This window comes from Sabethes cyaneus, chromosome 1 (assembly GCF_943734655.1).
Source record: "Sabethes cyaneus chromosome 1, idSabCyanKW18_F2, whole genome shotgun sequence".
Taxonomy (NCBI): domain Eukaryota; kingdom Metazoa; phylum Arthropoda; class Insecta; order Diptera; family Culicidae; genus Sabethes; species Sabethes cyaneus.
In genome coordinates this window covers 132,664,118-132,736,206 of record NC_071353.1, presented here as the reverse complement: position 1 = coordinate 132,736,206, position 72,089 = coordinate 132,664,118, and the positions used below count along the sequence as shown (strand labels likewise).

Sequence of the window (72,089 nt, the reverse complement as noted above, 5' to 3'; positions counted from 1 at the left end):
TCTTATTTAGCAACTTCTATCCCTACCTTCTCGTGGTATCTTAGTGGAAATTGGACAACCGGTGGAAACTAGGGTCGTATGCGGACAGAGAAGGGGGCACTCATGCGAGGGCTGAGTGTACTCATGTGTTGTAGCATGGTCGATGAACCTGAAAATACTGAGAACCTAGGCAGAGGGTCCAAAGCCCCCAAAGGAAGATGGTTTTAACATTTTAGCAGCTGTTATCCATGCCTAAAAGTAAGAACATGAATGGATAAACCCCTAATCCAAGGTGTCATGCGACCCATGTCGAAGGATGAATGGTAGGGGGGGGGTCTATGGAAAACAAAATCAAAAATACAACAAGATACGGTGGAAAACCCGTTCGCGAGAGGAGGCATCCAGCGTTCTCCACCAAGGGTGGAGAAGGATGCAACTAGGAGCGCTAGTGTGGGTGGCAAAGGCGGCGGCATGCCTACCACGCCGGACACAGCGATGAACGGCCCAGCGCTAATCAGGGCAATAGAGACACTGTACCTAAAGTGACAGCAGCGTCACAGCAGCTCGATATAATAATCGAGTTCACGTCAGGTCGCGGCAATTTCTCCAAGGACCTGAAGCAGAGCTTGCTCATGCTTCGGAGAACCTTGAATGCAGCGACCAAAATGCACAACGGCCTCGTGGCGCGTGCAGGAGAGGCGCAGAAGGTGACCGTGATGGCGTTGAAGGCAGTACAGACGGACGCCTGCCTGTTGACGGAGTGTCTTAAAACGGCAAGGAAGCGAGCGAATAAGTGCGACGCTCTTATCCTGAAAACCGACGGGCCGAAATACTCGGAGGTTCTGAAGGCCATGAGAGGAGACGCTCTACTCAAGGATCTGTGCGCGGACGTGCGGAGCATCCGCCGCTCACGCACGGGCGGTCATATCGCCGTTAAAGAAGGACGCCATCAAGAAGAGTTTCGCATACAAGTCCATAGCGGAAGGAGTGCTCGGGGACGGAGTTCGGGTACGTGCTCTCACACCAGAAGTGACTCTTCAGCTTAAGAACCTGAACGAGATCATCGAAGTGCGCGAGGTCGTACAAGCTCTTAAAGAGCATAGTGGAGTGGTGGTGGCAACCGAGGCGGTTGGCCTACGCAAGGGTCCGGCCGGGACCCAGGTAGCCACCATACGACTTACGCTGACTGACGTGCTCAAGCAGTCGGAAGCTTGCTTTCGGTGCTTCGAGCACGGACATAAAGCCTGAAACTGCAAGGGGCCAGATAGGAGCCAGTTGTGCAGGAGATGTGGCAGTGCTGGCCATAAAGCAAGGGACTGCAAGGAGCCTCCCAAGTGCCTGATCTGTACCGGTAAACGGGACGCAAAGCACGCAACGGGAGGTCCAAAGTGCCCGGCCGGTGTGCCGGCGACTAAGCCACGTTCATAGTGCAAGTGACACAACTCAACCTGTACCACTGCAGCACGGCTCAGCAGCTGTTACACCAAGGAGTTTCTGAGTCAGCAATGGACATTGCCTAATCTCGGATCCATATCGCGTCCCTGCCGGAAACGGCAACTGGGTGTCGGATGGGTCCGGGACGGCGGCTATATGGACGACAAGCAGGTTTCCGGTTCAAGAGGTTGTGTCAACCGCAGACGAGGGATTTGCGGTTGCCAAAGTGGGTGGAGTGTTCTACTGCAGCTGTTATGCTCCGCCGAGATGGTCTATCGAGCAGTTTACGCGGATGGTAGACCGAGTATCAGTTGTGCTGACTGGTCTAAGGCCGGTGGTTGTGGCGGGAGACTTTAACGCTTGGGCGGTAGAGTGGGGAAGTCGTCGCACGAACCATAGGGGTCGGATTCTGCTTGAGGCTCTGGCAAAGCTCAACGTAGATTTGGCCAACGTCGGCAACACAAGTACCTTCAGTAGGAACGGTGCGGAGTCTATCATCGACGTGACATTTGGCAGTCCTGGTCTGATAGGAGACTGGAGGGTAGATAATGGCTACACTCACAGTGACCATCAGGCGGTCCGCTATGGTGTCGGTCAGATAACGAGGCGGCAGGTGGCGAGTAGAGCCAACACTCCAACCACCCGTGGATGGAAGACATCATACTTCGATCCCGAAGTATTTGTGGAAGCGATCCGGAGAGAGTGCGGTGATCGCGGTATGCCCGATCCGAACGCTGATCATTTGGTTGAGGTACTGTCGCGATCGTGTGACGCTACCATGCCTAGGAAAGGTCGACCTAGGTATGGCAGGTCACCGGCTTACTGGTGGACAGATGAAATTGCGGAACTCCGCGGAGCCTGCTTTCGTGCGAGGAGAATTATGCAAAGAGCTCGTTCGGACGAAGGCAGGGTTGAATGTCGAGTTGTTGCTGCACGCGCAGCGCTTAAGAGTGGGATAAAAGCTAGTAAACGAGACTGCTTTGAAAGGTTATGTGCGAGTGCCAATGCGAACCCGTGGGGTGATGCCTACAGGGTCGTAATGGCAAAGACCAAGGGCGTAATGGCGCCCGCTGAGCAATCACCAGAGATGCTGGAGCGAATCATCGAGGGCCTCTTTCCGCGCCACGAGCCAAGGCCCTGGCCCCAGGCCGCTGAGTCGTCCCACGGCCGACGTTCCAGTATCTCAGACCATAGCGTAGGATGGTCGGCCTCCTAGCCGAACATCCAAAGTAACGTGGGCGACGGCGGTTTGGAAGTCGGGGAGGAAGTGACGGTTACGAACGAGGAACTCATCGATATCGCTAAATCCCTAAAGGTGAGCAAGGCACCGGGGCCAGACGGTATCCCGAATATGGCCATTAAAGCGGCTATTCTGGAGGCTCCCGAATTATTCGGGGCAGTAATGAATAGATGCCTGGAAGCTGGCCACTTCCCGGACAGATGGAAGCGACAGAACCTGGTCCTATTGCCGAAGCCGGGAAAACCTCCGGGTGTCCCCTCGTCATATAGGCCGATCTGTCTACTCGATACTGCCGGCAAGGTGCTGGAGAGGGTTATCCTTAATAGACTCGTACAGTACACGGAGGGTACAAACGGGCTGTCAAGGAACCAATTCGGCTTCCGAAAAGGCAAATCTACGGTGGATGCCATCTTGTCTGTCACTAAGACAGCTGAGGTGGCAATCCAGCCCAAGAGGACAGGTATTCGTTATTGCGCAGTTGTCACGCTCGACGTGAGAAATGCGTTTAATAGCGCTAGCTGGGACTCCATAGCCAGCTCGCTTCGGAGCGTCCAAGTGCCGGTGTCGCTGTACAGAATTCTGGAAAATTATTTCCAGAATCGTGTGCTATGCTACAACACGGAGGAGGGTCAGAAATGCGTTCCAATCACCTCAGGGGTTCCGCAAGGTTCCATACTGGGCCCGGTGTTGTGGAACGTCATGTATGACGAGGTGTTGAGGCTAAAGCTCCCGGTAGGGGTGGTGATTGTCGGCTTTGTGGACGATATCACCTTGGAAGTCTACGGCGAATCTATCAGAGAGGTTGAGTTGACGGCTGCCCACTCTATAAGCATTGTCGAAGTTTGGATGCGATCCAGGAAACTGGAGCTAGTGCATCATAAAACGGAGGTTATCATGGTGAACAACCGCAAGTCAGTGCAGCAAGCAAATATCAGCGTCGGGGACTGCACTATTTCGTCAACGCGGTCGCTAAAACTCCTGAGAGTCACGGTCGTTGACAAGCTCAAGTTCGGGAGCCACGTCGACTATGCCTGCAAGAAGGCTTCCACAGCTATTTCGGCATTGTCTCGTATAATGTCTAATACCTCTGCGGTATATGGCAGCAAGCGAAGGCTATTAGCCAACGTGGTCCAGTCCGTACTTAGGTATGGCGGACCGGGCGGTGTGGTCATCGGCGATAGGAACCAAAAGCTACCTAGGTAAGCTGGAAAGTACCTATCGTTTCGTGTGCTTGAGAGCGGCGAGTGCGTATCGCACATTCTCATATGACGCAACCTGCGTCTTTGCGGGTATGATGCCTATTGGCATCATCATCAGTGAGGACGTTGAGTGCTTCAACCAACGTGGAACTAGGGGCATACGGAGTACCATAAGATCGGCCTCGATGATCACATGGCAGCGGGCATGGTCTGATTCCACAAAGGGCCGGTGGACACACCGACTTATTCCGGAAATATCCCGGTTGGATCGACAGGCGCCACGGCGACATCAACTTCCATCTGACACAGATTCTGTCAGGGCATGGTTGTTTTAGACAGTATCTGCACAAGTTCGGGCATGCGGAGTCCCCCGCGTGTCCCGAATGCGTGGATGTTGAAGAAATTGCAGAGCATGTTTTCTTTATATGCCCTCGTTTCGTTGGCGCGAGAAACAACATGCAGGCAGTGAGCGGACAGGACATTACGCCGGACAACTTAGTCCAAAGGATGTGTTCTAACTCTGGGACGTCTGGAGAGCGGTCAATGCGGCTGCTACCCAGATTGTACTTGAGCTACAAAACCGCTGGAGAGCTGATAAACGGCGAGTAAATAGCCTAACTACCATAGTCCAGTAGTTGTCTAAGAGGGTGCGTTAAGCACAATAGCCCCTCCCTGAAGTAATACCGATAAGGTGATGCCAGGGGGATTTAGGCTGGAGACTCGAGTAGGGTTTTAGTGGGTCCGGGTCCTCACGCCTCGTTAGGGGGGTCGGGATACCTAACCCCACTCTCTGAGTTGTCTTCTCAGGATAGTACCAGATGCAGATTTCCCTACTCGTAAAAAACACACACACACATGCACACACATACACACAGACACACACACAGACACACACACACAGACACACACACACAGACACACACACACAGACACACACACAGACACACACACACACACACACACACACACACACACACACACACACACACACACACACACACACACACACACACACACACACACGCACACACACACACACACACACACGCACACACACACATACACACACACACACACACACACACAAAACGCGCGCGCTCAGGTAACTGATCAACGTAAAATTATGTCAACAGGAAAAGCGTTTAGTTTAATCATATTTAGAAACTGGGTTAAGCAGATTTCAATATGGAGTAATTCACAGGGAGTCACCATCACGATTCCTCCTTACGACGCTATTGGAACTATGAAGAAAACATGCGCCACTGTTGCTAAGTTCATCGAAGAAACGTCTTCGAAAATTTAAAATTGCAATACATATTGAATGGGCTGAATTTGTTTGCGAATAAGGGACTTTTAACATTTTATTACCGCCATTTTGTCCAATATAAAAAAACATTTGCATATTTGAAGACAGGATTTACAAACTTAATGCAAAAAAACAGATCGAAAATCGGTTAGGAATTGATCCTAAAACGGCGATTTTACAAAGTCATATATTAGTTTTTCACATTTGACAATGGCAAAAAGTTAAACCCTTTTCAAAATATGTTCGTGAAGTATTTACAACATATTACTCTAACAACATATTTTAATCATATTAACTAAGAAAACATCAAAAATCCTAAAAAAAATCGAAAATATTTCTGTCGGCCTGCTTGTATGGAAAACCCCCATAGTGGGGTGTGAGGTCTGCCTCGGAGGTGATAACGTCTGTCGGGTTCTCTGCCGAATATTGTTTACGCTGGTCTCTCATCCGGCCTCCTTGCTATGTGGCCAGCATAGTCGGCCGTGGGATATTCGCTTCGCAATATCCGCATCTTTGAATACGTGGTAACCAATGATATCGATGAAGTTTACGAACGCTAGGGGCATGAGAGATTTTGTGAAGATGGTACCACTTCTCCGCGCGAATATCCGATAGCCATCAAAGATCAAACCATCTAACGTCACAAACGAGTTCGTTGTTTCGCTTGCTATTCGGACGCTTGATTTTGAACCATCAAGGATAGCACGTATCAGGCTAGAGTCAGTTTTGTTGGAAAACCATGTGCAAGCATAATGTGCCACAGGTAATTTTGTTTAACTGAATCGTACGCTGCCTTGAAGTCAATAAACAAATGGTGAGTCTGTAAGTTGAATTCCCGGAATTTATCGAAGATCTGTCGCAAGGTATTTGTACTGGTAAGGGTATTCGCCAACAAAAGTTTCCCGCAACGGACTTTGTAAGTCTATGAAACAGGATGCGAGAAAAAAATTTGTATGCAGAATTGAGGTCAGTGATGCCCCGATAATTGCTGCATTCGAGTCGGTGGCCTTTTTTATAAATAGGGCAGATGAGACCTTCTAACCGGTTCGTAGATAGTTCCTTTTTATACCATAGCTTTAGTATAAACTGATGGATGCACAATACAGCCGTTCGCTCCCGACTTTCTTACCATTCCAAGTACGTTCGATATGGGAGAGAAGAAATTTCGGTAGTGTTATTTGTAAGTTGAAATCTTCAAAAATAATATAGATTTTCACAGTATTAACATCACCAATAACTTATAGAACTACGCTGAAGTTTGAACCGGTGATTTATTGATTCCACTGCAAAGCAAGATTTAGAAACCTTTTGTTATGACCTCAACAATTTACTTACCTGCACCTGGCAGTCATCCAATCAGCGAAATAAAACAAAATTTTACTGTTTGATCGGTTTTTATTCCATAGCATGATTGAATGTGACGATACGGTGAAAGATACTGAAATTGGCAGACCTATTCTAAAAAAAACTTCGCTCGAACTATTCGTACATTATTTGCCTGCGCCATCGGAATTGGTATTGGAAAATAGATTTACGGAATATTTTCACTAGATTGATCAATAAATCAAACCGAAAGATACAACTTTCCTATCTATCGTTGAGACAAATTGTACGACACACATTCAGGCTGCAGGCGGACTCTATTGGAGCAAGCGAAAACACGTCTTCGACTTAACCTACGTTCTATTTTGCTAGACTATTACTACAAACAAAGCACATTCGATATCGCCTATAGCCAGCCAGCCAGTCAGCCAGAGCAGTGCTAGGGCTAGGACCTGGTCTGTTGGTGGCGCTTTCGGGAGAAGCAGCGCTTCGCTGCCGCATCCGCTTTTACAGAATCCTGAGAGGAAGAAGCTAAAATACTTGCAAGATAAACTGTTTCTCCTAACCCGGGCTCCGGGTTGCCCTCCGTCTTTCTTGTTCTCGTCGTTGACTGTGCAACTTTAAATTTACTTCTATTTGAATACATTTATCAGTCAAAGTTCTGCGTGCTTAACGCATTTTGTTTTTGTTCTGCTCTTGATTTGCGGTAGTATTTTTTTTGCTGTCTCTATTTTTACCCTTCCAAGCGTCTTTGTCTACTGATACTGTCATTTTCCGGTTCATGTCAGCATCGTGAACGACCAACTGGCCGAACCAACCCCCGGGTCGGTCGGTGGAAAGTTTTTCTGTTTTTCTTCTGATAGTTTTGTGTTTTTGTTTTTTTTTCGTCATTTCTCTTCTGTCTTTGTGGTTTCCCGCGGATGAAGGCCCAGATGGGCCCGTCGCAAATGTCATTGTGCTTCTATTGACTTTTTTAATATTAAGAGTTTTGTGACCATTTCGAATGATTTGTGAAAGGCAGTTTCGTTTGTGGATTTGCAGTTCCAAAATAAGGAACCCCGACCCACCAATGGATGGATGGTACCATGCTTTGTTACTGCACTTGTTTTGCATTTATTTTCCCCTACTAACTCGAATATTTTCCCTGGCTGTAGTAGCTCTGTGGAGGAAAAGAAAACTTTCCGATAAAAGTTGAAATTGCTTTCGTTCTTTTAACGCCATTTTTTTTACCGCACTCGACACTTGGGGAATGGGTTTTCATCGGTATGCGCCGCTGGTCGCGGTCGGGAGCATGAGGGTGATATGGCGTGACAGGTGCTGGAAATGCGGTGCAAATTTGTTTCGAAATCGGATATTTTAAACGAATAATTCAAAGTTCAACTGCGAAAAAAATGTCGTCTTTTCGTTTAGCGAGCTGCCGGCCACGAGTACGGAATTTCATTCACTTTCAAAGTTAGTCCAGTAATCCACTAAGCATGAAACCAATGAGAAGCTACCCCGCGAAGGAAGGATGATAAAGAAAATGTGCATTCAATAATCCGGGTTCAGTTTATCCTATAAACCATTCAGATCGCACCTCCTTTGAGGTAAATGTGAAACCTTGCAATCACATAATTGTTACAAGTTTCCCCTTTTTACCGGATTGGTGTGAAATGCTTTCCTTTCAGCCGGCAACAGGTCTCCTATCCGGTGCGGTTCCATTTTGGCTTGTGATGATTCATTCATCAGAATCCGCGTGAAAAGAATCGGAAGCAAACTCATTTATCAACGCACTTCCACGAAAACGAAGTCTTTTATTCATCACCGTCATCATCATTTCCATCGTCATTTTCCGCGCGGCTCGACTCGAGGGAGTGGTGGAAAAAGCGAACGGCAGCGAAAAATGGTGGCACGACCGCAGTTGCGGAAGCTTTTCATCTGCAGAAGTCGGCATCGATTGTTCGACGTCGAGCGTCGCGCTGGTGGAAATATTTTTTGTCCATTTCCATTCGTACCAAACGGATTGCGGAAGCGCTGGCCGCGGTGGTGATGTGATCCATACGACAGCCTTCCATTGCGAACGGTTAGGGTTCAATTCCAGGATTTGAAATTTTTTGATTAATAGAATTTCCGGTCACGTCTTTCATTGGAAATTCCACTTGTTTCCAACAATGGTTCAAGGTACGAAATGGAATCGTCCCTTCTCTGGGGGGTGTCTCTGATTGGCACCTACCGTGTGCTGGCGGAACAGATTCTAACGTAAGAACACCGAAAAAGTAAATGAATTGTATGTAATTTCTTTCCATCATTTGCACCATCATCATCATCGGGAAAGACGACATCGTCGTCATCATCGCCGGCACTACTTTCCCTGGCGTGGGCGCGCCGGAGCACAAAAGAGCGCCAAGTGGAATGAAAATCCGGAACGTGGCTAAAGAGCTCTTTGACAACAGTTTTCACTTCGTTTTCAATGATGTACTTAACGTTTTGTTCTGGAAGCAAATGTCGACGGGAAAAAGCGATTTACTACTAGTGCTAGGTACTAGTTGCCGCAGCCAACGGTTTTTCTCGCTCGTCAAGGCAACTCGAATGCTTTCCACATTGGCTCTTCTATTGCCATGTGTCAGCTAATGTAAATTCATAACTCAGGGTGGAAGTTCAGCTTTGCACGTTCATTGCGATTCGAAGTAGGTGAACTGCTGACATAGATTTGATAGAATAGATTACGTTTCAATAGAGTTTACTTACAGGGGATGATCTATGCTTGGAAATTTTATTCACTTCAACCAAATCAACCAAGCAAATTCACTGTTTTTTTAACCATCAATTTGTCATTTCCTTAATTTATTTTGTTTGTCGTCAGATATAGTTTTCAGTTCTTTAGGAAAAGGATCACATATCTGACGACTTAGGGTACGGGAGGGTATTTCCAGCCCATTAAGCGGTAGCCTGAACAATATTCAGGAATTACGTTGAAACTATTTTTACACCAGTTGATAGAATATTATTATTCAGTAAATAATCGGCGTGTATTTTGGTTTTAATGAAACGCTACTGAATTTGAGTTATAGTCGCGAGAAATGATGAAGTCGCTGCGGCTAAATTGAGCCCATTTTCTATAGTGGTGTCTGTGTTTTTTAAATCCGACCGGCCGAAATAGCCTGCACAGGGATTAGACGCTTTGCCTAAATTGCCTACATTCCGGGCTCATTGAAGATAATTAGTTTTGCAGTGACAACAGTTTGCTGCTGGCGCTAGTGTATCATTCAATCGTTCATATACATTAGCGCCAGAAGTAAGTGGTTGTCACTCCAATACTAGCTATGTCAACACGATAGAAGCTTTTCAGGCGTTTCAGGCCTCACATATTGGTAGTAGTGTAAATAACGCACCATATGCTGGAATTAAAAACAAAATGCTGCTAATGGCTAGTGAATGAAAATTGATTTATATTTTCATATCAAAGGGGAATTTTTGTGTTCTTCCGTGTTAAAAAGAAGTAGAATTGTTCTGTGATAGCGTATTCACAGCTATTTAGTTTCTAGAATAAGTAAAATTGATCATAATTGTGTGTTTTCCAAACCATCATCAAGAGCGGATACGCGTAAGCGATTGCTGCTGGTTTTTTCAGTCTGGTAACGTGCTTGTGGAAAAACAGTGGTTTTGATGTTTATTGAATAAAATTTAGCAAATTGCTTACATTTTCATGAAAATAGTTATAACACATTAAAGCCTGTGAGTGCTACATTCGTTTTGGCATTGTTATATAACGGCAAAGTTTTTATTTGGGAAAGTGTAGCCAGAAAAGGTAATGTATGCCGAAATTAGTAGCGTGCTGAAAATACCCTCCCGTACCCTAATTCTAGTTTTTCATATATACGATATATGGTTTTTGTGTTCTTTTGACATAGAACTTCGTCTTCTTACACGCAAAAATGGACCGTTACGTAAAACACGACTTTGGGCGTATATGTTGAGATTTGCAAGTAGACAGGGGCAATCCACTCTCGAGGTCAGCAAATCGGCAACAGCTCATGCTCTGATCACATCGCGACGAGTGTTCAAAAGGTCGAGATCGATGAGTCTGCAGCGTTGTTCATAGCATGGCAGCTGATAGGGGTCGTTCCAGGGCAATCTCCGAAGAGCGAAACGTATGAATCTGCGCTGCACAGACTCGATTCGGTCAACTCCAGTTTGGTGATAAGGACTTCACACTGGACACAGTTTTCGCGGCGTAGAGGCGGTAAAAGAGAGTCGCGGACATTTAAGCACGAAGTTGACATCGTTGAAGTAGACGAGGAAGACCAAAGATCCGTGATGGCTACCTTGTGGAATTCCAGAGTTAGCAGTGAAAGGTCTGGAGGTAAAACCATCGATGCTAACTTCTAGGTGCCGGTCAGAGAAATATGAAATATACTATCGTAGAAACGAGCCACCGATTCCGAGTTTGTCTAGTTTGGCGATGGCGATTCGATGATTCAATTTGTCGAAAGCAGCGGAAAGGTCCGTGTAAATAACGTCCGTCTGCGATCGGTTGTCAAAACTTTTTATCACGACGGGCATAAGAGTTAGAAGATTGGTTGTCGTAGACCGCTTGGGCATGAAGCCGTGTTGATCGACTACGACATATTGCTTGAAGAATGCAAAATACAGGTGCATACACGACAAGCTCGAACAGGTTCGATATTGAGTTTAGTGCAGAGATACCGCGATAGTTATTCACATTTCTTCTATTCCCCTTTTTATGAACAGGAAACATGTAAGCCGATTTCCATATTGTTGGGAAAACACCTGTTCTGATTGATAAACTGAACAGGTGGCTTATCGGAGCAGCCAAGGCGTTGATACACTGTTTCAGCAGAAGAGACGGAATACCATCCGGTCCGGAAGAACGAGAGGATTTTAGCTGCTGATATGACCATCGCGTCGTCGATGGAAAGGTGAGTTAAACAATTGCCAAGCACGGGGACGCCCTGAACGGCTGCGGAAATTTCTTCTCTTGTCAACCTTTCATCAGTAAATACATTGGAGAATTTCCGTGCGAATAGCTGGGAAATCTGTTCTACGTTGCTGGCAGTTTCACTACCCAGGAACATTACCGAAGCTTCCTTCCCGTTGTCCCGTTGTGCTTCCGCTGTTCGTTGACGTGCTTCCAAAAGGGTTTCGGATTCCTTTTCAATCTGCGTTCGATGGTACTCAGGTAGTTCCGGAACCAGGAGTGACTTAATCATTTGTAACGCGTGTTGATTGGCAGGTAGTGGTTACGGAGTGGCAACGTTCTATGTTTTGAGAATTTCTTGAGAGCAGTCTTCCTCACGGATTTTAGACGTTTTAACGTAGCGTTTACCCAGGGTATCTGCTTCAGAGCGGGCATGGTTCTTTTTGGGACATGTCGATCGATAGTGTAGAATGTCGAGCGAGAATGTCATTGCGGCAGAATTAACATCTTGTACAAAACTGCGTTCCAATTGATGCTAGTCAGGGTTCTTTGGATATCCCTGAAGGCCGCACGGGCGAAATCATAGGAGACGATCGGTGGTGAAATAGTTACGTCATGACGTATTTGTTGACGGATAGCAGCCAGCAAGGGTGGATGATGTAGAACGTCTTTAACAAGCGGGGAAGAAGCCATCGCTATTTCGGGAGCCTGAACTTGCACATCAGCAAAGAATAAATCGAGAAAGCGAGCGTTTTCGTTAGCAATGTTGTTGACTTGTTGCATGGTGGCATGCTGTAGCAGTCGAGCAACTCGTTAGTGATTGGAGATAGGGACAACGAGCTAGAGTCAACGTACATGAAACCATTGCCTCGTCCGCGACGCCATTGCACAGTGGTCCAGCAGCGAAAATTAAGTGGAAAGTTTTTTGTGGTTCAAAATAGCTCCCCACAATGTTCAGCAAAGTTGTACAACTCTAATAGACAATTAATGCGAAATCAACGACTAAGTTTCAGTTTGGCTTGTGAACACATAATCCATAATAACTTTTTATAAGAAAGAGATAGAAGGATAACTTCTTCGACAAAGTTGTAGCTAAAGATTATATAAGTAACTTTGCCAAAGACATAGTAGGCGTACTTCTAGGCGTTTCTAACTTACATGGTGTTTTATAAAAAGACCTCTCAAAAATCACTTTTTCGCTGATTTCTGCAAATGCAATGGTTTTATTGCATCATAATGTCTTGCAAAGTTGGTTATCTTATCAAAAGACATATTTTTGTAGAACATTGTATGTTGAAAACTCATACGTATAACGAGTTCTAACGTTTTTCCTGCGTTTTTTTAGTCTTTTTTGGAATAGAATATCTCAAAAAGGGGCAAACGAAAAAAATCAAATTTGGCCGTTTTTGAAAGCTTGGAGTTTTATCTCAAACATATGTGAAAATAAAAAACTGGTTTTTTCTCTAACTCGAGTAATTTCAGTTTAATTATTTCATGTTTGACCATTTTCTACTATGCAGTATTTTCTAATATCTTCTTGAACATGTAAATAGTAAAAAAGAAATTTGTCGTACCATGACACAATTTCTTCTGATTGCCACGTAAAATAGTCTTCGAACTCCGGATAAGTTAAGAGATCTAGTTTTTTGACCTTGTGCTAGTTTTCGAACCACTGCTGAAATATTCATCAAATAAGTTTTTATAACGGTAGTTTTTACAATTGTTTATTGTCAAGATATATGGACTTCGCCCGTCATCCAATCCATACATATAAATATAAATTATAATACCAAATACAAAATAATATAAAATGCAGTGGTGTACATGAAATTGACCTCTCAGAAATAGTCAGAAAGTTTTTTCTTAATAGTATCAGACGACATGTTTAAGTTTAGTATGTTTCTAAAATTGTTCATTAGCTGCATACAGCGGCAGGCTGGTTCATTGCGCGCGTAGTTAGTTCGACGGTGGTTACAGTGAAGGGCCTTGGTCTCCACAGAACTACTGTACTCTGGTTAGCAGTTATCCTGGATTTCAAATAATCACTGTCGTATCGTCATCTCTGCGAATGGAGCTCAGCACTAGCTGTTTTTGATAAATATCTGTCTTACAATTTTCATTATTTTACAAATAGTCATGGAAATCTTCATTTGGATATATGCACATGAAATTTTATATTGATATTTCTAAAGTAATCTTTTAAATTGCTTTAGTGTCAGAAAGCTGAGAAGTCAAAATTAATGTCTTATACGTATTCAGGAACAGGAACATGACTATGATCGTAGTAAAAAAGGAGGAACATTTTCAAGCAAATCCTTTTAGAGTCCTGGAGTTTTTTGTCAAAAGATTTGAGGGTAGCGTTACTGTTATTTTAAATTAGTATCTAAAATGTTCGTGAAAGTAATTCGGTAGTTTAGGAGATTATTTCCCATTCAATTCCATATTAGCTATATAATGTTAGTACACGGCGCAGATATTATTAAGGCCACGGCACAACTCATAGGGTTATGAAGCGAAGAGGTACAGGAAACGCGAAATAAATGAATTTGTAAGTTCAGGGAATTTCACGTCAGAAAATTTAACCGGATTGCCAATTTGGAGGATGTGTTCAAACGCCTCCTGCTGTCGTCCGATCCAGTCATTGCAATACAAAATCGTTCTTATTGCACACGTACTCTGGCTTCCACCAAGCGCAAACCAATTATTAATATAATAAATTATTATATTGCTAACAATAATAAAATATTTCGAAAACCAAACATTTATTGAATCTCTCAAATAAATGACTACGCTTTTTTTTCCAAATCAACGATATACTGATACAAGGTGGTTGAAGTTCGAAAAGGATCTATAGGTTTTTTTCTCTTTTACCTCTTTGCCTGTTTTGATATACTTACCTGCTATTAAAAAATGGCATAAAACTAAAATAACAGTTAACAATATTACGTATGAAATAACCAATATTTTTTGCTTTTTTATTGAAAATAATTTTAAAACATTTTTGATGGTAGATTGAGCATATTTGCAAAATAATGAAAATTGAAAGATAGATATTTATCAAAAACAGCTGGTGCTGATAGAAAACTGATGTCATATCTGGAGTTCGAAGACTATTTTACGTGACAAGCAGAAGAAATTGTGTCAAGATACGACAAATTTCTTTTTTACTATTGACATGTTGACTTTAATCGTCTTCAAGAAGATATTGGAAAATACTGCATAGTAGAAAATGGTCAAACATGAAATAATTAAATTGAAATTACTCGAGTTAGAGAAAAAACCAGTTTTTTATTTTCACATATGCTTGAGATAAAACTCCAAGCTTTCAGAAACGGCCAAGTTTGATTTTTTTCGTTTGCCCCTTTTTGAGATATTCTATTCCAAAAAAGACTAAAAAAACACAGGAAAAGCGTTAGAACTCGTTATACGTATGAGTTTTCAACATACAATGTTCTACAAAAATATGTCTTTTGATAAGATAACCAACTTTGTAAAACATTATGATGCAATAAAACCACTGCATTTGAAGAAATCAGCGAAAAAGTGATTTTTGAGAGGTCTTGTTGTAAAACACCCTGTAAGTTAGAAACGCCTAAAAATACGCCTACTATGTCTTTGGCAAAGTTACTTATATAATCTTTAGCTACAACTTTGTCGAAGAAATTATTCTTCTATCTCTTTCTTATAAAAAGTTATTATGGATTATGTGTTTACAAGCCAAACTGGAACTTAGTCGTTGATTTCGCATCAATTGTCTTTTAGAGTTGGACAACTTTGCTGAACATTATAGGGAGCTATTATAAAACGCTTAGCCGCAAAAGTAAGTTTCCACTTAACTTTCGTTTCTGGACCACTGTGCATTGGAGCTATTGCATTAACTGAGTTCATATGGGCATTTACGATAACGGAATCGCGGATGCGATCAGGAGGCAAATACAGTGCACACAAGAATAGCCTCAGGTCTGCAAGATTTACCGTCACCCACACTTGCTCGACGGGTAGCTTATTGTCATTTCGACGATAGAGGCTTGCTTTGAACTGACGATGGACTGCTATCGTGACGCCACCTCCTGTACTTTTGCGGCTTTTGTGTATGCTGCGGTCGCGGTTATGAAGCGAAGGACTGGAAGCAGAGTACGGATCACCAGTGGGGTGAGAATCAATATTTTCGAACTTGCCTGGCAGGAGGTTTTGGACACCGTCCACTGCTCCCGCACGCAGGACCGGGACGGCTGCTGGTCGCTGGCTGGAATGACTCGACTGCGGCAGGGAGGTCGGAGGCCTCCATGGTACCAACAACAGTGCATCCCGGTGTGTGTTGAATTGAGTGGTTGACTAGGACTGGCAGAAGCGTCGGGCCGGCAGAAATCAGTTGGCTGGACTTCGAGGATCGGTGAGCTGGTTGTTAAAGAACTGGAAATGTAAACTGCATCAGCAGAGAAATAGCTCTGCAGCGTGATATACTTGCCGCGGCTAGGTGTCTGGAAGCCATGGCTCCCGCATCCACACGCAGGACCGGAACGACTGAAGTACGCTGGCGGGAATATCCAGCGCCATCGGAGTCAAGGTATCGACAGACAAGGAGAAAAGGTGTCAACAGCAGGGTTACCGGGTGATCTAACTGCTGGAGTTACTGGCGAAGTGGTGGGGATAGGGGGAAGTCATACCGCAGGATTCGAACGAGCTTCGTCGAATTCCCTAAAAGCGATTCCTTGTGATCAACTGTCGGGGGTCAAGGCTGCAGTTTTGTAGTTCGGACTTTGAGTTCGGAGATTCCATTCATATGGCCCTCGATGATGGTGGAGATGACATTTCCGAGAGACGAAACCACACTTTCAAAGCGAGCAAACTTCATTATTTTTACGCACTCGTTGCACATCCAGAAAAGGTTGGGGTTTTCGTGGGGAATCTTCGAGAACGGGCCGTTGAAATCAACGCACCGGACGTGGCAGGCTTGGTCGCAAAAACTCATACATATAATATGATCTCAATCAATTTTGGTTGGTACCCGAATGTTTTCCTAACTAAACTACTGCTGCCCGCTGTATTAGGTTGCCAAATACCTAATTTTGTTTTATACTTCCAATTCTATCACTCTTCCTATTCGCGTCAGATACTTCCCCATACGACTATAGTTAGGAAAACATTCGGGTACCAACTGAAAGGGTACCGCCAGAGTACACGCGACAGCGACGCGACACGACTTCGCTCTCATGTTGCTAAATGCACAGTCCTGCTCCGAGCGAAAAAGGGCTGCGCGTATAACAACAGCAAGAAATGTCGCGTCGCGTCGCATGTCGCTTGCACTCTGGCGGTACCCAAAGAGGGTGGATGCGAACCCCATCTGCCATCGCCCTGATACATTTGTGTTCTATTTCGACATTTTCCAGAAAATCCAATTAATCATTCTTTGCATCACACACTTCCTTCCCAAAATATTTTCGTATCAATTTCTTCGCACATTTTAACAGCTCCTAATACGATTTCTGTAGTTCGATAGAATGCCGAAGTCTTTTCTACTAATAAGCAAATACAAATGTTTTATACAGGGTGTTAGGTAGCTTAGTGCAGATATTTCTGGGAGTGATAGAGGACCATATTTGACGAAAAAAATCCCCGCATATGGTTAAATCGAAAAAAATCTCCGCATATGGTTAAATCTCAATTCATTCGAAAGCTGATAAAATTTTGTGCTGAAAATTGGTCTTAAACCTTCTGCTTCATGAGATTTAGTAACGTTCAACGCGCACGTTCAAATCAATTTTGTAATCAATTTGGTGTCTCACAAGGGAGCATTCTTGGGCCTTTGCTGTTTGCATTATTCTATACACTATTCACTATTCTATATTTATCACGCTGATGGTGGTTACGGTGAAAATCATAACACTGTCAATTAAAGAAACATTGCGAGCCTTTCAGCCACAGTTCCTCTAGGTAGAAATCTCGCACCGCTGCTGTTTATTTTGTTCGTCAACAATGCTACTTTGGATGAATGCTTCAGGGTAGTTTGTGCATTTGTTTTAAAATTTCACATTAACAGCGCACAGACAAGAAGGTTGTTGGCATTCCATTTTGTGAAAAATAAATAAAGTTATAGAAATTCATTTTGACGGAATTCGACGGATATTAATATACCGTGATTCTGCATCGCCCGCTAGGAAAGCACCGTACCACGTTCAAGTGCACAGAATTGGGGCACCTCACGGTATAGGAAAATAGCAGCGCCATTGCTACAATTCGCTATCTCTTCCAGTCGAGATTCGAATATACGACAACTGACTTGAAAGACCATTGTTTTACTTGGAGGCGAACTAGGTGGTGTCCCTTCTTAGGGATTATTTAATTTTATTCGATTTATCAAGTGTTGCGAAGGTAACTGATTTAAAAATTCTGCTGTGTTCGAAAATAGCTTTTGATTTACACTGCTCAAAGATTAAATCGAAAGCAACGCGACATTTGGATTCTGTTCCCTAGCTGGCAAAGAGTTTTTCGGGGTCCAGATTGAGATGCCGAGAAAGCCTGTCTGAATATTAAAGAACGTTTATAAAGAAGCAGTAACATTCACATTTACTGTATTGCACATTTAATGATAGCACTATAGCACTAGTATAGCAATACTCGAAACTCGAATACGTTCTAATTAGTTACTTCCAGCAAAACTTAAACGATTTTAAAGTGTACCGCCCCGCTGCTGGCCAACACTAAAGTGCTCGCCCTTATCTCTGTCGAATGCCAATTCCACCTATCCAAACAGACACTCAACTCGGTTCTCCCTTTTCGCACCATGCCAGCCCGTGTCAGCATAGTAGCCGATGAAATTCATTCCGATGAAAAATAATTGCCACCACGCCACCCACTCGCTGCCCCACTACACTGCATCCGTTTGGTCTGATCTCTTACCTCTTCGTAAGATACCGGGCAGATTTCTCCCCACCACCAGCACCACCACCACCAATACCACCGCCGAGTGGGATTTTAATCCAACTCTTCTGAAGAATTAATTTCAATTTGGTTAACTTAATATTGCAGCAGAAAATTTCATCCCCGCTGCAGGCTCCGGATGCGGACAGTCCGCCGGGCATCGGGGTTGAGTATTTTCTCATTTTTGTTTAATTAAAAGCACACGTGGACGGGCGAGGGATATTCGATGTTTCGCCTTGCACCGCACTGCAGCTTTTAATCAGCTTTATCAACGGAATAAAAATTAAATGTTGATTGGCGGTGGGATTTGTTTGTCGAGTGCGGTTTTCACGCGCCAAGTAAGCAACCGGTACGGTACCTACCCGGTGGTTGTTGGTGCAATGTTTCTCTGTCCGACGGGGAATACGAAATCAAACGGGTGTCACTAACAATGCAATTAAAGAGGTATCGAAATCGTGGTCAAAACGTTACTGACACTGTCCGGAAAAGACTGTTTTTGAGCTAGATCTTCATACATGCGTAGCTTGTGCTCGTTGCTCTTTGATCGTACCGCTGGTTGGTAGAATGAACTGACCGCTGCTGGTGGAAGGACTTCCCGGCTGCGGGAGAATGTTACTGTTGGTAGTTCCTCCTCCGCTGACCGATGACATCTGCTGCTGTTGCTGTTGCTGTTGCTGCGGTTGGGACTGTTGGGAGCTCTGGGACAGTGAACCTGATTGTATCGAACTCGGGCTGGGAGTTGATCCGGGTCCGGTCGGTGCCGGACTGGAACAGCTAGCGCTCGTAGTTGTCACACCACCACCACCACCACCGACTGCTGTCAATCCCAGTGCGGACCGTGTTGCTACATTGTACGGCGGAGGAGCTGGTGTGGCCGCCGGATTGGCCGTCGCCGGTGGGATTGTGACGGCGGTGTTGCTGATACTGCTGCCGGACTGCCCACGAAGGTACGAGTTCCCGTAGGTGCTACCGTAGCGGCTATCGATGGTCAGATGACCCTGGAGCAGGGGTTGTTCTGCACGAAGAAAAGGGGGAAAGAAGAAAAGGAAAGTTGTTAGTTGTGTATTACTTTCAAACAGTTGTCGGCTTAATATTTATTTTTCTGTAACATTCTTGGATGGATTCTAAGTCAGATTGCGTCAAAATAACGAGTCTTTACTGTATCGTAAACAAGCAACAATCACATTCATCTGCGAAATAGTAACGAAATTTATTATATTTACTCAAAACAGCCTCAAACCTTATCTAACAAGGTCCTGAAAAGATCAATCTCCACCCACCGTCGGTGCGGTTGTCAGATACCGGCACAAAGTCAAACGCCGGTTCATTACTTCAATCTGAATTTCAACAACAGTGCGTCGGACGACGAGGGGTAATTCATTTCCTCACAAAAGTCTTACCAACAAGTCGACAGACAGCACAGGTAAAACTTTTGGTTTGCTGTTCAGCGCTGGCTGTTCGGTTCGGTGTGTCCTATCACAGCACTGGCACAGCTGCGGAATCCGGCCAATAGTAATAGACACTGGCGTGCCTAGGATGGGGCTCACCGGGGTAAAAAAAATCCAATTACAAGTGCGCCATTTAGGATCAAACCTAACTTATACTTAAGAGGACATGAACGACTAAAAGTTTTGGAAAATTTATTATTTTTTATTTCAGATTTTGGATCTACAAACATTTCTGTTAATTTTAGTACTAATTTTGTAAAAATTAGACCACGAGAGGTGGATGAAAAACGATCATACTCATAAGCATTCCAGTGGGTCTTTTTGGGAAGTGAGGAAGTGTCTGGTGCGTAGAATAATAAACTTACGAATTAGAAAATTTCGATATGTATACAGGCGAAAAATGTATTGTGTCTTTCAATGGCAGATGGGGTCCGCATACACGCTCTTTTGGTTGGCACCCGAATGCTTTATCAACTAAACTACTGCCGCACCCCTTATATACAAAAACAACAAAGACACACCCGGTGGTGGTACATTACACTAGACTTGCCGTATCGACGTCTGGCAATAGATTGCCTCTTTCTGTCGCACCAAATGAGTTGATCGAGTTTATCTTCTTGGCGGTACAAACAAAGAGCAATGTACTTTTTAAATAAATCATTATATCTCGCAACTAGCAAAAGATAGATAGATATATTCAGCAAAGTTGCTCATTTTAGTGCCTGCTATAATTTTTCTGAAGAAAAAAATTTTTTTGGACGATATAATCATCTAGATAGTTTAAAAAGATGCGTTGTGTTACATTAATAAACTTCTCCAAAGACACCCTCGTTGAAAAGTTACAACTTTTTTACGCAATAGCAAATGAACGTGTTTTTGTAGATCTAGGAGAGAATCAGGCAAAACAAATCGATTGTGAATTCATCACGGTACTAAATCGATGAAAATCAACTCTCCTGATGTCTTTCGAGTAAATTGGTACTATTCGAGTTTATTCCCCTGTCATTGAATTAGTTTTAATGTTTAATTAGCATTTAACATGATTTCTAGGGAAAATAGAGCAAAACGGGCACTTCCCGAAGTCTGCGCAGGATGAAACCATCACCAATCGATTTCTTGCATTTTTTTACATAAGAAAAGGTATTGTGAGTTCAGAGAAAAATTAGCATTCTGCGCTCATTTTGACAACCGAAAATGACAGTTCTTATAAAACACTGATGCAAATTCACTCCAACAAACACGTAAACATTAAGCGTACATTCGGAATTATTTTTGGTCAAAACCTGAAAAACTACATTCAATTGACATTTCAACGATGCAGACATATATTTTTTTTATAGACTAGCAATGTAAATATGAATTATTGACCTGCAAAAGGTTAGAAAAAGCAACCCGTTAGAATCAAACATAGAGCTGTAGCGAGCTGTACAGCTAAACAGAGTATCTTTCTGAATCATTGAACAACTACTAAACTCGTAGTGAACTACATAGTTACTATTGGGGCTGGTAGCGATCAGTTTCGTCCCTGACGCTAAACGAAAACTGTAATTCTAGATAGAATTAACAAAAGGGCGAATGTCGCAAATATAAACAAAACGGGTGAGAGTTCTTTTTTGCTGGACCAGCATAGGGAAATCAATTCTCACTCGGTTTGTTTACGCTTGCGACATTGGCCCTTTTATTAATTCTGTCTTCAATTCTGCAAAATAGTCAATCCCTTGCGTTTTTTGTCATTGACGTCATTTTGAAATCAAACTTTTTTAAAACAGAACCAACTGTTAGTAGTCGAAAATCGATGTTTGACCTCAATTTTAAAACCCAGATAACAGAACCAGATATGTACCTGCATACCAGATCACGCAATTTGCATGAAAACCCCTGAAACATGCACTTTAAACCGGAGTGACTGTAAGAAGTAGATAAACGATGTTTCAGACCATTTTGAAATCCAAGATGGCGGATTATTTAGCATTTTTCATGAAAACCCTTGTAATAAAACTTTAAAATGCGGATAGCTGCTAAAAGTCGATTGACGCCATTTTATAATTCAAGCTGGCGAACTATTATCATGCATTTTTTAAGAAAACCCCTGCAATAAGACTTTTTTAGAATTAGTAGCTGCTAGAAGTCGAAAATCGATGTTTGGCCATTTAGAAATTTAAGATGGCTGAAATTATTTAGCATTTTTCATGAAAACCTTTGCAATATTTTTTAGAATGAGGTTGACGACTAGAAGCCAAAAATTGATATTTGACTGGACTTGACTTTTCGACTTTACTACTTGACTGGACTGCTCGATTCACCTGTTTGACTCGACTGTTCGACTCAATTGCTCGACGCAACTGCTCGAGTCTACTACTCGAATTGACTGCTCGATTCAACTGCTCAACTCGATTACTCAACTCGACTAGCGAGTTGAGCAGTAGAGTCGAGCAGTCCAGTCAAGCAGTCTAGTCGAACAGTGCTGTCGAGCAGTCAAGTCAAAGATCGATTTTTAACTCCTTGCAGCCACCCGCGTTCTAAAAGTCTATAGTCTATGCAGTAATTTTTATGCAAAATATTAAACAATAGTCCGCCATCTTCGATTTCAAAAGAGCATCAGTACGAACATGTTGACCAAAAATGGAGGATTCATGTTCGAGTAACATAGGCTGTGTGTGAACCGCGAGCCAAGCTGGCAAAAGAGGACGTTGGTCTCGGCGCTTGACCTGAAAGCAGCGTTGCCAACCGGTTTTTTACGAAAATCTGGAAAACGAGCATAAAAATGTCTGGCAAAAATCTGGCTGTCATTTGGCCTAATGGAAGACAATGTTTGAAAAGCGTCTTTTTTTGTCTGATTAGGCATCAAAAAGTATGGAAAATCCAGACAAATGTGGAAGGTTGGCAGCGCTGCCTGACAGACCGCCAACATTTTGTTTATTTGCAATGCGTACGTGTATGAAAAGTCTTAACACACAGCCGAGCATGTTGGCCAGACCTGAATGCTTGTTTTTGCCGAGATTTCGGTGGCAGTTTGTAGAAGTGTACAACGCGCTCCCGAAATGCTTCATGTTTCGACGCTATTTTAAGCAAAACTGGGCAATCATAAACAAAACAAAAAATATTGACAAAAAGAGAGAGCTAACACATACATGTTCGCATTTCTCTCTGAGCTAGTTTGAGGTTGAGTATAGAGGCCTCGAAAAAATTCCAAAATTTTAGCTGTCACCCGTTGTATGAATATGTGTTTCTGATTTCTTGACATTTTCGCACCAACGTTACAACATTTGTGGCTCGAGCAGTACGTTTCTCACAATCGTGTCGCCGAAAAATTCAAATATCTTTCGAAAATGAACGATAAAAAGCTCTAGAAATGTTGTTTGCAAAAAATATTGTACACAAAACCGATACTAGAATGGTACCAAAATAACGCAAAAATATTACTAAACAGGGACCCAAGGGAGATGAAAAAATCAATTTAGAAATGATACAAAATAATCAGATGAGGTTACAAATTACACCACGTCAGCACAAAAAATACACAAATATGATGAAAAAATTGATATGCAGTAATACAGAAAATAAGTCAAAATTAACATAATAATGAGCAAAGAAAAAAAAGAAACAAAAACAGAGATAATACAAACACTGATACAAAAATAACACAAAGATAATAGTTATGATACAAAACTCACAAAAATTGTACAAAACTACATTACCCAAGCAGTAATTCAAGTTTTATTACGTTCCTCTAGTAGTTATCATGACCAGTTTCAAAAAATAGCCTATAAAACTATGAGCTCTACGAGAACCTTCTGATGACCGTTATAAAAATTACTTCCTATCCAACCAAGAGGCCCATTCTTCAGACGGTTTTAGACGGAGTCTCTTGAAGAGTCAGGCCATAAGCTCAAGTAGATTTATTACGCACCGTTGAAAGCAGCAATAAAACCGATTAGGCTTTTCGTTGCTTAACTATAAAGCATAACGCTGCGTAAAAAGCTAAATCACCCAGACAGGTCTATCAACTTGAAAATATATAGCCGTGAGCAGAAGAGGTAAAGCTTCACTGTCAGATTATCCTGACCGACTTGATTTACAGCGGTCATAATAATATACCTGAATGAATAGGGTGATTCATCTATTTAGGACAGGCGTTAAGCGTACTTTATTTTGCACACTTCCATTTGATTTTACCGTAAATGTTCAAAATAAATAAATTACTCAAACCGTTTCCGTACTTGTGCAGCATATGCGCATTAAATTTTATAGTGCATATTAGAATAAGTAGCCAAAATTAATGCACCATCAAAATTTTGCAATTTTTAAAAACCTAAACTACTGGTTTGAATACCTAAACTACAAATTAAATATATTCGATTAATCAACCTTATTTGCTAGCAAAATCATTCTAGATGCATTCCGACATGAAAACCGCCTTATAATAATTTCCTTGCAGCAACTGCAGATCTTGCAGAAATGTCGGTAGTACATCGTGCCCATACATCACCTCTTTATTGATTTCAAAGCATCAAATGATACAATCGAGCCAGCTGACAAACTAACGCGATTCATTCGAGCTAAATTGAAACGCGCGATGAAACAAACTAGGAAAAATTTAAGTAATGAACGAAACAAACACAATTTAGATGAGATTGCGATAACCTAGAGAAGCCAAGAAAGAATCGAATTCTGACATAGAAATCAGCATAGCATAGCATAGTTTGACCGCCCGTGTGTTACCCGCGATTGATCTAGATCAGCTAAAATTGTACGAAGAACCTTTAAAATGATGTTTGGGAGTAGCATATCATTCTCAGTGTGCATTTTCTGGAGATCCAATTCTTTGTAATGATCAATAGCAAAGCTGGCCACGTCCACTGCAGGTCAATTTGGGTGGGAAAGGAAGTTAGCCCGACACTTGCTGCTACTAGAGACCGAGGAATCCTCTGCATCATCCACAAGTGTCTCAGGAAGGAGTTGTTAGTGGAAAAAATGGCACTAGATCCACCGAGATAGGTGGTGCGGCCACTGTCATCCGAGCTCGCTTACGATTTGAGGACGTGTTTGGTACCGTGGCCATTGTGAAACAGGTAATGGAAATTCAATATATCGATATAAGAAAATACCACGAGAAATTAGTTTACCGACACGATTATGAAGGTTATGTGCTATCAACTTATTAAATCGATTCGAAACCCCGCGAGAACAGTTATTATATAAAACATACTTAAAAACTCTGACAACTTTATCAAGAAGATATACAAAAGCTTTTTTTGGGAAATGGCGTATGTAGTCAAACCAAAATCGTAACAAATTTTTAGTTACTCTCCGACGTTTCGCTTGTATTTTTAAAGTTTTTTCAAGGAATCGTAACTAGTCTGTATGTTGTCTGAATAATTTTGTCTGAAAATGTCTAAAATTGTCGCTGCTGTCTTATATTTCCATCTTAGGTTCCTGGTAACATAAGACAGCAGCGACAATATTAGACATTTTCAGACAAAACCATTCAGACAACGGACAGCCCAAGCAACCAAAAGTTCGAATACCATGCGGTATCGAAATCCGTACAGCTTCGAAATCCGTACACCTAATACAATTTGCTTGATTATATGTATTAAAAAGTCTAAATGCAAAATATTAATAATAGGCCTAGATCCGTGGTTTATTAGCATTACGTCAATGTCAAAATATAGGTAGTAGGCCATCAAATACAAGTAATAAAAATTAAAACGTTAATGCCTATCAGATTTCCCTCTAAATTGGCTGTGTTGTTAGCAATTTGCTAAGAAAATAACTTCCAATAAAATGAAGTGTAAAGCGCACTTGAAGTGATTTTCCTATTTAAAATCCCGAAAATCAATTTGAACTAAAGGTGTTTATCGTTCTACAGCTTAATTTCATTCATTATGCCATTGAAATAATATTTATTCATCATAATTAGTACTGTACGGATTTTGATTCAGTTTTACTAGTTGAATCTAAATCCGTACACCTGTGCAGTATCCTTAGTGATCCAACTCTATTCTATGTTTTGCCAAACAAAATGGAAATAACTAAAGCTAAATATATGTCGATAAACTGGAAGATGGCAATTACGATAATACATGGTGGATAATCCCTTAATAAAAGCATCGAGATAGTTTAAGTTCCGGTCACTACGATAAGAGCTACTATATTGAATTGGTACTCTCGAAATACCGGAGTCTCTTCTGCAATTTTTCAGCTTTCCGTATAATTTGCAACAAAAATCAAGAAAAAATGTTATATATTGTTTATAAGTGAAATTAATTTACTCTAAAATGTTAAAAAAGTTTGTTTCTAAGCCTAATATTCCCTGAGGCACAAGGAAAAGAATGTAAGAACATTTAACACAAACGAGGTTTTGTTACAAGTGGGATGGATAGAGGCAATATTTAATCAGTACCAAACCTGATATTTTAACTTTCCGACCGAAAATGAACAATTACCCATAATTTGGCTTAAAAACAAAAAGATTGATTCCTTGTAGTGTTCCTACTGTGGGTGTGAACCACCCCGCTGTCACAAATGTCATTCCCATACATTTTTCGTGTAGCCAACATCTCATCTAGCCCACAACAAACTTTGCATCGGACAAAATGTATTTGTGAGTAGCCCGCTCTAACTTCAGCCTCGGATGAATCTGTATTGGTAAGCTCCCGAACAAAGTTACTTTTTTGCTTTTTTTCTTTTTGTGTCGGACGTGTAGGAAGCGTAAAAAGATGTTAGCTACTTCTTTACCCTTCAGTTTCATACGCCTGGTGTGAACGACTCTTAGATGAGCAGAACTAAAATACAATGCGTCAATTATCGAGAAAAGCATATTTTATAATATAAAGTAATTAGTCAAATAAAGAAAAACAACTTAGCCACAAACTTTAAACTCATTTCGATCAAGCTTACACGGACTTAGATTCAAAATTATGCGGACTTTGATTGATTTTTAACATGGTGTACGGATTTTGAGTCACAGGTGTACGGATTTTGAATCAGGCATAAAAAAGTGTACGGATTTTGAATCAAGAGATGCACATTTTTATCTCGTTGTTTTATAACTAGGATTAATTTTAGCTTCCTGTTATTCCAAATAACGTTAAAACGAGCATTATACTGTCAAAAGAAAACATGACGAATTGCTTATTACAATATCATAATTTTATATTGACCATTTAAAATTGTCTAGCTCTTAGGTGTACGGATTTCGATACGGCACGGTATTACTTGACACGCGAACTCGAAAGTTCATAATTAGTTCAGATTCAGTTCCGTGGAACTTTCACGATGATTAGTGGTGTATATCAAGTATATGTGGAACTAAATGCTTTAAGAAGTGCTGCGAGTACTTCATAGATACTTCAAAGCTATTAGGATGCTACATGAAGTTCTGAAGTAACTTTAGTTGCTAACAAGTTCTGCGTGTTGCTTTTTTGTTTATATTTCTGGTGATTAAACCAGCAGAACCTGAAACTATTGGAGATTAATTTTTATTTCACTTGAATAAATTTAATCCTCGCACATTTCTAATTACAAATATAAACTAGAATGTAATGCTCTTCATTATTGTGTTGTGTAGCATATGCTGTCGGTATATCACTACTACAGTTAATTGCCTGGTTCCAAACTTTATGTTCTATAATTAACTCGCGCTGCATAAAGCTGCTGCAAGTTCTAAATCGAACTTTTACTTAACAACTCATTGGCAAAATTCACATCGCTTGTATACGACAAAGGTGACGCAGTGGATCGGTATAGGTTTACAACGCGGAGCACCCGGGTTCAAACCCAACAGCAGGCAAATGCAACGAATATAGAAGTTAGGTAGAAGTATAAAAATAGAACATAGAAGTGCTGCTAAATTTGTTTTTTCTTAGTTTTTGACAGTTTATTTCGAAGCTGCTTAACGTTCTATGCAGTGAACCCAAGACAGCTTGAAAGTTCGGTTAATTACTTAAAAGTGACGCTGCTTAGCAAGTTATAGATTGATATACATAAAGCTGTTTAACCCTTGTTATACACCATTATTCGAACTCTTGGTTACTTGGGAGACTAGTTACGATTCCTTGAAAAAGCTTTACGTAAAAAGTACGTTTACGTTTAAAAGTAATTAGAAAATTGAAATCAAAAATGCATCTTTATAAATTGCATGACATTATTAACAGTAATTTATGAAAAATACTATGCACATTCGAGATTTATGCGTCTCGAAAAAAGAGATTTACGGGTCTCGAAACCACGTGGCAAACTTGAATTTTACCTGAAAATAAAAAGCAGGCACAATAGATTGAAGTATTTCCTCTTACCAACGCTAAAATGCAGAGATATAGCGTCCTACACGTTCAAATCGAATTCTGACATGGAAATCATATACTAAATTTAGATAAGCTTAATTTAAAATTAAACTCAATAGTAATAACTCATCTAATTAGCAAAAAAGAGTTTACACCATGTTGCAATAGTTTTATGCCCCTCCCTGCATCTACATCTGGCCACGCCAGCGATCAGTAGTAGATCAATCCCAGATTCCTGTGTGCCAGAAACAGGAACCGCAAATGTAACCCGGGCTTTCCGTTCTCTCTCGGTCTCCCGGATCGGTTCGGTACCCGAGAAACGATGTGATAAAGTTTAAGTAAACAGAAATCTATTAAAACTGCCACGGCAAGGAAAGTTCATCTGTCTTTCCCCGGTCCCGGTCACACCCGGCAAAGGGCGGGTAGGGCTTCAGGGTCGTCTAAGGGATGCTACGGTTACGTTCCTGAGGGAGCGTGCCCGGGATTGGCCCCTTCGCCGAACGCTTCACGCTTCCGTAAGGCGAATCTTATCGTTGAAAATTTATGGTTGAAAATAATAGATTTTTCCGAACGGGAAACTTTCCGAACTGGTCGAGAAAAGTCTGTAATTCCTACGGGTTTGGGTAGTGAACTGAAGTCGTCATTTGGTTTGAATAGAAAGTTTCATAGGTTAGTTAGTCGCTTGCCAGCGGCTTGTCCGACGTAGTTCGAACGGATTAAGTCATTATGTACGTAAAGTGTCAAAGAATGTTCAGTTGGCACGCTGCGCTGGTTTGCAGTAGAAATGTTTTACTTACTGATTAACCCATTCGGTAGGGAAGTCAAACTGCCCTGGATGCTGGGAAGTCCATTCTCCTGCCTCAACTCGGACATTCTGTGGCGACCGAGAGTCATCGGTCCGCTGCTGGTGTGGCTCGGGTTGTTCAGACTGCTCTTGATGTTGCTGCTGCTGGAACTCGATCGGAATTGCATCAGATGGGTTGCCGGTGGGCTGTAGCCACGCGAGTAATCCACGTATGGTGCGTATCCGCTGCTGCCGCTGTTACCATTGTTCCCGTTGTTCGCAGCACCTGTTCCGGAAGGCTGTGCTGAGGGGCTGTCGGTAAAGTCGCCGGAAAAGCTATTGGACAAAGCGAAGCAAAGCAAAGGGGTAAAAGTTATAACGACGAAAGTAAAAATTGTGTTATTCGAAGCGGGGCATCGTACCGGAAATCTTTACACTTCCTGTTCGAGGAGCCAATCGAGCCGGTTTCGTCCGCCGGACCTGCGCTGTTGGTGTTGGCAATTGTTGTGCCCGACCCGAGAACCACATTCACTTGAGTGGTCATACCATCTGGTCCAAGGCTGGTTTCCATAAATTCATTATCACGATCTATTTTCAGGTCACTAACGTTCGATGTTCGGCGGTACAGTTCCTTGCAGTCCTTGTCAGAAATGTGGTGCTGCAACACAGAGAGGTTTTTTTTTGCATCGGTCAACAGTTGCAAAAATACATAGCCATAGATTGTGGAAGAGGTAGAATGTAAAGAAGGAAATTAAATTCCATTCTATGGAGAGAAACACACAGAAAGAGACAGAGAGGAGGGAAAGGATAACGGAAAATATTTTTGATAGAGTGACCAGAAAGTGGAGATAAACTACACTCTAGCTGCTAGAGCTCTTCGGTCACCCTAACAAAGTTCTGCATTGGACAGACTTCGGATGTCTATAGAGAGGGACTTACCTTCGGTATTACATCCGCTGGTGGGAGCTGCTTCCGGCTTCTTCTGGTCCAGAGGCACATTGCCGCCACGAGGATGATGATTAAAAGTGTCAGTCCGCCAAGGGAGCCGAAAATGATGACCGGCAATAAAATATTTTCTACTTCACAGTTACCGGGAAAGTTGGGAAGAGCAGCAGCAGCAGCAGCAGCAGCATTGCGGGTGTGGGTGGAATCAAAAGAGAAGTAACAGGAATTTGAAATTAGATTTTCATACGTGGATGCAAATCACTCCTCCAGACCGATGCGATCGAAAGCGGTGGCCCAGATGGTGTCGTACTATCGGAATTTTCATTTCGAAAAGCACTAAATTGCTACCGGGTGCCCCGGGGTAAAGCTAGCAGCAGCGGCACCAGCACTAGGTTGGTTCCAATTTTTCCAATGCGCACCACTGAGATGCATGCATGCGGGTGACGTACGAGTGTGGAGCTGTCTATGAATTTTCAAACGGTGCTAAATCGTGTTGAAATATTAGAACACCTGTTCCCGTCTCAGAAATGCTTCCGGCTGCAAAGCATCCTGGTGACAATCGATTATTATTGCGGGATTTCTGTTTTATCGGTTTCTGGTGTGGCAGGAAATGTAAGTATGATTTTAATAATATATTGTTACGGTAAAATTGAACGACAGATTCGTTTTGTTGGATAATATATTATATTATTTATAAAATATACTATTATTTTTATATATTGTAACCAGCTGACCCGACAAACTTCGTATTACCACAAATTAAAGTGTGGTGTACATAAATCACGAATCTCGGATGATCTTTCTCACAATCTCGAGTTTTGCAAGTTTCTGAGGAGTTCAACCTTAGATTCATGTTAGCAGTTACGTAACTATGAAAGCATGGGTAGTTTAATATACAAATTTGCAATTTTTCCTCACAGTACAGTAGGAAACAATCCTCCCGTTGCTTATCCAGATAGAATAAAGCACTTAAATATTCGCCGTGATTGTATAATATTTCGCCAATTACCATTTCGCGAAAAACCTTACGCGGAATGTAACCATTTCACGGAAAACCTTTTCATGTTTTATGGAAGAGTCCAAAACTTCTCGAGCTCGATTAGTTTTTGAGTTATGCAAAAATTTCTGTTTTATTTGTATGAGAGTCTTTATCACCTTACCACAGGCGTGAGGGGTCACAAACCATCACAAAATAAATTCATGGCACCAAAATCTCCCATATGCCAAATTTGGTTCCATTTGGTTGATTAGTTTTCGAGTTATGAAGAAATTTGTATTTCATTTGTATGGGAGGCCCCCTAGTAAAGGGAGGAGGGGTCATAATTCACCATTGGAAAAATTTCTGCCTCCTAAAGCTCCCACATGCCAAATTTGGTTCCAATTGCTTGATTAGCTCTCGAGTTTTGATGAAAATTTGTAATTCATTTGTATGGATGCCCCCCCCCCCCCCTCTTAAAGGGGGGAACTCATAATTCGCCACAGAAAAAATTGCTGTCTCCTAAAACCCTCACATTCCAAATTTGCTACCATTTGCTTGATTACTTCTCGAGTTAGGAGGAAATTTGTATTTCATTTGTACTGGAGCCCCCCCCCCCCTCCTAAATAGGAGAAGGGTCCTTATTCACCAAAGAAAAAAATCCTGCCTCCAAAAATCCCCACATGCCGAATTTGGTTCCATTTGCTTGATTAGTTCTTGAGTTATGAGGAAATTTGTAGATTATTTATATGGGAGCCTCGCCCCCTCTTAAATGGGGGAATGGTCATAATTCACCATGGAAAAAATTGTTGCCTCCTAAAACCCCCACAGGCCAAATTCGGTTACATATGCTTGATTGGTTCTCAAGTTATACAGAAATTTCTATTTTATTTGGATGGGAGCCCCCCCCCCCCCTCTTAGTGGGACGAGGGGTCTCTAACCATCATATGAACCTTTTCCGGCCTCAAAAACCCCTATATGGAAATTTTCACGGACAGACAGACAGACAGACAGACAGACAGACAGACAGACAGACAGACAGACAGACAGACAGACAGACAGACAGACAGACAGACAGACAGACAGACAGACAGACAGACAGACAGACAGACAGACAGACAGACAGACAGACAGACAGACAGACAGACAGACAGACAGACAGACAGACAGACAGACAGACAGACAGACAGACAGACAGACAGACAGACAGACAGACAGACAGACAGACAGACAGACAGACAGACAGACAGACAGACAGACAGACAGACAGACAGACAGACAGACAGACAGACAGACAGACAGACAGACAGACAGACAGACAGACAGACAGACAGACAGACAGACAGACAGACAGACAGACAGACAGACAGACAGACAGACAGACAGACAGACAGACAGACAGACAGACAGACAGACAGACAGACAGACAGACAGACAGACAGACAGACAGACAGACAGACAGACAGACAGACAGACAGACAGACAGACAGACAGACAGACAGACAGACAGACAGACAGACAGACAGACAGACAGACAGACAGACAGACAGACAGACAGACAGACAGACAGACAGACAGACAGACAGACAGACAGACAGACAGACAGACAGACAGACAGACAGACAGACAGACAGACAGACAGACAGACAGACAGACAGACAGACAGACAGACAGACAGACAGACAGACAGACAGACAGACAGACAGACAGACAGACAGACAGACAGACAGACAGACAGACAGACAGACAGACAGACAGACAGACAGACAGACAGACAGACAGACAGACAGACAGACAGACAGACAGACAGACAGACAGACAGACAGACAGACAGACAGACAGACAGACAGACAGACAGACAGACAGACAGACAGACAGACAGACAGACAGACAGACAGACAGACAGACAGACAGACAGACAGACAGACAGACAGACAGACAGACAGACAGACAGACAGACAGACAGACAGACAGACAGACAGACAGACAGACAGACAGACAGACAGACAGACAGACAGACAGACAGACAGACAGACAGACAGACAGACAGACAGACAGACAGACAGACAGACAGACAGACAGACAGACAGACAGACAGACAGACAGACAGACAGACAGACAGACAGACAGACAGACAGACAGACAGACAGACAGACAGACAGACAGACAGACAGACAGACAGACAGACAGACAGACAGACAGACAGACAGACAGACAGACAGACAGACAGACAGACAGACAGACAGACAGACAGACAGACAGACAGACAGACAGACAGACAGACAGACAGACAGACAGACAGACAGACAGACAGACAGACAGACAGACAGACAGACAGACAGACAGACAGACAGACAGACAGACAGACAGACAGACAGACAGACAGACAGACAGACAGACAGACAGACAGACAGACAGACAGACAGACAGACAGACAGACAGACAGACAGACAGACAGACAGACAGACAGACAGACAGACAGACAGACAGACAGACAGACAGACAGACAGACAGACAGACAGACAGACAGACAGACAGACAGACAGACAGACAGACAGACAGACAGACAGACAGACAGACAGACAGACAGACAGACAGACAGACAGACAGACAGACAGACAGACAGACAGACAGACAGACAGACAGACAGACAGACAGACAGACAGACAGACAGACAGACAGACAGACAGACAGACAGACAGACAGACAGACAGACAGACAGACAGACAGACAGACAGACAGACAGACAGACAGACAGACAGACAGACAGACAGACAGACAGACAGACAGACAGACAGACAGACAGACAGACAGACAGACAGACAGACAGACAGACAGACAGACAGACAGACAGACAGACAGACAGACAGACAGACAGACAGACAGACAGACAGACAGACAGACAGACAGACAGACAGACAGACAGACAGACAGACAGACAGACAGACAGACAGACAGACAGACAGACAGACAGACAGACAGACAGACAGACAGACAGACAGACAGACAGACAGACAGACAGACAGACAGACAGACAGACAGACAGACAGACAGACAGACAGACAGACAGACAGACAGACAGACAGACAGACAGACAGACAGACAGACAGACAGACAGACAGACAGACAGACAGACAGACAGACAGACAGACAGACAGACAGACAGACAGACAGACAGACAGACAGACAGACAGACAGACAGACAGACAGACAGACAGACAGACAGACAGACAGACAGACAGACAGACAGACAGACAGACAGACAGACAGACAGACAGACAGACAGACAGACAGACAGACAGACAGACAGACAGACAGACAGACAGACAGACAGACAGACAGACAGACAGACAGACAGACAGACAGACAGACAGACAGACAGACAGACAGACAGACAGACAGACAGACAGACAGACAGACAGACAGACAGACAGACAGACAGACAGACAGACAGACAGACAGACAGACAGACAGACAGACAGACAGACAGACAGACAGACAGACAGACAGACAGACAGACAGACAGACAGACAAGTCCAAAATTTGAAGCTTAAGCTCAAGTGGAAAAATCATAAATTCAATCTGCCGAGAAGGCGAAAAATTTAGAAAGTCAAAAAGCCCAATAGCCGAAAACTCATAACGCCAAAAAATTCATTAGTTCGAAAATTTTGTAAGTCCTAGAACTGAAGAATCGGAAACGAGGCGAGAAGTCGAAATGTCAAGCAGCAGAAAAGTCTGAAACTTCAAGAATCGAAATAAAATAATTCAATGTCAAAAAGTACTAGAGTCCAGAAATCGAAAGGTAGAAAGATCGAAAAATCGAAAAGTTGGGATGTTGAAAAGTCGAAAAGTTGGAAAATAGAAAATCAAAAATTAGACAAGATGAACAGCGGGCACGCCGATAATTCTAAGAGTCGAAAATTTAGAAAGTCTGAACCTCGAGAAATCGAAAAGTCGAAAGTTGGTTTGCCGTTCCAATATTTAAAAAAAATGAAAAGTCCAAGAGTCGAAAAGCTGAAAAGTCCAAAAGTTTGACTAGTCAAAAAATCCAAAAGTTCAAGAGCGGAAAAGTGGGAAATCCGAAAGGTCGTAAATCGTCTAAGAGTCGAAAGGATGAGAAGTCGTGGGAAGTAAGAAAGTTTAAGATAAAAGGTAAAAAGTTAAAAGATCAGTTAAGATCAGAAAATTAAACAGTCGGAATGTTAAAAAAGTGAACATCCGAAAAGTCGAAAGGTCCGAACGGCGAAAAACCGGAAAGTCGAAAAATAGAAATGTAGAAATGTAGATATGTCAAAATGTTTAATAAGTCAAGAAATTAAACAGTTGAAAAATCGAAAAGTCTAGAAATAGGAAAACTGAACAATTGGAAATCGAAAAATTCTTTGATTTTAAGTCACCGCAAAATCACTATCTTCAGGTTTAGTTGACTTAGTTGGACGGAACGAAAACCAGCCTACTGGTGAAGGCTGAATAATTGATATGAATGTGGCGTAAATACTATAAGAATATAAGGGTTTTGTAATCAGTGTTTTTTGTACCGTTTAAAAAAATTGTAATTCGCGAATTTATTTGGTGACAAATACCTAAATAGCACAATTTAATGGTAATAAATATTTACAGGCGTCAGACGATAGCTGAAGAGTAGTAGGCTGAAACGTTACGCGATATATTCATCAGTTTCATTATTTCACTGAAAATTTTCAACTAAACCTAAAGATATGGAAATCGAAAAAGTTTGAATAATCGAAAAATCTCAAAGTGGAAAAGTCGAAAAATCTGAAAGTTTAAAAAGTAGAAAAAGGTAGAAGTTTGAAAAGTTTGAATAGTCAAACAGTCAAAAAGCCGAAAAATCAAAAAGTTTGAAAAGTACAACAGTTTAAGACTCACCTAGTGGAAAGGTCAAAAGTCAAAAGGTAGAAAATTATTGTTATATATATATATATATATATATATATATATATATATATATATAAAAGGTAGAAAAGCTTGAAAAATCTAAAATTCCAAGAGTCATGGTGAAGAAATTGAATAGTCGTACTGTCTCAAAGTCGAAAAGATTAAATAATCAAACTGTCTGAAAGTCGAAAAGTTTGAATAGACGAACAGTCTAACAGCCGAAATGTGAACAAGTTGAAATGTTTAGAAAATAGAGTACTCCAAGAGTCAAAGAGTCGAAAAGTAGAAGATCCAAAATCGAGAAACCGGATAGCCGAAACGTTTGAAAAGTCGGAACGTCAAAAAGTCAAAATTTCGGAAGGTCGAAAAGTTTGAAAAGTCAGTAGTCGAAATACCGAAAAGTCAAAATGTTTGAATCGGAAAGTAGGAAGTCTTAAAACCGAAAGGTCGAATAGTTTGCAAGAGCGAAAAGTTGCAAGTCGAAAAATGTCATAAGCTAGAAAAACCGAAAAGTGGTCGAAAGTCCAAAACCAAGTTTCAAACCTTTGAAAAACCAAAACGTAAAAAAAAAACAAAATGTACAAATCTAAAATTCTTAATGTCCAAAAGTTGAAAAGTCCAGCAACCAAAAATCCAAAAATATGAAAATTCCAATGTCTACAGTCCAAACGTCGGATTAACTCCGGTCCAAAAGTATGGTCAAGATGTGCCACAATTTTGAAATTCAAAGTAGAAAAGGTTTTCGGGAACGTTCCAATATTGGTGAACAATATTGAAAAATATAAAGAGTATGACCTTGATTGACACGAAACAAGGTGTAAACAAGGTTTGAAATAACTTCGGATGAGTATCCTGCAATCATTTGAGGCATAAAAAGTAAATGAATGAATATGTGCCATACTGAAAGTCAGTAACTTCCAAAAAAAGAAATACTTTAAAATAAACCGACAAAAATCCGGCAGCATCATAAAGCTCCTAACTCATCGCGTGGCTTCTGACATATTGTGGCTTCATCGAAATATTTTTACTTGTTCACCTGTCTGTTCACAATTTTTCATTTCAGTTCGTGTTTGCTCGTCATTTTTCAACACGAATTTTCTCCAGTCAACGTAAGGCTGGAACGACTCGGCGGAAGTGATTGATTCACCTGGCTGTTTTTGTTTCTACCATGGTGCGTGGGAAGGAATAGGCTTTGCCGCCAAAAGTGTCTCTTACGTGTGATTCAGATATCGTGAAAAGTAATTTGTTACTTACTCCGACGCAAGAATATGAAACTGGTTGGTTGTTGATACTGACGTTCAGTATGATTTAGCGCCGTGGTGCTTCTTTAGGAATTTTTATAAAGGCCTGATAACAGTTTATTCTAATTAACTACGTCCTTTGGGTTCTGCATTGGAAAAATTAAAGCAACATGCCTGAAGAAATTTCAAATCGGAAGCTCACTGGCTAGCAGTTGGTGAATTTGTAATTGTTTGCCACTAATTCGATTATAAAAAAATCTAAATAATAAAACTTGCAACAAATCGCCCCTGGGGAAAATGGAAGAAACAATTTGTACAAGTTTTATTGCATCGAAATCGAGAACCGAAGGAAATTTTCGTTCGGTTCGAGCAAATCTTCCCGTTTATCGCCGGAGTCAACACCAATAAATTCTGATTCATTGCTCTCGAGAGCAAAGGACGGCAACGCCAACGAGACGGTGGCAAACCTACCTTTCGGGATGAAATCAATTTCCACCGAATCGAGTCCGTAATCGTTGATGACGGTACAGTTGTAGCCGCCGAAGTGCTGCCGCTGACTGTTGTGGATGATAAGCGTCGACTTGACACCTTCCGGCTGATGGCTCTCGACGACGGTGTACTCCTCCTGCCCGCTGCTGGTGTTGATTTCGTGGCCATTGTGGGCCCAGATGATATGTTTTGCCTTCGGCACGGAGAACGCCTCGCACTCGAGCCGGCCGATCTTGGCGGTCCGCGAAGATAGATGGTGGCCTCCGCTTCTACCGCCGGGAAGCCGAGGACGGTGGCCTGACAGATGTAGCGGCCAGCCGTCGTGTGAGTAACTCGGCGTGTCAGGTTCGCTGAAGTGGACACTACCCGTCCGGACTCGCGGTGCAACCACTCAATATCCGGCCAGGGATTAGCGTCCACATCGCAGTACAAGGAAACCACCGTTTCCAGGTCAGCCTCAACCGATTTCGGCAGGCTGCGAAAGGACGGACCGTAACTGATATCCAATCAGCCTCAACCGATTTCGGCAGGCTGCGAAAGGACGGACCGTAACTGATATCCAATATCTCGCTTCTCTCGCTTCGGCCCACGACGTTGTGGGCTTCGCATTTCACCACAGTTTTGTGGTACTTTTTCGAAATATTCAATATTACCTGCAACGGACAACGGTTGTGTAATGTTCTTCCCTGACCTGACCTCTTTACTTACCAGCTCAGTGGAGTAGTCTCCTATTAGCATATCGCTTCCAACGTACCATCGGTATGTCACGTCGGGAGGATTTGCGTCGGCACGACAATGCAGCCGAACATCGCTGCCTTCTGGTATCCTACCGTCGTTGTTGTTGTGGTTGTTGTTGTTATTACTGTTACTGATGTATTGGTTGCCGCTAATGACGGTGATGCTCACCTTCGGAGCATACTTGACCTCCATCATCAGCCGTACCGATCGATACGTTCGATCGGCGGTGTTCTGTGCCTGGCACGTGAAGGACGTATTGTGGTGTTCCTTTTGCGGTGTAAGCTTTAGGATCGATTTGGCAGTAAAACGCCGCTCGTCGGGGAGTGGTTCTTTCATATACTCAATTCCCTGGCTCAGGACATTGCCCAGACCGTCAATCCAAGTTATCTGCAAGTGAAAATAATTCTCTCGAACATCATGTGGCACGATTCATCAGAATAAAGTTCAATGACAAAATGCTAACATGTCAACCGAAGTTACATGAGCTCAACTGGGCGTGTGTGGCAATTGAAATCATATAATCTAATGCGTAAAAGGTAAAATCATACTGCAAAGTGTTGAGGAAACATTTAGGTTCATCACCTCAGCAGCTGGCCGGCCTCCCACGGAGACGCACTCCAGTTCGATTTCTCTATCCTCGGTCGTAACCATAAAATCCCCTTGCACAATTTTCGGTGGCTCCGGTGGCACGAGGACGGTGAGGGTGGCAAAACGGGACCGAATCGGTGGGGACCCTGCAGAAGAAGGCATCATGTTAAAGCAAAGTGGTGTAAGGCTGGACTCTTCGGTAAATAGCCAGATGAGCATGGAATTTCTAACGTTACCTTTCCTGCCCGGTCCGACCTGGCACTGGTACTTGGCATCGTCGTCCAGCATCACTGGGAAAATGTCCAGGGAGAAGTCCCCTTCCTCGTCGCTGCCCACCATCGAGTAGCGCTCGAAACCGGCCAGCTTCCTGTTGGCTCCCAGCCCGAAGTCATCCTTCGTCCACTGAAACACAAACACAAACGGAGAGCAGATATGTAGGTAGAGGAAATTGTTACTGCTACTGGTACTGGCATACGCAACGGATGATTACTTGAACGATGTCAACCGACATCATCGGACGAGCATGAGAAAAGAGAACCTGAAGAATTTGATTGATTGTTTCTCTTTATTACACATTTAGATCTTCATTACGGTACCGTCGTCGTCGTCGGGCGTCGGATGCAGTGTTGTAGGTATTTGCACATTTACCGAAGCCGAACCAGGGCAGTTTGAGAAACTAACAGTTGCGATTAATAATGCGGAATAGAGTGAAAGGGAGCGAAATGTGTTTGCTGTTTCAAACAAGTATTTCAATTTTAGCTTGTTTTTGGATTTAAGTCTAGTCAACCTGATTGATATACATGTAGAAGAAATATACTTTTGAGATTGCAAAAATATAAAATGTATTTAACAGTTTTCAGGTACAAGCTTTGTATATCAGGGAGTTCGGGCGGAATGGAATAGGATTGGACAGTAGCAAAATGCTTGGAGCTTGGTATTTAATTCTTTTACAATGATACAAACTCATATTCGTACACTAACGTCTAACATCTGCAGAATTCGTCTTTCTACATTTGAAAGTTTAACAGAAGTTTTAGGAACATGTTCGTTAGGTAAAATCGTAGGGTCAAATGTTAATATTAAGGCGTGCTATCTAGTTTTGGAAAAATGGTTTTTATTTAGGGTTTATTTCTAATTCCCGTCGTAGTAAGTAAAGCCATTTAAATTTACATGATTTGTTGGATGGATTTAATAAATACTCCAAAAGTTCTTGTGCTGATTTAACTAAAACACACTTACCTTCCGATTCGTTCACTTTGAAATCACTGAAAAGCGATTACTAAAGCATATTATTGAAATTACGCAACTGACTTTTTTTCTTAAATTCGTCGCACCGTTTTAAAATCCATCCATCAAAATTTTTCATCGACTGAACTAAAAATCACGACAATGTTTATGAAGCTAACGGGCATGTATTTGTGTAGAACGACATGACAAATGTTATTCTGCAAAATTTCTGCAGGTCAGGCAAGTTTTCCTTGCTGTAGAATAACGACAATGCCTTGCGTGAGTTATTTTCATTTATGAATGACGGAAATTAAAACGATCAGTCGACATTTTCTTCTTCGTCGCACGAAAAAACGTAGGAAATTTGGCTGGTAGGACTTTTTTAATGATAAAAAGCATTTAAATAGATCTCAGCTTTGATTGATTGAATATGATAGACAACAAAAATAAATATTAGGGAATAACTAGTTTTGCATTGTGTGTCATTACAATGCTGATATTTTTAATGATTTGGCAATTTAATGATAGGCAATTACGACGAAGCAGCAACATACCCTATCAGAAAAAAAATCCAAAACTAGCGCATGCAAAAATCCAGTCAAATTCATATTCGTACATGACTCGAACTAAGAGTTTTGATTTCGCAGATGTGGCCTAATTTTAAGTATTAGTATTTATTATGGTATCCCTTGCTCATTGCAACTGCCTTTAGTCGTTTTGGAATGCTGTCTATGTTGACCAAACTCGTGATTTTAGTCATGACCTTGAAATGCGCTCAGGCATATATTAATATTTTTTTTGAAACGATTCTACAATTGATAAAGGGACGGTAAGGGAAAGTGATAAAGAAAGATTTTTTGGGAATGGAGGGGAAAGAGTGGAAAGGAAGGGGGGGGGGGGGGTAATAGGTAGCTACGCTTAACAAGTTGTCGTTGTGACTCCTATCTTTTGTCCAATGCTGGAAGGTGCACGGGTCGAACAAAGCTATAATAAGAGATTATAACCAAATTCGAACCCACAACACCCGTCAGGGCGTGTGGCTCGCTGGTACCCGTGTACCTTTGAACCATAGAGGCGCTGGACAAAAGAAGTCTGCACAACCCTATGCTGTCTATGAGTTTTTTCGTTTCGATTGCAGGTGTGCAGGTGACTGGGAGACAAGAAGGTGGGTTCCATCGCTAGGTGCCAGATGGGGGAGTTGATTAGGAAGGAGTCAACAGTGGAGGGGGACGAGGAAAGTGAGAATAAATGTATGTCCCGCTAAACCTCCGGAACGCCTGGACAATTCTTCATCAAACCTTACACACATGTTTTCTGACAAAAGAATCAGTGCAGGATGGTGGACAAAAAGGGAGGCGATTTTTTCTATGTGGGGAGGAAGGTTCAAATGAGTAAAAGGGTGCGTTTCACTTGCATTTGGAACGACAGCAGTAGTACATGTAGCTGGAGAAGATTTCTGAATAGCGGGAATAGGGTGACCATTGACAAGAGGGTGGTTCAAAAACGTAAAAAAGACTTGTGTCGATTTATAGGGATTACCGAAAGGAACACAGATTTAAAAGTGGCTGGGGGACAACACGAGGGGGAAGCTGACAAAAGGTAGACACATTCAAATAAATAAAAAGGGTTTTGCTTCTTGGATTATGAGAATTTTCGTTACAATAATACATGTACAAATAGCTGAGCACAAAAGGGATCCGAGTAAGATCGGGCAATTAGCTAGTTTAAGATTTTTATGCTGGAAAATACAATGTATCCAGGCGGTAAAAGCAAGCGATAAACCGAAGTTGGTGTGACGTTAGGCATAAGGATCATAGGAATAATTGATGATTGGCATAATGGACGGTAGTCATAATGAGCATTAGCCATAATTTACAAAATTTCACTTTCTTATGAATGAAACATTCATTGCTCCGCCACAATACATGGAGAACAGCGGCCGTATATGTATTTCATTTGGCATAATACTGTTTGGTATAACGTAATTTGCATTAAAACATTGTTATAAATATAAGGGATCATTTGGTTTAACGACCTTTTGGCATAATTCCATAAAAAATATTTTATGACTTCTCACAGATGCACATAAGAAGGACTCCATATAAGGTAGCGGCCAAAATTGCCGAATGTAAAATTCCACATTTTAGCACATACTTAAACGCGGTTTTGTAGTAAATTGTCTATATTTTTATGATTCGCGAATAAAATTTCGATAAAAAAAATATCATGTAGAAATAAGCTGTCAATGTTGCCCATTTCAAATGTTTGAAAAATAGGTCATTTTAAAATAGTCAAAAAATTAAATACTTATCGCGGATGTAAATATTATTGTTATATATCATTTTAAAACTGATACCTTAGCCTATCAAAAAAAGAAATGAAAACAAATTTAAACCCAATGAGGCGCGCGATAGGCTACTTATAATAAAAATGAACTTCTCATAAACTTTAATCAAAAAAACAACTCTTGTCGCCTCTTGTCGCCGCAGTTTCTTACAGTGCGTCTGAAAGCTCGAAGTATGTTGTATCAAAACATGAATTAAAAGTTTGCTAGAATTTGACGTTTTCCGAAAAAAATAATTTTAAAATTGTCATATTTTTAGCAAGTCTTTTAAATTTTAAGTACTTTTTCAACAAATTTGATTATCTTTGTTACTAAATTTATTTAGTACCTGAAGAGAGTTTCAATGAGAAAATGGGAGAGTCCCTGCGAGAAAGAAGATTTTTTTGTTAAGCAAATATTTATATCGGACACATTTGATCATTTTTCCTCAAATCACCCTAAATATGAGTTCTTATAAGTTTAAATCATTTCTTTTGTAATAAATATAACCTAGAATCAATTTGAAACTAAAAAATAATTTTGGTCAAAAATCGCAATTTTCCGGCTATTGTGAGAAGATTCAAAACGAGACGGCCGCAGACCGAGAATACTTCCGGCGACCCACCGTCGTAAATACCCATCATATCCGTCCAGGTTTATTCGCATTTCTAGGTTTATCGACTCTTGTTGATTTTCTCTATCCCTCGCATCGACTCGCCCGGCTGATACTAAATGGCTGAATATCAAATAGCCGTAGTCGAAATCAGTGGCACGAAGCCCACACTCATATGGTCTAATTTTCTCACACGCGCGTACTCATTCTAACGAACACGTCGGCATAAGCATTCTTTTAAAACTTCCGCTCTTATTTCATAATGCACTGCCAAGAGTTTTTGCGAGTGTATGTTTACATACACTCATTGCATTGCAGGCCGATCTGCTGATACCGATTACTCACGACGGCTCGTACTCCCGCACATGAGTCGAATCAAGGGCGAAGATGATGAAGAAGAAGAACAAGTAATGTAAAATTTGAATCCCAGTGTGCCACCAACCTCACAGGCAGCAGATTCCCAGCGAGTTTTTTGGTTCGGGAATAAGCTATGCATGAAGACGATGTGAGGATGTGTGTGCGCGAGTGTGTGGGTAGCAGAATGTCTGCACACAGCACTGGTGGCAGTTTCTTTAACGCCTGCGTGTGTGGCGTAAGTGTTGAATGCTTCTCATACTCTTTCGCGTGTGAGTAGGCATGGTTGACTTCTCGCTCGATTTGCAGCATTGGTTCAAATGGCCGAATTTCTACAACTGCCACAGAAGACCGATATTGTATTTGACCGAATTGACTTAGTAAAATCTCGCCGAAAACTATTTTCTCGAATATTATTGATAAAAATAGTATTTTTAATCTCCATGTTAAGCTGGTTAAGCTATCGTTAAAAAAATTAAAGAGTATTTTTGTGTCTTTTAGAAAAATATCAAATAGTGAAGGAAGAAATATTTCGGAAAATTGACACTTATACTGCACCTAATTTTTTACTTTAAAAATTATTTATAGTACAATCAGTAGAGTATAGATGGTTGACACTTCTTCGTTTTCTTAGGCGCAAATGAGTTATGCTCATTATAAGGCGGGAGACCTCCCAAGCAACAATGTAAGTTTTATTGTACTCTTATGACGGCCTTCATGACCAATTTTGGTCTTAAATGCCATCATAAGAGAGAGTGTAATAAATCTCAAAATGTTGCTTGGGCTACTTACCGTGTAATAAACGTTTCCTAGATGATTTAGGGCCAGACAGCCGCAAGACGTGAGTGTTCGCCAATGACCCGCTGTCACGGTTGCCGCAAAAATCACCAGCGGCTATACAATATATATTCAGCATTTGAGCAGGTCAAACGACGCGAATATTTCGGCCATTCGTGATTCGGCCATTTGTAATCCGTTTAACCCTACATGCAATGCTTTTTGAACTAATTCGTTTGGATCTCTTGCAAGATTACGGCGGATTGCTAACGTCCACTGTGTCTTTTTTTGTTTTTTAGAAGGGGATTTGACTACATTGTGTCCTTCCGTCCATTTTGGCAAACGTTTTTATGCCTAATGTCTAACATTTTGCAGCCACCACTGTATTACTTTGTAATGGTACTTCCAAAGAAACCCTCTTTTCTCCCACTATTGGTAAATTGGTATACATTCACAAAACGTCGCGACCTTTCTCCAGAGGTTCCCTTTTAGCCAAACCACCATTGCTCTCGGTATACTCGGAGTTAATTGCGGAATATGAACCTTTAAATCAAATGAAATTAGTCTTAGATTATTAAAGGAACTAGATATCCCAACAAACATTTTTGTTGAATAACAGTTTATCAAGCGCTTGTTACCCGGTAATAAGCTGTACAATGGTTGAATAAAGTACTATTAAAAAATATGTTTGTTGGGATGCCAGTCTTTGATTTACAGATAGCTTCACCACCAAACTACGTCTTGTGCCTCGGACACTGAAATCGCACTAAATGACGTACTCATCAGTCCAGTCTCCGGTGATACAAGATGATCTCGTCCCTATTATCTTACGCTTTCGTATGTACCGGTACGTTATTACTTCAGACATGAAGAAAATGTACTATCAAATGTCACTATGTTCGGCCAATCACGCTCTACATCGAATTCGCTGGAGGAACGAACCTTCCGAACCGCTGTTGATCTACAAACTCACAACAGTCATCTACGGAACGCCTTCAGCGCTGTATCTGGCTACCAAATGCCGTCAAAGTATTGACAAAGCTGGATAAGCTTCACATTCTGTAGCTGTTGCCGTTGTTGCCAACGATATTTACATGGATATCATGAACCTCCTGCTTTTTTACTCTGCTGGGTTTAGTGTTGCGCACAACGCTAGTACCAAATTTATCTTAGATTATTTGGTAGATCACCATTAAGCTACAGTTGACACTGTGGTAAATTTTGCCCAGTTTGTTGGATTTCGGTAAGGAAAAACTATCGCGAGATCTCGCACAGTCTTAATAGACTTCAAGGTAATATTCCAAGAGTTGGAGGTCGTCTCCGACACGCATCCGTATTAGCCGGCTTGAAGTATTCGATAATCTTGACACCATATCATCCGTTTACAAACCTCGCTATGATACACTAGCACAAGAAACTCCTACACGCTAGGCCTCAGCTGTTGATAGCCAACATACACGAAAGATTTTGGCCATTGCAAACTCTGAATCTGGTACGAAAAATAGTGCATCGTTGGATGAAATGTTTTCACTGCAAAACTATGATTCTCACACGAAAACTAATGGAAGATTTACCTATCGAACGAGTGTCACCAATCTAACAGTTTTATACACTGGCGTCGACCTTCGTCTTCTTCTTCAGCAGCATAGAGCCGGGGTGGCTCGTGCTGTTTCAAGCACTCGTCTCCATTCAACTCGGTCTTGGGCCACTCGTCGCCAATTTCCTAGTCGTCTGAGAAGTCGCAAATCGCTTTCGACCTGGTCGAGCCATCGTGCACGTTGAGCCCCCCTGTTCCTGGTGCCGGTGGGGTTGTTGAAGAGGACTATTTTCGTCGCACTGTCGTCCGGCATCCTTACGACGTGTCCGGCCCACCGTAGCCTGCTAACTTTCGCTAGATGTACGATGGGAGTCTCCCCAAGCAGTGCCTGCAGCTCGTGATTCATACGCCTCTGCCACTCTCCGCTTTCAGTTTGTACTCCGCCAAATATCGTCCGCAGCACTTTCCGCTCAAACACGGCAAGGGCGCGTATGTCCTCCATAAGCAGCGTCACGGCTTCAAGTCCATATATAACTACCGGTCTAATAATGGTTTTGTACATTGTTAGCTTCGTGCGGCGGCGTATGCTTCCTGATCGTAGCGTTCTACGAAGGGCAAAGTAGGCCCGATTTCCCGCTTGGATGCGCCGCTGGATCTCCTTACTAGTGTTGTTGTCCGCGGTCACCAGCGATCCCAAATACACGAACTCCTCTACCACTTTTAGTTCGTCGCCGTCAACGGTTACCGTCCGTGGGAAGCGCGCGCTTGTTTCCTTTGAGCCTCTTCCTTTCATGTATTTGGTCTTCGACGCATTTATTTTTAGTCCAATTCTCCTAGACTCCGCTTTCAGTCTGGCGTAGATTGCCTCCGCCGACACAAAGCTCCTGGCAATGATATCGAAGTCATCTGCAAAGCCTAGAAGTTGGCTACTCTTGGTAAAAATCGTGCCTCTCGTTTCGATGCCCGCTCGTCGGATCACCCCCTCAAGAGCGATGTTGAACAGCATGCAGGATAGACCGTCACCTTGTCTCAACCCTCGTCGCGTCTCGAAGGGACTCGAGAGTGTTCCAGATATGCGTACGAAACACATCACTCGATCCAATGTAGCTCTGATCAGTCGCGTCAGTTTGTCCGGAAAACCGTATTCGTGCCTTATCTGCCATAGCTTGTCTCGATCGACTGTATCGTATGCTGCTTTGAAATCAATAAAGATGTGATGCGATTTCTGCAAGATCTGTCGGATAGTAAAAATTTGGTCCGTAGTTGCGCGAGCCCCCATGAAACCCGCCTGATAATTCCCTACGAAACCTTGTGCTATCGGTGACAGCCGGCGTAACAAGATCTGGGAAAGTACCTTGTAGGCGGCGTTTACCTGCGTAATACCACGATAGTTGCAGCAGTCTAGCCGATCACCCTTTTTGTAGATGGGACAAACCACTCCTTCCATCCATTCCTCCGGTAGCTTTTCCTCCTCCCAACTCCTCGAAATAACCCAGTGTAGAGCCTTTGCTAGCGTTTCCCCGCCATGTTTATAAAGCTCTGCCGGTAGGCGGTCCTTCCCAGCGGCTTTATTGGTCTTCAGCAGCTCGATTTCTCGTTTGACTTCTTGGAGATCAGGTACTAGGACATTACTATCTTCCATGGGTGCTCCTAGGTTAATTTCCGTTCCGCCTCCTTCTGCGACTTCGAAGAACTGCTTCCACCTGTCGACCACCTCGCGCTCGTTTGTAATTGGATTCCCTCTCTCGTCCCTACACATGTCAGGTTTCGGTGTGCAGCCTTTCCGAGTTTGGTTCACCTTCTCATGGCGGGGTATAAAACGGGGAGCGTTACCTGGAAAGAGTGTCAAATACAACTCTCGCTCTCTTGAACCCCTATCTAGTACTTTCCCAACGATATAAGTCTAACGATGGCGATCGATGGCCATACCTGGAAATGCTCTATGTACATAGTATATACATACTGCAGCAGCTAAGGCAGGTGCGGACTTGTGCTCCTGTTCTCACGGTGAGGGGCTGCTCAAACAGTGACTGTTTTGGAGCAAGAGGCAGAATATGAAATACCGTATCCCGCAAGCTAATCTAAGAAAGCAGGTCCATCAACGGCAACGGTTTCGTGACCCCGGTAACGTAGTATTATACTACGCTACAATGCTAAAACTCTAATTTACTACGAAAAGCTAAAACCGACTTACCGAACGGATCAATCGGCATAGAACACGGCAAATAACAAGCAAACGATTAATGGATAATGATCGGAAACTCGGTACCTGGAATGTCCGAACTCTCCATAAACCGGGGCTTGCTTCCTCGTGAGCAACATCGACTCGGAGTGGAGATCGCTGATATTCAGGAAGCGCGGTGGCCAAATTCCGGAGAAAGGGAGTTCCGTGCAGTAGATCCTATTTCTGGTACTTCTTTCAAGTACGACATCTACTACAGTGGCGGTAGAAAACCAGAACATGAAATCGGTTTCGTAGTGTTATAAATCCGATGATGCTAAAGACGAGTTCTACGATAGACTCGACAGGACCTATGGAGGAGCGTCTAAAACATGACGCGGAAATGGTCATCGGAGATACAAATGTGCAGGTCGATTGAGAGAAATTTCTCCGCGGCCAGAGGAATGAATCTCTGTAGCACCTACTTTCCACATCTGAATATTCAAAAATACACTTGGAGGCATCCAAACTGTCTTTTCGGGAACCAAATATCGAACACTCATCGTGTGATATGCGCAAGGTTGTCGGAAGCGGCGAAGGATCGCACTGAGAGGTCACTACGTTTTAACATCCAGCCGATGACGGTAGATGATGTAACAGTGGCCTCCATGGAAGTATTGGGCGATACCGTATCGATACCTGCGATATCGGTACTCGAAGGCCGATATTTCGATATATTTCATCGACATTTACGACATCGATATTATGCTAAATCGATAATTTCATCCCGATACTGTTTTGATAAAGCGGGATATGCAGCTGAAAAAATATATAAGCTAAAACTAGGCCAGGAAACGCTCAAGAAAGCAATATTTTAATGATTTTTTCTGGCGCTGTTTTCTTTTCAGGTAAACTAAGCTTAATTCTCAAATTTACTTTATTGGAAGTGACTCTTGAACAATGTCTCTTACATGTTTAACGCTTATTGAACAGTAAGTGCACACGATACGGGATTTTCAGCAATTCAGAACTGACCAGAGAGCAGTATTGGGCGTTGACGGCATTAACAAAGACTTTCTAGCTTTTGAAGTGCCATAATAGCGGTGAAAGTGGCAGGGGTGGGACAGAGATCGAGAAGAGCTAGAACCGGAAAGGAGCAACTCCCGGCGGAACTCTGCAGGAATGGCCAAGAACCGCCAGCAACGACACGCGATCACTGGATGGTTTCAGGGGTTTGGGAGAGGGCTGCCGGACGAGTGGATTGAGGGTGTGGTTTGTCCCATCTCGGATAGATTGCTGTAATTATCGTAGCATAACGCTGGTCAAAGCCACCAACAGGGTGCTCTCCCAAATTTTGTTGCGTTGTCTATCCCCGGTGGTAGGAGAGTTCGTAGGGTAGTACCAGGTGGGCTTTATGGAGGCCCGTGCTCCTACGGATCAAATTTTTACTCTTCGGCAGGTCATCCAGATGTATCGGGAGTACGACCCATCATATTTTTGTGGATTCCTGGGCAGCATACGATTCAGTCGGGCGCGAACAGCTGTGGCAGGTGGTGCACTGGAGCGAGTGATGTGTTTTGGGGGCAGTCTCTTTGCTCAACATATTTTTTATTGATTAATTTTTATGAATCCCTTTTTTGTGTAGCATTTCCTAATCCCAGAATGCCGCCCTAAATAGTATCGATAAATATAATATCGATGCTTTACGAATGATATATCGACGGTATCGATAAAGCGGCGGATTTGATATTGATATTCAATTATCGATACTTTCGGGAATTTTGCCCAATCCTACTCCATGGTACCATTGAAACAACTGCGCGAGAGATGGTAGGTACGCCGCCTAAGAGAAAGATAAGAAAGGTACACAGAGACTAAAGCTGCAGAAAAAAGCACGTGCTCGCTGGTGCAGAGGAGAGATTCGCCAGCAACGACACATGGTGTTTCTACAGAATGGTGAGGAGCAGGAATTTGGCCATGGCCAGGGCCATTATGTGCACTGATAAAGCTGACAACCTGGTGACTGACAAAACGTTGGTATCAACTAGGTGGAAAGAGTCCTTCCAGGCATTGTTGAATGAAGAGGTAAACTCGGAGATCAGCTGAAACGGGATAAGAAATGCGGTCGATGCCCTAGCTATGAAGCCACTAACACAGGAGGATCATCAGGAGAATCAGTGTACAGGAAAACGGTAAATCTACTAAAAAAGGCGGTATCCCTAATAAACTTCTAAAAGCAAGGAGCGAGCGACTGTAGGAAGCGGTCCACCAGATTATTGTCAGCATCTGGGAAGAAGAACATATAACGGAGAAGTGGTCGGATGGGCTCATTGGCCCTATTTTCGAAAAAAGGACATCGACTCGAGTTAGGGCTGTCGGTATTGGGCGCTTTTGATGAAAACCGGTATTTCGGTATTGGCGTTGAAAATACCGGTAATACCGGTAAAATACCGGTATTGGCAGATTCTTCGAAATCAATAGGAAAGTGGATGTTTTTCAATAAATGACTTTATTTTCAAACTTGAGCTGCGGTATTGTTGCTTAGCAATGTAGAATTTAAGCAGATAGAATACGCTTTGCGATTTATTTCCCCTACTAGAATGGATTTTGATACCACTTCTTCCAACCATTGAAAAAACTTTCGCTTTCATCGAAGTCTGACGAACGTGACGAAGTGCATCAGGAATTTTCCTTTCATTTGTTCATATTTATAATAGGGAAACCCTTTCAAACTATTTCAAAAATCCTACTATTGTAGTTTCTAGCAATAATCTAGCAATAAATGCCCCGATCTCCTACAGTCTTTCCATTAAGTTTTCGTCCATCCCCAAACCGGAACCCTTGCATAGCGTCATCCGCTTCATCGTCGGTCACAGATAGATTCTCTTCTCTATTATCAATCACACTATTAGCAGATAGTGATTTAAAGATTTCATCTGCTTGTTTAATCAATGCATCACTCGAAAGACTTGAAATATATTCCAAATTCTATTGTGGCAGATCCTTTGATGGCAAGCATGCTCAAAAAGCGCAAAGATCCCCGTATTCTAGGCTGACCAGACGTCCCGGATTGTGCGGGACTGTCCCGGATTACCAAGCATCCCGGAAAGTGTCCCGCATTGATAATTTTTTTGATCGTGCCAGTTGAATGTTGAAACGCTCAGAGGAATGGTTTTCTATTTATGAATTATTGTTGAAACAAGTGCATTCAACTGAAAAATTTATGTATATTTGGTATTAATTTGCCTCAAAATAACTTGGTTATACCGTGGACCGCCGTTCATTTGAACGATTGGTCAGCAAACTAACGGGATTTGTTATTAATTTGAATAACTGGCGACCTTAAATATGCTGCACTTATATGTATTGGCGGCCCTGTTATCTGATTAACTGTTATTTGATTTGATTTGATAAGTCATTCCTGCCGTCGGTCGTCCTGCTATGTCCTGCCGTCGGTCGTCGTCCTCAGCATATCGTCGGGGTGGTTAGTGCTGTTTTAAACAATCATCTCCATACAATTTGATCTTGAGTCTCTCGTCGCCAGTTTCCCAGGCGTCTTAGAAGTCTCAAACTGCTTTCGATCTGGTCGAGCCATCTGGCACGTATGTCCCCTTGTCGATGTCCCCACGTACGGCATGCTCGTAGACGACGTGTCCGGCTCATCGTAGCCTACCGACTTTCGTCAAATGTACGAACAATCCTTATCCTTAAGCAATAACTCATCATTTATACGCATCCGCCACTCTCCGCTTTCACTTTGTACTCCACCAAATATTGTCCGCAGCACATGCCTCAAACACGGCAAGGGTGCGTATATCCTCCGTGAGCAGCATCACAGTTTTAAGTTCATGAAGAACTACTAGTCTAATAAAGGTTTTGTACATTGTCAGCTTCGTACGGCGGCATATGCTTCTTGTTCGTAGCGTTTTGCAAAGAGCAAAATAAGCCGGCTTTCCCGCGTGCATGCGGTGCTGGATCTTTTGAATAGTGTTGTTGTCCGCGGTCACAAGTTATTTCAACTATGCGAACTCACTACCACTTCTAGTTCGACACCATACCGGGCTACCGTCCATGCGAGTCGCGAACTTGACAGTTTGAGCCTTATCTTTTCATGTATTTGCCTTTCGATGCATTTATTTTTAACCTAAAATCCTTGTTTTCAGTCCAGGGTAGATTGCCTTTGCCGTCCCGCATTCATTCAAAAAAAAATCTGGTCACTTTACCGTATTCTGATCTGGGCCCGGCATCAACGAAACAAACAAATAAAGCTGATTTTCTCTTACCTTGCTTCATAAATGGAGCGACTTGTTTCATTTGTTGAATAGAACGTTTCAAGCAAGCTTCTGCTGAAGTTAGTCACTGTTTTAAATGACGTCGACTGACAGTCAGGCACGATTTGTCGATGTTGAGAAGATTACGCTAAATTGTAGGAAATGTTACTTAAATTCAATTGCATTCAAAGTTTCTGGCCTTCTACTGAATATTTGATAGACAAAACCGATTCATTGACGAAGTGGCGCTGCTTCAGTTGAAACTGGTGCTTCATTACTTCATTATTGAGTGACAATTTACTACTGTAAGCGACGTTGCCGGGCCCTGATCTTGTTTCTTAAATTCGTTATTTAAGATCTTCGAATAATTTGGTGGCTTTTAAATATCAGGTTGTTCAAAAATAAATTGAAACGCAACGTCTGACTCATGCAATGAAGGATTTTTACAGCAAATATGTTCTACTGTGCCTTAAACGGGTTCAAGAGCTATAATTATTTGACCCACAGTTCCACTCTCTTCATTGCTAGTAGCCGAGGAATATCGTCAGCATTAACACCAAATTGTTTTTCTACAAGTTGTACAATCTTCTATCAAACTTAGTTCTAATTAGGAAGGAGGAGATTAGAAAATACCAAGATATTAGAAAATACCGGAAATACCGGTTTTTTGCCTTTCCAAAACCGGTTTTTCGGTATCCAAAAATTGGTCGGTATTATCGGTTTCGGTACTACCGGTACTACCGGTTAGACAGCCCTAACTCGAGTGTAACAACTATCGAGGCACTCCATTGCCTACTTCTGCTGATAAGTTGCTCCTCTGTATCTTATTCTGTAGATTGAGGCCGTTAGCGGAATTCTTTCTTCGGTGAATACCAAGTCAGTTTTCGTGAGGCTCGTTGCACGACGGGTTAGATGTTTACCCTGCGTTAGTTACTAGACAACCTCCGGAAGTACAACTTGCAGACTCATCATCTGTTTATGGACTTCAAGGCGGCGTACGATTAAGTTCATAAACGTAATGAGCTGGCTTTGCGGATAACGTCGATATCATCGGTACCAACGGAATCTTTTAGACAGGAAGCAGCGAGATTGGGACTTACCATTAACACCACCAAAAGTATATGATTGCTGGCAGGGAACGATTTGGACTCCAAGGGGAAAATTGAGTGTGGCGCAGACGCATGAACCGCAAGCTGTGTCAAGTACACAAATATGATGCAGATAGAGTGAATGTAGTGCAATGTGACAGGCTGTGGTGGGGGCAGACCCCGCACCCGATGGATGTCCGCTGTCGAGGGCGCCGCGCGGTCAGCTGGTTTTCGAGGGGATTGTAGAACGGCATGGTCCGACAATACTGGAGGACCATAATTCGTTCGGCGTAGGGTCAACGACGGAACGTCGCCAATAAAGTAAATAAGTATGTAAGGTGTGATCTGACGAGCGGTCATCTAGAAAAACGATCTGCAGCAAAAGTAGCCAACTCTTAGCCATCGCAAACGTAATATACGATATGAAGAGGCTCCAGGGATGTTCGCCTTCCATGGACAATGACTGTTGATGGCGATGAACTGGAAGAGGTTGATGAGCTACCTACGAGATCTCTGATCATCACCGATAATAATACGAGTTAAGAGATGCAATGACGCATTCAAGCAGGAAGTCGGGTTTTTTTTTCTCCCTCGCAAAACGATTCGATCAACGAGCCTATGCCGCCGCACAAAGATAACGATGTACAAACGTTAATCAGACCGGTAGTCCTGTACGGACAGTAACTTTGCTTACGGAAGATGTACGTGGTTTTACCGTACTTGAACGAAAGGTGCTGCGCACTATTTTTGGCGGAGTACAAACGAATAGTGGAGTGCGGCGTAGGCGTATGAACCACGAGTTGAAGGCACTACTTGGACAGATTCCCATCGCATACCATCGCATGGAAGACTACAGTGGGATGGCCACGTCGCAAAAATGCCGAAAGACAGTGCAGTGAAATCCGCTCTCTTCGACATATCCACCGGCACCAGGAATAGAGGGGCCCAGCATACTAGATGGTTCAACCGGGTTGAAACCGACTTGCCTTACGTGTGAGAGTTGCTCAATGAATTAGCAACGAGCAGCCTAGGACAGAGTACAATGAAGAGAATTCTTTATACGTCAAGATACCCCATCATATCAATCAATACAACAATTTGACTGGCCAATTCCAATAAAATAAATCTAACAGTGGGAAAAGAATATTCGGATATCGATACCAGTGGAAAAAAGAAATTTTAAGGTTGGAAATATACCTTCAGTCGGTTTTAAATTTTTTGTTCTTTTTAGAAAATTCATCTTTTATCACTAAAAACATCTGCAAAGCCAAAATAACGAAACAATATTATTCTGTTTCCTCCCCCACCCGTAGTGCGTAAGTCCTGTGTAAGTGGGATGTTCCCAATCCCAAGCCATGTGGCTGAGAGGAAGCAAAAAAGTTCCACTAGAACTCCCTTCCCCAATAGCACTTTCGTGGACCGAAAAGTACACATCCTTCATCAGAGCATCGGTTTATCAATGAGGGGGAAATTGGCAGATTATGTGTGTCGGGATGATGGTATAACTCATCAATTATTCATAGACACACAGATCATGAATATCTGATGTACATACGCACACACAGACTCACTCACTGTGGACGCTGTGATGCGGCAGGAACTCAGACTCTGTCTCTGTCATCAGAACAGCTTGAGCCGGGATTTACTGATCAAAACCGAAGCTCTGCCGTAAGCCTCCGCCAGCTGTGGTCACTGACCGCCACTGATCCAGCCAGCCAGTCAGCCAGCCAGCCAGCTAGGCAGTAGGCAGTAGGCAGTAGGATTTCCCCATAATGCGCTGATTGGGCTTACCCCGGGAGGCAGATGTGCGACAAAAACGGAATACTTAGCATAAGACACGAGACACAAGTCAAGCAACTAATTGAACTCGGTTAAAAGGTTTTCTTATTTGCCCCTGCTGGCTGAATGGATCGGATCGGAATACGATTTGTACGGCTTTATTGATTGTGATAAATTGATAGATTCCTAGTTCGGTCGAGTGGAACTTGTCGGAAAGCGGAAGGTTAGATCTCCTGCCGATTTTTGGATGTATCAAGGATGGTCTGGATAGTTTTTGTGCTACTTTTTTTTCGAAAGGATTGAATAAATTAGGTAGCAGATCTATCAACTTTCCAACCTGTCATTCCATAAAAACGATGGTTTGAAAATGGATGTTTGATTTGTTTGTAGAAGTTTCTGAACAGGGACACCGTCCTCCGTGGTAAATGACATTGATACAGTACCGGAAACAACATAAAAAATGAATCGACGAAATAGTTGCAAGTGGAACAAAGAAATCCATTATTCCTAATGTGTTTAATTGATGGAACCGCCCGCCACTAACCTGCAATTGTCCGGACTTGTTCACAACGCGGCAGGGCAGCGTCACCCGGGAGCCCACCACCGCCGTCTGGTCCTGGGGTTCCATCGCGAAGCGCTGGTGCTGCTCGTGGAATCTGTCGGTGCCGATGCCGGAAGCGCTTTTCGCCATTGCCATCGACATTCGCAGCAGCAGGAAGAGATAAAAGTATCGGAATGGCACCGCACAGCAGCAGTTGGACAGCAGTGACAGTGACACTGACAGTGCCGGTGCCGGTGCCGCCCGTTTCCGCCGCCGCCGTCGCCGTTTGCTCCAGCTTTCGCTGCGACACGATTTTTCCTCCGGATGGCAATTTTCGGAACTGATTAAGCACAACCTGTTCAGTTGATCCATGTTCCGGGAACCGTTAATTGACCGGGCTACGTGTTGTGTTACGATGATTGTGCGCTGTACATTGTCGGCGGGAAATGGAAAACTATTGCCGTCGAGCGGATTAACGATGGGAACTCGACCGTCGCACTTCAGATGGAATGTTGTTGGTAATTAGTGGAAAAAGCTTGCGGCTACAATGGAGCTAGTGTTGTACTGTTCACTTTTTTATATCCGAAAAAAAAAACGATTGCACTTTGATTGAGGCTTTGGTACACGTTCTCGAGCTCTGAAATTGGAGAGGAGAAAATCGAAAAATTAGAAAACATTTTTAAAAGCAACAATCTTTTAAAATGGTGTATCATCATATCGAAATTAGTTAGTTTAATACATATTCATCGGCAAGCCTTGGCCGGGACACACTGGGATACGTGACCCACCTTACCTGTAAAATTTAAAGGAGAAAGCAAAGTTTTGCCCTAAAATTGATCCGAAAATTGAAATTTTGATTACTCTTGAACATTGACAGTGGATATTAAATCAGACTTGAATTTTAGTCTGTTTTCCTATTTATCTTTTTTCTGCCCCATTTTTTCGTTTTTGACCCTTATTTTTTTCTTTCATATCCTGTTTGTTCACTTTTTTCTGTCTTTATCATTTTTTTTTACTTTTTTTCTCGTTATTTTCCTTCTCCTTTTGCTTTCTCATGTTTTCTATTCCACATTCATGTTTCTTATCTTGTTTTTCCTTCGTTTCTCTCTCGTTTTTTCTCCTTTCTGTCCACTTTTTTGTCATGTTCTAGTCCATCTCAACTGTTTTTTCTTCATTTCGGTCTAGTTTTTCGTCCGTTTTCACTTTTAAACTCCTTTTATATCCGTTTTCCGTTAATTTTTTTCGTTCGTTTAGATCTTTCTCTTTTCATATTTTGCTTTTCCTCTTTTTCTGTCACGTTTTATTTCACTCTTTTATTATTTTGCACCCCATATCGTTTTCATTTCTATCCAGTTTTTCTTTTTTCTCTGTTCTAGTTTCTCCATTCTTGTGCACTCATATTTTCCACATTGCTTTGCCTCCTTTTCTTTTTCTTTTTTGTCCTCTTTTTTATTTTTCCCGATCACTTTATTATCACTATCTTTCTCGTTTTATTCGTTTTATTTATGTGTTTTTATTCTTTTCTATTCCATTGTTCATCATTTCTGTCTTGTCTTCTCGTTTCATGTCTCTCTCGTCTTTTTCCCATTTTTCACTTTTTATAACCCATTTTTCCTCTTGTTCTTCTCAGTTTTTTCTCTTTCTGTCTCATTTTTCCTTTTTTTAGGGTACATGTCTCACCTCCTCCATAAAATTTGGTCACTATTTTTGCAAAAAACAAACAGCAGGATGGAAAACGTGTCAAAAACTGGGAAATTGGTTGGCACGTAAAGAAGAAAAAACCGAAAGAAGAAACGTGGAGAGACAAATGAGCCATAAAAAGAGGAAAAAACGAGAGAGGCATAGAAGACTAGACAGATATAATGAACAACGGAAGAGAAAAGAAGGAAAAACTCTAAAGAAAACAAGAGAGAAAATGAGGATAAAGTAGACAGGAAAAAGGAAAAAGAAGACGTAGAAAGAAAATATGGGAAAGAAAAGGAGGCAAAGCAAAGAAAAAAATGTGGGAGCAAAAGAATGGAGAAACTAAGAAGGATATAATAAGCGGAAGAACAGGACGAATAAAGAAATAAGAATGATGAACAAACAAAAAACGGGATAGAAATGGCGATTAAAAGTAAAAACGGACGAAAACCGGGACCGAAACAAAGAAAAATGCCGAAATGGGTTAGAAAATGACAAAGAATGATACTAGAATAAAAAAAATGAACCTGAAAATCGGGAAAAGCGGAATAAGAAAGTAGAGAAAAAAAAACAGATGAAACCTAGGACTCTGGAAAAGGGTGAAAAACAGGACAGGAAAGGAAATGAAAAGAAGTAGAGAAAGAGAAAACTGCGGACAGAAAGGAGGAAAAACGAGAGAGAAACAGAGGAAAAATAAGACAAGAAAGGGAATGTGGAATAGAAAACACGAGGAACCAAAAGGGAAAAGAATAATAACGAGAAAAAAAACAATGGATGAAACGGGAAAAATGGGAAAAAGACGTCAAACGGGATATAAAAAGAAAAATAAGGGACAAAAACAAAAACATGGGAATAAGAAAAGACAAGTAGGAAACACGGAAAATAGAAAAAGGCAAAACAGGAATAGATAAAAACCGGGAGATACAAGTGGTAAACCAGAGAGGAAATAGAAGAAACAGAGCCAAAAGCAAAACAAAAGCCATTAAAGATGGAAAACGGGTCATTAAAAGAGGAAAAAACAGATGAAGACTGAAAACGAGAAGAAAACGTTATAAGAGTAAGCAAAATACAAAAACTGGAAACTGAAGCGAAGGAAAGAGGAGAAGAAAACCGAAAATGGGAAAGTAAATGGTAAAAACGTGTTAAAATAAGAAAAAGTGGAACAGGAAACGTAGAAAAAGTGGAAGCACAAGAAGGAAAAAAAGGAAAAGTAATGAACAAGAGGAAAATGTGATACAAAGTTACAGCAAAAACCAAAATTTGGGAAAACAGGGTTGGAAAAGAGAAAAAGTGGAACAGAAGTTAAACGTGTAAAAGAATATCAATATCAATATCAATATCAATATCAATATCAATATCAATATCAATATCAATATCAATATCAATATCAATATCAATATCAATATCAATATCAATATCAATATCAATATCAATATCAATATCAATATCAATATCAATATCAATATCAATATCAATATCAATATCAATATCAATATCAATATCAATATCAATATCAATGTCAGTTTTATTTTCCAGTTAAACTTCGTGTTGATGCTCGCTTTGAAGAAAAGTATCAAGTTTAAATTAATTATTATCAAAAAGAAGAAAAACTGGCATGAGTGAGGGAAAAACGAAAGAGAAAACCTGACAGAATGCAAGCAAAAATGGGTCACAAAAAGAAAATGAAGAAAACTACGAAAGAACGTTAACGAAAACGAAGAAAATGAGGTTAAACTGGAGAGAAAAGACAGAATAGGAATAAAAAGGAATAAAAAAATAAAATACAGGGAAAAAATATGGAAGGGATAAAACGGAAAAAATAGAGCGTGACGTAAAAGACGGGACAGTTCAAGAGAAAGAAATGAACGAACAAAAAATAGGATAGGACGAAAACCGGAGCCGAAATAGGAACAAAAAAGGTTAAAACGAGAATAGAAAATGCACAGAACGAGATAAAAAAGAAGAGAAATAGACCTGAAAATAGGAAACAACGAAAACCGGAGCCGAAATAGGAACAAAAAAGGTTAAAACGAGAATAGAAAATGCACAGAACGAGATAAAAAAGAAGAGAAATAGACCTGAAAATAGGAAACAACGAAATAAGAAAGGCGAAAAAGGGAATAGAAGAATTTTACGACTTAGGAAACGGATGAAAAACGGATGAGGAGAAGAAGAGAAAAGAAAGAAAGAGAGAGAGAGAGAGAGAGAGAGAGAGAGAGAGAGAGAGAGAGAGAGGAAAAGGAAGAGAGAAAAAGAAGGAAAAAGAGATAAGAAATAGAATACGGAACAAAAAACAAGTACCAAAAGAGAAAAGCTGGATAACGAGAGATAAAAATGAAAACCAATGGAGAAGTCTGGTAAAACTTGAAAAAGATGTAAAACCGGATATAATACGAAAAATATGGGTCAAAATACAAGAAAGTGGGACAAAAAAAGAAAAGAAAAGCAGGAAAAACAGACTAAACAAAAAGAGGCGAAACAAAATGAAAAACAAGAGATAAAAAAGGTGAACTGGGGAGGAAAGAGACAAAACGAAGCCAAAAACAGAATAAGAAACAAAAAAGACGGAAAACCAAACAGACGAATAAGAATAACGAGAATAAAAGGAGATGAATATAGTTTATTTCTCTAACTATATTCATCTCCTTTTATTCTCGAAAACTGGAAACGAAAAATAGGGCCATTACAAATATTTTATAAAGTTTTTGTCCTCCCGGCGTTGGGTCACTGAAGGGGGAGGATGGGGCGAAAAAAAACAAAGAGATTTTTTAAGTCAAGCAAAAAAAATATGCCTTTTAACCATTTTTACTCAAAGTTGAAACCTTAAAACCAAATTTATTCTTGATTTTCATATATACATTACTATTTTCTACGCAAAACCTTACAAACAGGTGCATTGCCAGTGCAATTTGATTTCCAATGTCAAGTCTAATTTAGAACTAATTTGTGTCCAATTACAAGTACGATTTCAAGTCAAAATCAAGAACAATTTAAAATAAAAACGACAAATTCTGTTTACGCCCTGTTGCGGCAGAAAGCCGCATTGTAATATTCCCTGGCAGTTAGCTTCTATTGTCCTGCCGAATCTAGTCACAAAAGACTATTGTCCGTTCGACCGAACGTGATACGCAGGAGCTATTGTTCTGAACGTAGAAGAAATCTATTTACTACTAGTGTATAAAAGGCGTTCAATAAATAGCAATCATTATTCAGTGGACTAGCAGCTACCGCCGCTGGCGGATGGTTGACGTCAGACAATCTAGCGTTTTATTTTACTGTGAAGAATCCAGTCCCGTTGGTAACCGGCCTACTCTAACGACGATCACGAACACGCCCTATTACATGCTTAATTCCAAGTGAAACTTTCTGTACCACAAAAATCTAGGGACACTTGTGGCAACACGACTGATCACAACCTGCTTGTAGTCAAGATACGGGTAACGACAACGAAATTTGTGAACTGATTCAACGAGAAAGTTATGACGAAATTCCATTTAATTCTACTGGCCAAACTACTGTAAACTGGTTGAAGCCGTCTCTCAGTGAAACTGAATGATATCTCTTTTAGCGAGTTTTGCAATCGAGGCAAGGGCATTGCGTTCCACAAGGAAGCAACCTCGTACCATTATTGTTCTCTTTTTTTTAACGTATGCGTCATACTTCCACGAAGATTCAGACTGCTCTATGTTGATAATCTGGCATTTTGTTCTGATTAATCTTTTGAATATTTCCTTGAACTGTAAAAGCATATCGATATCATTGCACTATTGTCGAAAGAAAGAACTTTTCATTAGTGTGCTCAAATATTCGGTCATCTCTTTTAGTGGCAAACAAAGCCAATTAAAATTAAACCTCTACATACAATGTTATGCTTACATGTCAGCTACTAGCTACAGAAATTAAATTAAAGCCAATCAATATGAAAATTATAATATTGGCACTTCCTGTTTGACAGAAAAATTTTAATCTCCAAAATAAATAGTATGATCCATTTACGGCTGGGGCGATTATCATTTCGGTGGAATTCCCCCGTTCGGTTGTCGCTAGCAATAACAGTATCATAAAACTACACCCTTATGTAATCCTTAGGTCACGTTTACATCCATATTTACAACCGCTCAATACTGCCAAAAAGTGGTAAAGTTATCAACGCCAATAAATTCTGTTGGAATAAATCGGTTTTCAACCAAAAGCGTTGGAACTCAATGTGTTACTACTCTTTAAATTTTTCATCAGATTTAGGTGACCTTTCGAACTAAAACTTGCACGAATTTTCCGGCCTAACTAACACAGGAAGCATTTTGGGCGCTATTTTTCCCGATAGAAACTTAAACACACCGTGAAACTTTTTTTTTTCGTGAATATAAAGCCACACTTTTTGCATCGATCCGCAGTGGAACTAATATAAAATTCAATTATGTTTTCCAAGGCATGGGCAAATATTTACCTTGGTTCGGAGTTGGCTAACCTCTGCCATGCCACCGCAACCGTTCACACACGCACACACACGGATCAGCGCACGGGCACACAAATTCGCACCCAAACGGTGAATATCATGGCGCTGATTATGCGTGATGAGGATGGGGATTTCTGCGGTCTGTGCGCTAGTGGTTCACACTTGAAAGCTCTCCATCAGAGCTTGCTCCGCATACCGCCAACGAGCTCCATTACGCCTCAACCGGGTCCACAATGACAGTTGCTGAAACCGAGAAGGGTCCTCCTGCCGGATGCGTGCACCACCGGTGGAAAATCAGATCGGATGTGTTGCTATTTTTTTAGTCACACACACACACTTTCTCCCACTCACTCACATGGGACCTGTCTAGCGTGCAACCTAGCGGATCCGGAATAGTAGTAGGTAGCCTCGCCTCTTGGTTTAGGGGTGAAGTTGTTGTGCAGTCTCACGCCATATGCCAGCAGTGCACACTGGTCCAAATAGCGAAATATGTGATCGTGTGATATTGCGCCAAAACGTGAAGTTTTTCGCATATAGTTTCTTTAGGAACATTTCTTGGTATAATAAGCCCCTTCTTGTGAGAGAAATCTTTGGGTGATTAATTCCCTTAAAAGTGAGATACGAAATTTATTTTCTCGTGCATTCGAGATACAGGTTTGGTACTTTCAGCAAAGTTGTAGTAAATATCAATACAAACAACTGTGTCAAAGACACCATACTTGTATCTTTTCATGGAAAGTGTCTATGAAGCGTTATTCGTGGACAAACCCTTCAAAACAGTTTTTAAACCCTGGCTTATTCTGGTCAACTTTTATGTGTTCATAGTGTTTTAGAAAGTTATTTATCTTGCTAAAATCAACGTTTTTGTAGAACATTATTATACGCGATTTTCTGCAGTTCCGGAGATTTTGAGCATTTTTGATGAAAAATAGTACTAATTTGAGCCTCAATATTTCCCAAGGTGGCAAATGGTGGCAGACCAAACAACTCCTACTTAAAAGTACAACAAAAAACCTTCAAAAGCAAGTGTCAATTGTCTGTATCCGTTTGTATCCTCAAAAGTTATAGTTGTTTTAAAAACCCATCTCAGTCATGTTTATAGAACAATTAAAATGTACTTCGGATGCAATAAACGCCATTTTGTTTACGTTGACAATCTCTTTCTAACAAGTTGAGTTACCAGCAATTTTTTCGCCTATTTTCGAGTCGAAAATGAATGTAGACTTAAAATTATTTGCCGCAATTAATAAGAGCAAGACTTCCAAATAACTAACTTAAGTCTATTTTGTTCAATACCTTCGATTGGTGTCTTTTCAAAAGATCACACTCATAATGGGCTGGTACCGAATGGCCGAAACACAAATGGTCGAATCACGAATGGCTGAAATCCAAATGGCCGAACTTCAACAACAGTCACAGAAGGCCGAATTTTCTCGGAATGACTAAATAACTATTTAATTAGAAAACATGAATTAACAAGCAGTTAACAATTAACTTTACTCAAACCAAAAATAAAATAAGCAACACATCTTTTTGTTGTACTTTTAAGTACGAGTTGTTTGATCTGCCACCATTTGCCACCTTGGGCTCCTTTAAGCTCAAAAAAGTACTATTTTTCATCAAAAAAGTTCAAAATCTCCGAAACTTCAGAAATTCACGTATAACAATGTTCTACAAAAACATTGATTTAAGCAAGATAAACAACTTTCTAGAACACTATAAACACGTAAAATTTGACCAGAATAAGTCAGGGTTTAGAAACTGTTTTAAAGGGTTTGTCCACGAATAACGCTTCATAGATAGTTTCCATGAAGAGATACAAGTATGGTGTCTTTGACAAAGTTGTTTGCATTAATATTTACTACAACTTTGCCGAAAGTACCAAACCTGTATCTTGAATGTACGAGAAAATAAATTTCGTATCTCACTTTTAAGGGAATTAATCACTCAAAGATTTCTCTCACAAGAAGGGGCTTATTATACCAAGAAATGTTCCTAAAGAAACAATATGCGAAAAACTTCACGTTTTGGCGCAATATCACACGATCACGTATTTCGCTGATTGGACCACTGTGCAGTGGGTGCAATATTTTACCAGCCTGTTAGACCCGGCGCTGACCGGCGCGGCGGCAGGTCGGTCAGCTGGTCAATAGGAGCTGGTCACAGTTAGGAGAAATACAGAAAAAACCTTTTTTTTTCAACTACCTATGTTAGCCCGATATTGCTCGGTCATCATATCAGGTTGGCATTTGGTTTAAAAACACACTTCAAAAAGCGCGTGTTAAATTGCGCGCACAGCGAACCAGCTGGCATGGGCAGTGATTTTTGCACGCATTGTACTTTGATGATGGAATGGAATTTCCATTTGTTCTCTGACATACGAGTGTAACTTGTTTTCTTTATTCTATGTGAATAACTTTGAAGTATTTTTATATCATTTTAAAATGAAACCAATAGTAATCAAAATGAGCAAATCTATGCTTGAATGTATACACTAGCGTACCCAGACACCAGACATAAACAAAAGGTGCGGCAAGCTGAATGTTTTGGCTTAAAAAACAGAGTATTAGTAAGATGGCGGATTTATCGTTACTTATCACAGAAATACCCACAGAAAATAATTTTTCCTGGAAGATCAGTATCAACTAATCTGTTGAAGTTTACCTCTGTATGCTTACGTGCAATCGACCAGCGTCTTCAGGTTGACGCAATTTACACAGATTTAAAGGCAGCGTTTGATCGCGTCGACCAAGGAATTTTGCTCGCTAAACTTAATAAATTGGGTGTCTCCGCTGGTTTAGTTGCTTGGTTTGAATCTTATTTACGAGACCGCAGAATCGCTGTTAAATTGGGTGCATCACTGTCGTGTTCGTTCTTAAACAATACCGGTGTACCTCAGGGTAGCACTTTAGGAACGCTATTGTTTTCTTTGTTTGTAAACGACATATCTCGTCTATGACCACCGGGCACGAGATTACTGTACGCGGATGATGCCAAAATCTACACGATAGTTCGTAACAACGACGATTGCCTGAGACTTCAAGAACTGATCAAGCGGTTTGCAGAGTGGTGCGAATGCAATTGTATAACTATAAGCGTTCCAAAATGTGTCGTTATCAGTTTCTCTCGAAAAAAAAACACACGTTGTTGTATGATTACCGCATTAATGGTCAAGTACTGCAACGTAGTGATAGCACAGAGAACAGACATCCAAGCGAAAGGTCCCCATTTGGATAAAACTTATGTCAAATTAGTTGGGAAACTATAGTGATGGTGTCGCTAAAGGCACATGAAATTCTACACTAAAATCACAACAGCTAGCTTCTGGCGCTAGCATAATGCATATAGTCCATATATACTAGCGCCAGAGGAGCCAAAGGTTGTCAGTGTGCAAATCAAATGAATCATTTAGTTGGGAAACTATAGTGGTGGTGTCGCTAGCATATTAGGTGATTTGAATTTGAAATTTTATCCAAGAATTCCCGAAAAAATTGTTCCTGAATGGATGTCTGTTCTCTGTGGTGATAGTGTTACCGATCTTGGAGTTGTTTTGGATAAACAATTAACGTTTAGACTTCACTATGAATTGATCATCAACAAAGCATCGCGACTGCTAGCAACGATACTTAGGATTGGTAATGAGTTTCAGGACCCTGGAACATTACGTACTTTATATCGCTTGTACGCTCGGTTTTGGAAACAAGCTGTGTTGTTTGGGACCTCCATTTTGAGAGTTGGTCTCTTCGCATTGAAAAAATACAGAAACGTTTCGTCCGAAAAATATGCCGCATGTTACCTTGAATAGTGCAGTTAGAGTCAGTAGGATTGTTGCACTGGCCCCGTAATTTTCCTGTACTCTAACAGCCGGCTACGAAGTCTGTCGATAAAGAAGGGTAATGTCTGAAGACGGTATAAACCCATGGCTTTGCTTTTTTATGTTACCTTGGAGGAACCCGGATAATCTGCCATCGTACGAGAACTTGTGCCATTTAATTGGTATTGCTCTGCTTCAGCAACGACGGAAGGATATCGTCGCTAATACGACACACAAACGAGCTCAACGAGACCAACAGCTTTTACATGTGGGAACACACCGCACCAACTACGGCTTGCACGAACCGATCCGTCATTTGGCAACTGAATATAACCGTCGAAGGCAGAATTTTAATTTTTGACACTTGATTTACGTTATTTTGATTTGTATTGTATTTATGTTTTTTGTATATTGTACACAAGAAAAGATGTTGGGTTTTTGCGCCACCTAGAGAATACATAGTTTGTGCAACTCGAGGTGGCTTTTCCCTCCCTATTTCATTCAGACCACGTGTCGATTGAAATTAAAATGAATAAATAATAAATAATAATAATACCGGCCGATTAGGTTGAAAACTTCGGACTTTCGAATGCAATTTGATTTAAAATCAAAGTTGAAGAAATATTTCGGTTTCATTGGATAACATTTATTTAGAGACACTGATTCATCTAACATGCCGCGGTCCTTACAGGATCGATGAAGAATAATATCACCATGAAATTGTGTTATACTCTACTTTCGATAAGATCATCAACGATTGGCACTATTTCGCGATCGACAAATTTCTTGAGAAGGGCCTTTAAAAACATAAGAATGTGGCCGATCAGTCCAAGTGGACAAGACTGACATTAGTACTCACAGCATTTCTATTATTATCACCGCATGTCCTCGACCTTCCAAGAGATGTGGATCGTAACGAGAACGAGCGTTTGAAAAATCCCACCTGAGGCATCTTCCCTGACCATGTTACTACGGCAGCACTATCGTTCAGCGCAGTAAAACAACGCGGGGGCTTGAAATCGCCCGATGATCCGATAACGATGTGGTTCTGGGTCAGCCTAATAATGCCTAATCGTGTTCGAGCGGTATTTTGGTTAATGGTTGCTTCTACCTCATGGAGCTTTCCGTCGGTAAGTGTTCGGTTGGTTTTAACATGGTTCCGGTGTTTTTCATTGCATGGATGAGTCTTTCCCAGCATCCTCCAAAGTGTGGCACCACGGGTGGATGGAAAACCCATCCATCTGGCTTAGGTGCTTACGCAGCTCCTAAATCATCTTGTTCTGGTCCATTTTTTGCAACCTGTTGTGACTAGTTCCCAGACGTTATCAGGTTATCAGTATACTTCATTGTTATTCTAATCTGCGACCTACCATTAAGTAAATGTATAGGACCGATATAATCAATGGCAACTTACGAAAATGGACTAGTAAATGTTTTCAGACGCATCGACGGTAACTTTCCCATCATCAGTGGATAAGGTTTTACATTTCTGATCCAACAGGATTGGCAACTGTTTCGAATACTGTTATAGACGACTCGAGAACTTGACATGATACTTCTGCCTTTTTCAAACACTACCTTTTTTAAACACTACATTTCTTCAAACCAACATGGAGTCATGACTGGCCATTCCGTGATGACCTATCTACTTGACTTTACTTCTAATTGCATTTCTGAAATGGAGCGCAAGGTGCAAGTAGACGTGATACTGATTTGAAAGCTGCCTTCGATCACATCAATCATCGCATACTGCTTGATAAAATGTCACGACTGAGTGTTTCGCAACAGTTTGTCACATAGTTTACTTACTTACTTACTTATTTACTTACTTACTTACTTACTTACTTACTTACTTACTTACTTGCCGTCCTAAGACAAAGCCTGTTGAACAAAGTTTCTCCATGTAACTCGGTTGAGGGCTACCGCTCTCCAATTTCTCGGACAACGGGTACTCTCCGCCAGATCTCGCTCCACCTGGTCTAACCATCTTGCTCGCTGCGCTCCTGGTCGTCTTGTTCCTACCGGATTTGAGGCGAACACCATCTTTGTAGGGTAGTTGTCCGGCATTCTTGCAACATGCCCTGCCAATCGTATCCGTCCAGCTTTAGCTACCTTCTGGATACTGGGTTCGCCATAGAGCTGTGCGAGTTTATGGTTCATCCTCCGCCTCCATACTCCGTTCTCCTGTACGCTGCCAAAGATCGTTCTTAGCACTCGTCGTTCGAAGACTCCAAGCACTCGCAAGTCCTCCTCGAGCATTGTCCATGTTTCATGCCCGTAGAGAACAACCGGACTAATAAGCGTCTTGTGCAGGGTGCACTTTGTACGGGGACTTAGTCTGCTTGACCGCAATTGCTTGTGGAGCCCATAGTAAGCACGACTTCCGCTGATAATACGCCTCCGAATCTCACGGCTGGTATCATTGTCCGCCGTTACCAGTGAGCCAAGGTAGACAAATTCATCGCCTACCTCAAACTCATCGCCGTCGATCAATATACTACTGCCCAAGCGGTGTCGTTCGGCCTCGGTTCCGCTGGCCAGCATGTACTTTGTTTTAGACGTATTTACCTTTAACCCAATCTTTTCTGCTTCGCGCTTAAGTCTGGTGTACTGTTCAGCCACCGCCACAGATGTTCTGCCGATAATATCCATGTCATCGGCAAAGCAGACGAATTGACTAGATTTGTTGAATATCGTGCCCCGCGTGTTGATATCCGCTCGGTTCATAACACCTTGTAGCGCTATGTTGAACAGCAGGCATGAAAGACCATCACCTTGACGAAGCCCTCTGTGTGATATGAATGACCATGACAATCCACCCGAAATCCGAATACAGCACTGTGTACCATCCATCGTAGATTTAATCAGTTTGATGACCTTCCTGGGGAAGCTGCTCTCGTCCATGATTTTCCATAGCTCTTTCCGGTCGATGGTATCATATGCGGCTTTGAAGTCAACGAATAAATGATGCGTGGGAACTCTGTTTTCACGGCCCTTTTGGAGGATTTGCTGCGGTGTAAATATTTGATCCGTTGTAGACCGACCTTCGACGAAGCCGGCTTGATAAGTTCTCACAAATCTATTCGCAATTGGTGATAGACGGCGGAAAATGATTTGGGACAGCACTTTATAAGCGGCATTGAGAACGGTGATCGCTCGATAGTTCTCACAGTCCAACTTGTCGCCCTTTTGGTAGATCGGGCAGATAATCCCATCTTTCCGCTCCTCCGATAGCTGTTCCGTATCCCAAATTCTAACAATTAGTCGGTGTAGACAAACGGCCAGCTTTTCTGGTCCCATTTTAATAAGCTCCGCTCCGATTCCATCTTTTCCAGCTGACTTGTTGTTCTTTAGCTGCACGATGGCCTCCTTAACTTCACCTATCGTTGGGGCTGGCACCTCTTCCCCGTTTGCTGCACCGTCGAAATCGCTTTCCCCGCCGCCATGGTTTTCCGCCTGGGCGTCATTCAGGTGTTCGTCGAAGTGCTGCTTCAACCTATCGGTCACCTCACGATCGTCCGTCAGAATACTACCCCAAGTAACCAAAAGTTCCAATAAAAAAGGATTTTTGGGCTTAATCAGCCAACGAAATGATCATGAATAGAAATCTATTCAACTTCATTTTTAAGTAATTAACCGTACTTTCAAGTTCGTAGTTGATGATTAAACTTCGATGGGAATACAAAGTAACTTCTAGCAGAACTAGAAAGTTCGCAAAAAGTACGCTTAAGTCGCTATATAGAACACTGTTCAGCCCAAAAAGAAACTCCAATAATTTTAAAAATAAAAAAGATTGGGGGAATATTTTCCCACTTCTTCCTGTTTTGCAGATTCATGACATTTCTCATTAACTAAGGCATTTAATTTCGGTTAATCGACTGTTTTTTTATAAATATTAATTTATTGTAACTTACCACACACCGCCAACCAAAATCTCGGGGATTTGAACTCGAGTACTTCTTTTCGGTGACTTAGACGCATACCACTGCTCCGTTGCTGGAATAAGCGATTTGCATCGTTTTTACTCGATGCGCTAATTTCTCATTCATCACAGCCCCGAAACGAACTTACACTTAATAACAACTCATCGGCAAAATTCAAGTCACTAGCGGCGTCAGAGATGGTGCAATGCATTAGGATAGGCTTGCAACGCGGAACGCTCGGGTTCAAATCCAGTAGCAGTCGGTGTTAGTTAGGCTTTTTTTGAATGGTCTATCTTAATCGCATGAACCGACTTTACAAAAGTTAGGCGGAGGCGGAGGTAGAAAATGGAAAAGTATAAAAATAGAACTACAAGTGCTGTTTTATAAACTTCTGCCAAAGTTTCTTCAGAAGCTGCTTAGCGCTCTATGCAGCGAAATCAAGGCAACTTTGAAGTTCGATTAATTGCAAGTAAAGCTGCTTAGCAAGCTATAGATCTATAGACATAAAGCTTGTTAACCTTTCTTAGACACCATTATCCGAACTCTAAGTTACTTTCAAGTTGTATGTTGAACTTTCAAGCTGCATGTTGGACTTTCAAGTTGCTATAGATATTAACGGTACTTTAATGAGAATGAAGTTCGGTTTACAAATGTAGTGTCTGGTTGTTCAGCAAGAAAGTTCTACGGAACTAAATTTGAACCAAATATGAACTTTCAAGTTTGTTCCTTAAGTGAAATTCGAACTTTTGATTGCTTGGGACCAGTCTTATCCCGACACATTTCGGCTCGCGGCACAAAGCCTTTGCGGGATCGGTTCAGTTTCTGATAGAACTTCCGCGTTTCCTGAGTACGATGGAGCCGCTCCAACTCTGCATATTCCTGCTCTTCCAGGTTGCGCTTTTTCTCCCGAAAGATTTGGTTTCGCTGCATCTTCTTCTGTTTGTGTCTTTCCACGTTCTGACGTGTGGCACTGCGCATATTGGCCGCCCGCGCAGCGTTCTCCTCATCCATCACCCTCCTACATTCATCGTCAAACCAATCGTTCCGCTGATTCCAGGCCACATACCCGATGGAGCTCTCCGCTACACTGCTGATGGCTGTTTTGATAGTGTTCCAACAGTCCTCGAGAGGGGCTTCGTCCAGCTCGTCCTCTTCCGGCAGCGCAGCTTCGAGTGAATGCGCGTAGTTTGCGGCGACGTCTGGCTGCTTCAGCCGCGCGAGATCTAACCGAGGCTGGCGTCGGTACCGAATGTTGTTCACAACGGAGAGTCTTGGGCACATCGTAACCATCACTAGGTAGTGGTCCGAGTCAACGTTAGCGCTTCGATAGGATCTGACGTCGATAATGTCTGAGAAGTGCCGACTGTCGATCAAAACGTGGTCGATCTGTGATTCTGTCTGATTTGGTGACCTCCAGGTGTACTTGTGATGAATTTTGTGCTGGAAAAAGGTACTACGTACGGCCATATTCTTGGAGGCGGCAAAGTCGATAAGTCTTAAGCCCATTTCATTGGTTCGCTGGTGTGCACTGAACCTTCCAATCACCGGTTTGTATTCCTCCTCCTGGCCGACCTGAGCATTGAAATCCCCGATGACGATCTTGATAACATGTTTTGGGCAGCGGACGTATTCACTCTCCAACTGCGCGTAGAATTCATCCTTGTCGTCATCGGTACTTCTGAGGTGAGGGCTGTGCACGTTGATGATGCTTATGTTGAAGAATCGGCCCTTGATTCTCAACCTGCACATCACTATGAAAGCTGTACCCAGCTCGTGTGTGTTGCCGCAGCTCTGGTAGATGGTATGTCCATCTCTGAACGTACGTACCGTTGAGCTCTTCCAGCACACCTCCTGCAGCGCTACGACGTCGAATTTGCGGCTCTTCAATACTCGAGTGCTCCCTTGGAAGTTGAGAGATCGGCTGTTCCACGTCCCGAGTTTCCAATCCATAGTCCTTTTTCGTCACGTGGGTCTATTCCGATTGTTCCAGTAAGAATTTATTTGTTCTTCGTTCCGTGCTTTAGTATTTTTGGTGGTGACGGCTTGCAAAGCCTGCTACACCAACCCCCTGTTTCGCCGGAGGGCCAATGAAGCTCGAAAGAGCCCTTCTTTCCTGTCAGCATACGACATAGTTACAGTCGAATTTATGCGACAGAGTCTTACAAGTGAAACTTGGCTTGATGGTAACGTCCCCGTTCACTAATCAATCTGGTGCGCCACAAGGCAGTAACTTAGGATCACTTGAGGATTGGTTGTATCAACGATTATCATCGCCTTCAACTTCTTTTGGAAACGTTTGTAAATTGGTGCAAAGTGAATAACTTGACTCTCAGCATCTGTAAATGCGCTGTTATGACGTTCTACCGAATCAATTTGCCTATAGTTTTCGACCACATTCTTGATCCGAAACTGATTTTCGATCATCACCATACAACAATAATCTCAAAAGCGATTCGCCAGTTGGGATTTATTGCAAAAACTGAACGAGATTTCAAAGACCCGCACTGCCTTAAAGTACTGCATTGCGCCTTAGTTTGTCCCCTTGTCGAAAATCCCTGCCAAATTTGGATTTGGTTATGGAGTGCTATTCTGGCGATAGCATCTAGGATTCAACTCCGGGCAGTGCTTTCAAATAGTGCGGCCATTTGTTCTATTCCTTGGTTGCAATAGATTCATCCCAGCCTACCCCCGAACGCCAAAATATTTAGAGTGGGATTTCTGGGAATATATGGAAGTTATTAGGAAATCCCAGCGGATCGCAAGTTTTCGTAAGTGTACTCGGTTCTGATAGGATTTTGGAATTTTCTCGTTTGTTGGTGATACCACCGC

The 72,089-nt window shown here is 42.0% G+C and overlaps 1 protein-coding gene across 1 annotated transcript; it reads right to left on the bottom strand.

The window, feature by feature from the left end:
* Positions 1-18,829: 18,829 nt before the first annotated feature.
* LOC128746248 (irregular chiasm C-roughest protein-like) lies at positions 18,830-66,492 on the bottom strand. Its single transcript, XM_053843297.1, is given in 13 exon segments — positions 18,830-19,335; positions 28,854-29,176; positions 29,263-29,498; positions 29,780-29,916; positions 37,370-37,618; positions 37,621-37,843; positions 37,900-38,040; positions 38,096-38,512; positions 38,708-38,859; positions 38,950-39,115; positions 55,388-55,489; positions 64,494-64,554; positions 66,449-66,492. Coding segments are annotated over 13 exon segments (2,757 nt in total).
* Positions 66,493-72,089: the final 5,597 nt, after the last annotated feature.